The following is a 72,089-nucleotide window of genomic DNA, read 5'->3' as shown; positions in this document are numbered from 1 at the left end:
TATGCGTTAAAATTAGGGGGGGGGGGGGGGTGCACCGAACAAAGAGATGTAGACCAAAAAAGTCAACCTCCATTTTTCTATGTAGGATAGCAAAAATTCGTTAGTTCGTGATTTCATCGTCATCAGAAAGCGTAACTGATGATAAAGCGTTATCAACAATCCGTTTGTAATAAAGAGGTAAAAGTGAGCAACCGTTATTACAAAAGTGTCTTGTCAAAATTGCTTGATTTTTTTAGAGTAAAATTTACTTCTACATGGTTTACTATAGTTGACTAGTATACAATCTTGTTCATTGTTCTAGAAAGCTTTATTTATGAAGTTGACGAATTCAAAAAGAAAATTTTGTTGTGCATTTTTTTTTCTGTGATTTGATAACCGTAGAGAAGATAATTGCAGCTCAATAAGGCTCTTTTGCCATTTTGCCATATTTTCACAGTTGGCCTTATTAGGGACCCTTGTTTCTTGTTAGGTCAATTTGCCATTTTTTGTTCAGCAGCTGCCAAACATAACATAAACTTAAATTTTCAAATGGAATGATTTTTTTCACATTTTGAAGAGTCATTTGTTGAATGTACAATGATTGGAGCCTATCGAATCATAAATGAGCCAGATATTAGGCTGTGGACTTGAGGTTGGCCTTATTTGGAACACTTATTTTATTTAAGAAGCATTTTTTTTTCTTTTAGTTGCATACAAAATCTGATACTTACTGCCTCTGAATTGATAACTCATTTGGTAACTAATGGACATTCTGTTCTGACTAAAGGTTTTGCAAAAACAAAAATGCACAGCATCTGCAACAAAATCACACAGGACTTGTACATGACGATACGTACTGCTTTTTTTTTTTTTTTTTTTGAATTATGAATAAACGTTGATGAAAAATTGCTTGTTACTAGTTTTAAAGTGCATATAAATGTCTTACGCCAAGACCTTTCTTGAAAACGTGCTTTGGAAATTTGGCCGAGGTAACTTTTTCAAATTGTGTAATTAAATCAGTAGTTTCAAGACCATCCAGCATCCATCTTCTTAACACAGTTGGATCTCTGATAGACCAGTGGCACGATCGTCTCCTTTCACCAGCGCATTGTTTTGCTTGTAAGCATGGTCCAATCCAATTACAGAAAATACGATTACTATATTTTTTATAACAAACATTCCTTTTTTGAAGGATTTGTAAACGTCTAAAAGGTTAGTGGGTTAAAGAAGAATATCTTTTATGAAAACTGGTAACCATAGTTATATAACTGGTAACCATAGTATATCGAGCATAGTTACTAAAGTTTATGTATATCGTTTAGTATAGCGATAAAATGGGGAAAAAAACACAGAATCAACACCTTCATAGCTTCAGTAAAGATGTTTCAGTAAAGTGTTAAAAGCTGTGATCTGATAAACAGTAACATTAAAAGGCCCAGCTTTGATACGGTGCTTCAATATTTGAACATTGAGATGGTGCTTTCTTTCTCGGATTTTCAAGTAGTAAAAACTCTGTCAAAAGTGTCTTCATTGCATCGATATAAATCTTTTCTATAAGAAGTTTTTAGAGACATTATAAAATAAACCTTAGATATGCATATTATTTTTTTATAAAATGAGAAAAAAGCTTACTTATGATCAATCGGGTAACGGAGAATTAACAGCAGCAACAATGGTAGTAATAAGAAGAAATTTAAAATTTAAATTTTAAATTTCTTTTTGTTAGAATTATGCTGTCGTGACATTAATTTCTCTCTTTTTCCTTTAAGTTCTTATTATCTTATACACATTGGAAATAGTTTCGATCATGCGTGTGCTGAGTCAAAAAAAAAAAAAAAAAAAACCCGATGTCTGGATAATTGGACAGTTCGGACAATTAAAGCTCGGATAAATAGAACCCTGTTTTGATGTAACCCTAATTTAATGTATCTTTAAATTCAGATACCAGTAATTCTGTTATGTTGGTCATAATTCGCTTCAGCGAATTTACAATTTAAAAATACCGATTTTTCTTTAAAATACCACTTTTTGTGACGTTATTTCTGAAATTAGAAGTTTACTAATTTGGAAATATATTATTAATACTATTTCAACACAACTTTGAACTAAGAAGATAACCAGGGTGGCGACAGGAACTGTGAAAAAAAAGTTCCCTGACTTTTCCCTGATTTCCCTGATTAAGTTCACCAAATTTCCCTGATTTACGTTACCAATGATAATGGTTTTCTTTCTTTGCTCTACTTGAAATCCATTGTATGTTTGTATAAAATGCAGTATTTTAAACGTTTTAAGTTGTGTAAAGTTGTTGAACTAAAGGTATATTTTAAAAAATGCTACTTTTTTAATAAAATGGTTAAAAAAAACATATCAAGTCATTTTTTGGGGGGGAAAAAACGCTACAAAATAGAATATTAAATTTTTCTACAATGGAAAGATTATAGAGAATTAAAAAAAAAAACTTTACTTCCAGAAACCACTGAGCATAAGAATTTTAAGAAACTATTAAAATCACTCTTAAAAACATATGTGTATTTATGATAAAACTAAAAAGTAATTGAAATTATTTTGAACTAAATTTTCAAACAGTATAATAATTGTTGCAAGAATAACAAGCAATAGTGAAATAATAGAAGTAATGTAGTTATTCTTATATAACTAATTGACATATTTATGCAAAACAGATGAAACCATTTGACATCCATTCATATGGAGCTTTTCACTAATCAAGAACATAGATTTTAATGAATGAATACAGCATTTTAACAATAAAAAAATAAAGATATTTACTTAAGTTACTTAGTTAACTCTATTTCAAATGATTTCAGTATGTAATGAAAAAAAATCTTACATCGCTTTTGTAACAAACAACTTTGAAATGCAAAGGGGAAAAAAGAAATAAAAAAGCAATTAGTTAATTTCAAAATATATAAAAGAAGAATACAACTTGGTTATAAAATAAAAGAATCACTTATGTCCGAAGAAAAGAAAACCTTTATAATCTGCGGTGATAACAAATAATATAACGGCAAAAAACAAAGTTTTTTTTTACTGAAAGTTCAATTTTATCAATCAAATTAAAAACAGGAAGAAGTAATAATTTTTAAGCTTTTATAGTATTAATTCAAAAACCAAAGATTTCTTCTTGAAATTCTGATTACAGTATGCTAATTACTTCGAGACAATGGAATAAAGGCAAAGGAGCTAAGGCATTAATGAAGGCTTCCTCTTTGCCTGTATGGTTGTTTATTTTACGTAGCATTGAAAGCGTAAAAGGAAATTTTAAGCTAGGTAAAATAAACAACCTAACAGACACAGAAACAATCTTAGGAAGTTCATCCTGTGGGGAATAAGTAAGATTCAATAATTTGACGTTGAGGGAAAAAAATGCACAAATATGCGGCAGTGTATCATCAAACCTCATTAATTTTACTTTTTTTGAGCAGATAATTGGCGGAAAATGCGTAGGGAATTAAAATACTTAATTTTGTAAAGCAAAAAAAAAAAAAATTTTTTTTCCTTCATAAAATAAATTTTCCCTGATTTTTTGTTATTTTTTCAAAATTCCCTGATATTTCCCTGACTTTTCCCTGATTAATAAAGTTCCCTGACTTTTCCCTGATCTTCCTGATCAGTCGCCACCCTGATAACTGAAATTTAAGCTGTACTTTAATTAAGATAGCTTGATAGTAGATTCGCAATAATCATTGAAACAGCTCATTGTTTGCACAGTTAAGATAATTACTTCTTTGGTATTATATTGATCTCTATTTTTTTTCAAATACAATGAATTTTTTTCTCCCCCCCCCCCCCCGTGAGCAAGGTAATCTTTTATTTTTTTATTTATGAGTAAAATTATTGGAATTTAGCTGGGCCATTGTTTATGGTTACCTCTAAGTAGGTAACACTTTCATTTAAGACTGAAGGAAAAAAAAACAAATGGTTTTGATAAAATGAAAAATATTCTTGTTCAAAAGTTACACACTCTGGAGGATGACTCATATGCAACACATTATTGCGTTCAAAGTCTTTGAAAGTCATTTTCTGAGTAATTGATCTCTTTTAATGTTCAAAATATTAAGAAAATTAGAATTTAAGAAGAGGAGGGGGGGGGGAGTGCGGTAATTTGACATAGTACCTTTTATACAGAAGAGAAAAAAAATGTACAACTGTCGACGTTTTTGACATCTATAAAAATTCATTCACATCTGACAGAGACCTGATTATGAGTTTCAACACATCCCCACGTTTTTTCGCCTTACTTAATTACAATAAATTTTGAATATATATATATATATATATATATATATATATATATATATATATATATATATATATATATATATATATATATATATATATATATATATATATATATATAGGGAGAGAGAGAGTTTTTATTCATTAAATATTCAATAATAAGCAAGATTTTAAGGATTTTAAACTGCCAGAAAAAAAAAAGCTTCCCGACGAGGATGGGATTCGAACCCACGCGGGCAGAGCCCAATGGATTAGCAGTCCATCGCCTTAACCACTCGGCCACCTCGTCCTGCGGAACTTATCTTCCATTGTCTAAAATTAAAATAAAAAGAATCATGTTTGTTTCACTAGCAGCTGCAAGGCCTGGAGCTAGTCAAGACCTTTATGAATGCAACTGTCATGAAGTTCGAGCTATAAAACCTTCCCGTGCTAGAAGAGTCTTCTGTTTCTTTTTGAAATTGGTGATACTGTTTCCAAATAGTCCTTTAAATTATCAACAAAGTATGTTTTACGTTTTATGAATACATAGTTACCAACCTTAACACATTGATATTTCTTTCGTTTGTTGTTGAATCGATCACGAATAAAAGTTAAACCACTTTCAAATATCAATTTAGAACTAACGCTCAGGGAATGTTGAAGAATACATTCGTTTATTTTGGCCCCACAGAAAGTAGGACCAAAGCGTGAGGTCAATTAAGCCAAATTAGAAACTCTGAAAGTATGGAACCTGGGAACATTATTGGAATGGTGTTTGTTACATGCGGCTATGTAGCATAAAAAGTTATGGAAAAGTAACCGAATTTACATTAAACAAGAATGGGGTCGTTTCCAATATTTTAAAAGCATTTTTTTCTGAAAGAACATGCTTAAAAACATAGGATTTAACCATTTTTCAAATAATTTGTTTAAGTTTAACATTTAAAAAAAATTACTTAAATCGGTGATCTTTCATTGTTTATATTTCCTGCCGATGACATCACAAATGATGAAATGCCATTCTGTGTTGCTATTTTCACAGAGCAAAATATTTAATTCGCATCTCTACTCACGTGTATTCGCACCGATATGGTTGATAGCAAGCGTAGAGCGCAATTTTAATTCGCTTCTTGATTATCATAACGTGGAAACGCGGTACAAAGATGCGCCAAAACGCATCATTTGTGACGTCATCAAGACCACGCCTTTTTTGAAAAATCGAACATTTTAAAAATTTAATTAAAAAATAACTGTTGGGAAAATTAAAGAATTTTCTGGGTCCATGTTTTTTTTTCTCTTATTCTATCCATTTCAGGAAGTAGTTTCAGTAAGTAAGCAGTTCAGTAGTAGTTCAGTTTCCTTCACTAAAAGTACTACTTTTGACTGAAGGAAACACCCCCATTATTAGCTGAACTGAAAAAAAATAATTTGAAAACCTATATAAATAAAACAAAGAATATATCTGTATGTGTGCATGTTCCCTAAACAAATCCATAGTTTACTTCGGATCTCGGCCAAATTCGGCAGAGGTACTTGGGCACCCGAGAAGGAACGCAGTCCCCCCCCCCCCCTCCCTCAGTTCAAACATCAAAAGAAGTACCAAACCGCTCGAATTTTGATTTTAGGACCCGAAAATGACATTAAATGTATCTTTCTACCTGAGATAATTATCCGATTGTCTTGATTTCAATTTAATTCGAATGCCCGCGAATCCTGATGTCGATTTACTTCCTTCTAGTTTAAAAACCACCAAGGTGATCAAGCCTGATTGTTGAACACGCATCATTTAACATTACTTTTGTTTTCGAGGTAGAGCGTGCAAAGCCGGGTGACGCAGCTACTATAGAATAAAAGCTGCAATGAAGCAAGACCGTAGAGTGCCAAGGATTTAGTTCAGTCGCGTGGCTAGGCTCTCTTCCCCAATAAAAAATGGCAAACTAACTCTGATTCGGAGCTGAGACTCTAGTTTCCGAGACTAGGACTGACTGTCTCTTCAAGGAAGTGATGTGAACAGTTGACGAGAGTAAAGAAAAGCTTCCTGATGGCTACAATATTAATTCAACGTTGATCTCTGTCCAAAAATTTCCTCTTAAAAAGTCGTGTTTGAATTCGCAATAAATGTATAGCTTGACCGCGGAGAGAAGAAAGATGAACTGGAAGCGAAGATGGATCACTTCATTTTGTAACATGTAGGATCAGCCGGATCGAACTAACAGTAAAACAATTTACTGCATGTTCTTTCTCTTCTAGCGTGCTCTCTCTGATCCTACCTTTTATAAAATGAAGTGGTAGGTTTAAGCTGCCAGTTCATCCGCCATCTCTCCGTAATCAAGCTATAGAACGACTCTTGGCGATTTGTTTACTTTTTACTTGACGAATTCAGAAAAATACCGCCTAGAATGCCGCCATTATATCTTCTCGTGATTTAATTTAACATTGAAACGCCACTTTTAATGCTTTTAATGACTTCATGTACTTATTTCAAGGATTATTTTGCACTTTAATACACCTGGTAGTCACGGAGTAGTAGACGGACTACTTAACATTTTAAGGGACGTTTTAATTATTTCAATGGCTTATTTAACCAACAAAAGTCAATATGTATATCGCACATGTGAAAGAAGAGCACAATACGAAAAAATTAAATTTTACAGGAAAAGCGTTTGAAGTTTAACTCTTCAGGAAATTTTCTGTAAGAAAAGTAAATTTGCTGTGATCTCTAGTGGTTAGTGTTAGAACAAAAAATCTGTCATTATTTTCCAAAGAAGATAACGTTATTTGAAGCCCTTCGTATTGTGGCACTCTCCTTCCAAACGAGCGATATACATGTACTAGAAAGTCGCCCTTCAAGGTATGACGGGTGAAAATTGCTTCTACATTTGAAAGAAGCCATTACCTGTTTGGTAATATTTTGATCGTTGAAATTGTAACCCTAACTCCAATGGAGTAGAGTCCCTATACTCCAGTAGATGGCATTCATTCCTAACCATTTTTTTTTTCGTTTCTTCATTCCCCTGAAATGAGTCTTACCAGTAAAACAGTTAAGTTACCGGATCGAGTTCAGCCTTGTCACGATAAAGCCTTTCCCTGCATGGTAAACATTACCAAACCATATGATCAAACTATCATGCCGTGGCGCGAATTTCATTGTTGAAACACGCGGGTTACTCGATCATCGGCTATTGTTTATATGAGGATAGATCAAATATTTTATTTGAACAACAAAGGATTAAAATTTAAGGAAGAAAATTTTCTTTCCTATTTCCATTTAACGTTTTAACGAAATTTAGAGCAAACTTAGCCGCTTTATCTTGAAAACAGCTGTAAAACGGGAAAACAATATCCTGAATAGAGTAAAACAAAATTAAAAAAGCGGGAAAACATCGATAAATACAGTGGCAAACATTGAATGATACAATTATTGCATTTCCTTAGAAAGAATAGCCTCAGGGAGGTAAAGATAGTTGCGAAAATAGATAGAAAGGAAGGGCTTCCCGAAATGTTTCTAACGCTCTTGCAAATGCGGTACAAATTGCGTTTTCCGGAAATAATTTTTTGCTTTTTCTGTAGTATTCAGGGGAAATAGAAACCAATTAATTGTGGCGATGGTTCAGATGTTCTCTAATTATATCCAACATTTGTTTGGCAGAGTTTCACTTCTATCGAATTTACTGTTATTAGAGCATAAACGTATCGGTGCATGCGCGTAAAATAATTTCTGAAGAAATATAAATGGCTCATCCTTTTTCAGTAAATATGTAAAAATATCTGACTAATACATTTTTATTGTGTCACATGTGCAATTATAAACAAGGACGTGCTGATTAATCGGAAGTAGTCGTTATTCGGTCACTTTGCCTATTTATTAATATTCGGCCAATTTTAGTCGATTAATCGGCGGGATACTGTGTTTTTTAATTGAAATTACTTCAAGTGTGCCAAGGCCACAAAATTGCTGAATGAATTTATAAACAAGAAGTAGATGTAACTTTTTTTATTGTTTAGAAAGAAAAGTAGATGATAGTGAAATTGTAATACTTGTGTATGTGCATGTTTCGGTTCCCTTCGCCTCCTCTCAAACTTTTTAGGGAGTATTTCTATTCGAACAGAAGCATTTTTGCATTATGTTTATTGTATTCACTGTTTATACACATAAAACCAAAATGCAGTTTGCATTTTTTTTTTTTAAATTTACTTATTTATTTGAAAAATTACTACTTTTTCATTCAACAAAAATGTTAATACGTGTTTAACATATACATAATATATATATATATCTATATTTTGTTAATAAAGTTTCGTTCGCTCTTTAATTACGTTAAAATTATTTTGCATGAGACGTGCATAAAAATCGGCTAAGTCGAACAAATATTTCTTAGCTCGTCCCTAAAAATTTTCTTGATTGAAAACCTTACCTGTTTTTTCCAGAAATTATTCAACAGTTTATGAGGTTTCAGCAGATCCAATTCATGAATCTAGAAATATATATTTCTGTATAGAGAATAGAGTCTATGCCCCTCTTTACTAGAGGTCATTTCAATTTGCATAAAGATAAAGCTTAATCTCTCATCGCGGAGAACCACTTAAATGCAATTTTACCATCAGAAGCGGCAAAAAAAAAAAAAAGTCGATATGCAAACAGCAGTAAGCTTTTTATTCCATGATATGTAAATGGTAAAATTTAATAGACAAAAAGAAACTAAGAATAAAAGTTATTTTTTCTTCAAATGTTAAATTTCATGAAGCAAGTTATTTTTTAAATGTAATTTGACCATTTTTTAAAATATAAATATGCATTTCTTTATTTTATTTATTTGGTTTTTTAACAATTTTATGTACTCACGGTTGTTATAAATAGTGTCTTATACGAGCAAATGCGTGAATTTTTGGCATTTCGTATCAATCGAAAAAAATTTGTTCTAATCATTAAAGTTTTCATTGCATAAGTTAAAAAAAAACTTTCAAGATAAAACCACCAATAATTTACACTCTACATGCCTTAGTAGTAGACACTTTGAAAAAATATAACAAGAAAAATTATAAAAGTCGACAAAAATTACGAAATTATTATATGGTGTTTAAGTTTGGTACGCTCACCTTTCAGCTTAGTCATAGCTAATCTTAATTTATTTTTTCTTTATAAATTTCAATTACTAATGCAGTGTCAATTACTAGTGGTTTTGCCTCAGTTCATTATTAGTTTAAAAATCTTACAAAAAATATGCGCATAAAAACAAAATTTCAAATGAATTAACGTCAATACCTAGGTTTCGTGGAGCACGTCAAGTTATTTTGACGTATGTAATTCCAGACGGTTAATTTTGTCGCTTAAAATATGCCTTTGAAAAAAAAAAGATTTCTTTTTCAACAGTAGACAATCGTTTTCAAAATTATATCGGATTCATTATTTAAATTTGTTATGTTCCATAATTGAAGAAAATCTAATTATTTATTATTTTGAAAAAAAAATGTATGAGCTTAATAGAATATTTTAGTATACAGAAATACACAAGTAAAGAAAAAATTAAATATAGAAGGAGATGGAGTAGGTAAACGTAAAACAAAATATACAGAAAAACGTCAACAATAATCAAAAATGGAAACTACAAAACGCAAAAAATAACTTTTAAAAAGCAAAACATATTTTTGTGACATACATTTATTTAACTATGATTTGAAAGCAGTCGAAAAGCGAAAAAATGTTAAATTTGATATTTGAAATAAAGGGATTAAAAATATTTGTGCTAAATTAATTACAAAAAATAATATTTTATAAATAGGACAAAATAGGACATGATCATTTTTCAAAATATAAAATTTTTCATTACCATGTCGAACAGCAAATTGAAAAATTGATTTAAATACGACAAAAAAAAGTGTAATTTCTCAGAATTATCTTTTAAATCAATGGTTTTAAACCTTTTGTTTCCCAGGCCTATTTTTGACCAATTCCAGGCCCGATATATATACTGAGACACACACATACATTTATACAAGCTTATATAAGCTTTAGTAGTTTCAGAAATCAGATCAAGATAGCTGATATAACTTTTTGCATATATTTCGAGTTCAGATTAGAAATTCAAACATCTTTTTTTTTTTTTTTGCTTTACTATGCATTTGTGTTAAATTTAAATTGTGAGACTCAAATTTCACAAATTTATAAAGTGCAACAAATAATAATAAATCCTTGTTCCAAGCATAATAGATGGTAAAAATCAGGATTACAATTGTATAATTTTTAAACTTAGTTTTTTAGATTCTTCTACAACTTAAATAGTATCATGAATAAAAGTTTTTAAAACATAATGTGAATGCTCAGAGATGTACAAGTGCTTAATGTACAAATGCTGACGCATAATTTACACAAAATATGGAGCTCAACGATCTGCAAGTGCTAAGTTAATTTTCAAATGCTTAAGCATAATGTAAGAAATAGTAATGGAAATAAGTAACCTGCATTAAAAATATTCCAAACCAGATCAAAACAGTTACAGATGAAAATTCTGAAACCGACATCAATGTTTAATAATACTTTCTGCGTAGCTTCGCAGAATTTGGCAGACGTGATGAAATACGTTACAATTTCGTAGTACTAAGTTCTTTCAGATAAGTTTATGAGTGAGGGGATTGAAAAAAATGTAACAAAATTTGCAGTAAAAATAACAGCTTTTTTTTAAATAGTGTATACTGTATTAGTACAACTAACCAATCTTCATCTAACCATCCTCCTTGCAGCAAAGAAAGCAATGATTTCACAAGTGTGCCCAAATGTGACCAAACATGTTTTCAAATGTGTTGACGATCCACATGTTGTCCGTCCCCGTGTGTTGGCACACGAGGTTGAGTATCCAGAACACATACGGAACACTTTTGAAACATTTTCCTTCTGACGGAGCATATTCAAAACAACCTCATAGTGCACGTTCACATATTAGGATCACTTTTTCTGAAACAAAGCGTTCCAAATTGTGCAGGTTTATTTGCAGTGTATTAGTAAAAAAAGATAAGAGATTAAACTATTTAATTTTACTTAACATTTTTTAAATTCATTTTCATCGCTTATTTTTTTAATAACAGTACATTGAAGAGATGTATTTTTTGAGTTCTTATTCATTTTTATCCTTTATTGTTTTACTATTATTATTTTTTAGACTTTTCCACGACAGTGCACTAAAAATATGCCCCCCCCCCAATTTTTTACTGTGCATAATATTTCATAAGATGAAATAATGACACGAAATCGATGTTAATACGCGCGTTTAGTAAATTATGGGATAAGTAGGCTCAAAGACTCATTTGTATGTGGAGTACTAATTGCTATTTTCCAAACTTTCAAACATTAGGTTTTCGAAATTTCTGCTTAAAAAAATACAAAGCAAATATTTATCAAGACAGCTGAATGATGTTAAAAGAATCAGAAGAAGTCCATATTTCTTTCTGTGAAATTGAAAAGCAAAATATTGAATGTTGATTTAGAGGTTGACTTAAAACTTTTTACTGAGCGTTTGTTTGACTTTCCTACGCAGAGCTCGTTTAAAATATCTGGGGAAAAAACGTTATTTCTTAACAAATATTTAAAGAGCATAATATTACTATTTTTCATGAAAAATAAAAATCAGTTTGCTGCTTATCAAAATGAAAGTTATGTAAAAGTATTTCTCTCGTCATTTTCCCCCACATTTATTTTAGTTACAATTCTGCATTTAACTTCGTATGCAATCTGGACATATTACGCGATCAAATAGTTTTTAACAAATTTTGCAGATACTTGATCGGTATCCCAACGTTTTTGCCCAAATTTGCCTGATATATTCAATATTCTTTTTAACGAAAAATTTGCTTTAAACTACGAAAATATTTTTGAAACTTTCACTTTATGTAACGTGTCCCCGTTTAAGTTGCAAGATGTCTATTTTCGCAGCCGTTGGTGTTTTATGCATACTTCAAATTGCAAAGATAGTCAAAATTAGGTGTACTGTATAAATATTGAAAGCTTAAAGTGAAAAAGTAGGTTAGTGAAAAAATACGAAAGCTATCTTTTTATACGGGCCCTAGGTTCCCTAACTTATGTTTAGGGAAATAATCTCCATTGAAAAATAAGTCGAACACAAAACGCTTGACAATAGAAAGAACAATAATGTAACGGATTCGGTGCGACTTCCACTTTCTTGAAATGAAAACACAGTTCTTGATAAAAGCACAGGAAATTTATTTACACTATGTACAGGAAAGATCGTCAACAACTGCTAAATTATTCATCAGCAATTAAGCAATTATCACCCAACACCGTAAACTCAACGTTTACACACGTATTTAATTCCAAATACGAAAACAACACAGCGAAATGCTTCGCTATAAACAGAGCTAATACACTCTCAGTTCGAAATCCTCAATCGAAACTCCCCTGTTTATCACGTGGGACGCCTTTATAAACATCGAAAGAAATCTCTCAAATATTCCACACGCTTCTCGAAATGCGTTGACTGTTATCAAATTTTATCAATGAAAAGAAAAGGAAATAGGGGTCGTATACTTTAGCGGAATGAAAAGGGGTTGTATATTCATTACGGGAAACTATTTACAGGTTACGTTACTACAATTATTACTTTTTACAGGATTTGTAACAATAATCACCGAGATAGGAAAAGTAGCGGTCTGTGACTTACACCCGCAGTCAATAAAAACTTTTTGGGGGAAAGATAGCGTCCGATAAAGGTTTTAAATTGCATGTAGGCATTAAGTGTGTTATTCAAAGTGTACGCTCTTTCGTAATGTACTTTTACTTATCATAGCATTCCATTTATAGTATTTTTCAATAGCAATAAAAATTGCTTTTTTTTTTTTTTTTTGAGCAATCACGATTGTTTATTGTTCTCATTTGACTGTTTTGGCGTGCTATCATTTTATTTTCCCACCAGCACCCTCTGCCAGCACCACCGTCGACCGGCTCCTCACGATGCTGCTCCTATAGCGAAAACCGTCTCCAGGTTGCGTCCATATCCTACACACACACGTATACAAACTCACATACCTACACACACACACATACACACACCCCTCTATACACACACATGAACGCCTACACACATGCGCACACACACACAGCACTGCATACACAACATGCTCACACATGCATACATACACACACACACACACACAAACCTGTATACACACAGCACTTTGTACACAACATGCACACACATGCGTACATGCATACACACACGCACGCACTCACGCACCCACACACATGCGCCTACACAAACACACTCGCGCATACATACACACACACGCTCGTGATTGCGAAAAACATAATTTGAATTCAAAATGCCAAAAATTCAATTTTTTTTTTTTTTTTTAACTTCGACGACCTGTCATTTTTCTGGAAGGGTGAAAAGTTTCAAACTCATCTTCTGCACGGTCCCTTAAAACTTAGAACTCTAATAACTCTTTGAGTTTCGGTCGCAAATGTTTCAAACTTTTTTGGTCGGATTTTTTTTTTAATGGAGATTATCTCCATAAACTTAAACACAAGTTAGAGGATATAGAGTCCGTAAAGAAAGTTACATTTTGTATTTTTTCCCCAATTATCTTTTTTGGGTGTTCCGCGACTGCTGATTTCTCAGTGTGGCCCAGACGGCAATTTCATTGATGTTCTTTTATTCTTGTATTCACGCTTCTTTTTAACCGACTTCAAAAAGGAGGCGGTTATCAGTTCATACCGTATGTATGTTTTTTTTTTGTCCACTCACAGCGACTCACCTAGTGAACCGATTTTGATGATTCTTTTTTTAATGGATAGGAGATGGCTCAACTTAGGTCCCGTTTCTTTGTTTGACCATATTTTTCTTTAAAAAAAAAGTTATGGGCAAAAAACAATAAAATTCATGCAATTTTCCTATTAAATGATTAAATATGAAACCCATTGTTATAAAAGTTTGGTGTCATATAACAGTAACATTAATAGTAATTGTAATGATAATTTTGAATAAAGGCTTCTCGAAGCAAGCATCAAGTTTCTTCAGTGTCATTGCTCCATAGTGGTGGTAAAGCTAACTTGGAAGCAAGGTGATGCAGTGATCAGGATCTGCTTAACCTTCATAATACTACGCGGTTATGTTTGCCTCAACTATACAGGACTGAATCACAAGCAACTAGTATGCTGTGAAATGCAAATTAGTTAGGGATATTTAAATGGTTATAATTAAATTAACACACAAATGAATTCCAGAGAGGAACAAAGATACATTTTTAGTGCCAATTGCTTAAAGTTTAAGATTTGCTTATATTTTTTTTTTTCTTTTTTTTTTTTTTTTTTTTTTTTTTTAGTATGGAGTATTTTTAAGAAAAAAAAGGGGTAATGTTTCATGATGGTAATTTCTTACTTTTATTGAAATATATACATTTACACAAAAAAGAATGAAATAAAAAAATTTTGGAAAAAAATAGAACCGACTTCAAAATTGCTCTAAAAAGCGAAAAATAATTTTATTCTTTAAACACCATCGATAATACTTTTAAACATAATTTTTGAAGTTGGCGCAAAAACGATAGAAAAGATCATTCACAGCCATAACTCAACTACAACTGTAAATTAACCAGGCCTAGCTTCTTCACTACCACAAACATTATGCATTGATAACAGCATATTTGAGTAACGATATAAATATTTCGTTTCTAACTTTGGATGATTTTCTGAAAAAAATATGAACGAAGCATGGTTACACTGGATTTTACTTTTTGTTTTTGCGCCAACTTCAAAAATTATGTTTAAAAGTATTATCGATGGTATTTAAAGAATAAAATTATTTTTCCCTTTTTAGAGCAATTTTGAAGTCGGTTCCATTTTTTTCCAAAATTTTTTTATTGTTGTTCCAATATAGACCGATCCGCAGGAGCATGGGATCTTGTAAACTCCTTGATCTTGTAAACCCCTTGATCCATGATACTCGTAAAGATCTGGCTATAAAAAGCCTTTTATTGCTTCAAGTGCATCTCAGCCTCGCCAATTCCATCAGGCCAACCGACTGGGACACTATTGATCGTGTCACCTTCTTCTCCGCTGAGAATATATTAGAAAGTGGTAGTGCTCGTCAAAAGAGAAAATTTAACACCCTGAATGATATAAAATCCATTTAACCTACTCTTCACATTTCTCGAGTGGTTGTAACAAGTCTAACAGGGCCTTAACACCTGCAGAAACATCTATTCTGGCCAAAGGCGGTAATTTAATTCCATTCCGACGGAGGACATTATTTCGAACATCGAATACAGTCTGAGACAGCTACCGCAAGCAGAGGCTGAGGAAATTCATCGAGAAGCGTCCCGCATCTTGCAAAAAGCCAAACCACCCAAAAGTAATGTGAGGAGTGAGGAGAGAACTGCTTTCAGAAATCTCAATGAAAATAAATCAATCGTCATCCTCCCTGCGGACAAAGGCAATGCAACAACTATTCTCAGCACTGAAGACTATCAACGAAAGATAATAGATCTTCTAGATCTTACGATCTACGTTAAACTCCAGTGTAACCTTTCCTCCAGCATCCTGAAGAAGACCAACTTACTAATTAATAAGTCAAAACTACCTGAAAAAACTAAGCAGATCATCTCAATTTCTAAAGCACTTATACCTACATTATATGGTTTACCAAAAATCCACAAGAAAGAGGTGCCATTAAGACCTATCGTCAGTGCCATAAACTCGCCAACTTATCTCCTATCCAAACATTTTGCCAGCCTGCTAAAACCTAACGTCGGCAAAAACACTCTTTTGTTCATGTTTCTTCCCACTTTATAGAGAAGCTCAAATCTTTCAACATCAAGTCAACATATATTCTGGTGAGCTTCGACGTCGTCTCTCTTTTCACGAGATTCCCAATCAAAGAAGCCATAAAGTATGTGCGGGAAATATTTTCATCAGATATCGCTGATTTGTTCCATCACGTCTTAACGACAACGTACTTCAAGTGGAACAATAACATTTACGAGCAGAAGGACGGTATGACCATGGGGAGTCCATTGAGTCCTGTTATTGCCAACTTTTGTATGGAGAAATTTGTAGAAGCGGCTCTCAGCACTGCAGAAAAACAACCGACTTGCTGACTCAGATACATCGACGATACCTTCGTGATATGCAACCATGGAAAAGACGAACTACATTGATGATAGAAACTGAAAATGACGGGACGTTGCCTTTCCTGGACGTCATGGTCAACCGTAGAGCTGACGGAACCCTAGGCCATTGTATTTATCGCAAGCCTACATATACTATGTCGCTATTTGCGCAAGAACTCCAATCACCATCCGCGACAGAAGAGGGGTGTACTGAAAAATTTATTTGTCAGGACCAACATAATCTGCGAACCAACTGCTATTGAGAAGGAACTTTTCCAGCTCACAAATGTCTTCCAAGCCAATGGCTTTTCGAAGCAAGAAATTAAAAGAGCTTTCCACCCCAAAGTGGAAGTCTGAAGAAGAATCAGTCAAATCTACAGTCTACCTCCCCTACGTTGAGGACGTCACCGACAGAATGAAAAGACTGCTGCGCAAACACAACATCAAGATTGTTTCCAAGCCTATTCATTGAATCAGCGACCTACTACGATCAGTAAAAGATGCGAGGGACCCTTTGTCCCCCCCCCCCCCCAACGAGTTTACAAGATCCAACGTTCCTGCGGATCGGCATATATTGGAACAACAAAAAGAAGCGTGACTACAAGAAGAAAAGAACACCAAAGAAATTGCCGTCTAGGACACACTGAGAACCCCAACCAGAATGAAGAAAACTCAAGTTTTAGCTAGCCATCCAGAAACAAGGACGAACGTTCATCAGCCAATCCTGGCCCAGAACAAAGGGAGAGTTAGCTCTTCCCACATAAATAGTGACGACACTTCGATATCTGCATCAGTTGCTAGAAAGTCGCTTCCCTGGAAGCTTCGACCACGCTAACACTGAAGATAGCCGCCGCCGATGCAGCCGAAACGTTTGAAGTAACAACACTCAGACCACGGCACAACAGCCCGGAATCTTACAACAATATTGACACCGGCCGTGAAAGCTTTCATTCTTACATTTCAATATCTAAACTCTGCACCTTATTTTGACTATTTTTGCATTTGGAAGTACTCATCTAAAACCAACAACAGCGAAAATAGAGGTTTTGTAGGTAAAACGAAGGCACGCAGCATACGTATCAAACGGATTTCAAAAGAACACACATCTAACCTTTTTAATTTGTGCTTCTGTACTAAACCTACATAAAAAGGGTAGGGGGGGGGGGGACATAGAAACTTCGAAAACACGTCAAAATATTTAAGCAAACGTGAACGTTGAGCAAGCATGCTCATTCGTAGAAATATTTGACGCTGATATATTTTTAGTTAAAGACAAAGCAATCTAGGGATTGCGCTGACAGATTATATGAAAATATACATTTATATACTCTTTCAACAAATAGAGCGGTTTTTTTTTCCAATGAATTTTTTTTTAATTTGAAGTGAAAACAGATTTTTCTTTCTCGCTTTTTTTCCCTTCCGCTTTGATTTTTAATTGTAGTGAAGCGTAAAATAAAACTTTTTACGCATTATGACCAGTGTTTCACTATTATTTTACAAATAATCTGCTGCTAAAGACGTAACTAAACATCCTGAGTCTTCGTTTGCTGCACTGTATGACATCATATTCCTCTGTCTTAAAGAACTAGTATGTTGTGGCCATCACGAAACTTTCTTCTATATTTTTCTTTTTCTTTTCTTTTTTTTTTTTCTGATCCCTCCCCATGCTTGACGAGGAAGCAATATTCCCAACAAAAACAAAATGACACATGCAAAAACTTGACGACTATCCCAATGTCTGAATTATTGCAAAAGCAAAGCAAAGAGCGAAAATTGAAAGTTATTTTAAAAGCCTTGCTTGAATGAATTACAAATATTTTATTTGTTAACAAACATAAGATGGCAACAGTTCAAAATTTTAAATCATAGATAATATTTCCTATCATTTCCATACAATTAAAATCACGAGAAATACGCAGACGACAATCTATTACGATTTATCTTTCTTATTGTTGCATTAACAAAACTATTTTTATTCGCAAAAAAAAAAAAAAAAAATCAACACCTCTTGGAGCGATCGGCGTCAAAATAGAACCAAAGCCTGTTTACGTATGGATTCACATATATTCCAAATTTCAACCAGAACGTAGCATTACTTCTTCAGATAGGGCACTCAAAATGGAAAAAAAGAACGGGTGATTGCGCTACCCCCCTTTTAGCTGTTGACACAAAAATAAAATCAGTTCTTATACCCACTAAGGGCTACTTGCCGATAAATTTTTCTTTCATTCCGTTCATTATTTCTTGAGATACAGCAGTCACAATTGACGACAAAAAACGTTCTACAGCTCAACCCCCGTTTGAGTTATTGACACCAAAATTGAATCAGCACCTGTTCCTGTTAATACCAACATATGGACCAAATTTTGTTTGATTCCGCCAGTAACTTCCTGAGGAATAGCAAGCACGCGTAACTCGAAAAACGTCCCATTGCTCCACCCCCCTTGGAGGAATTCGCGCCAAAAACTAATGGGCACAAGTTCACATAGGGGCACATATGTGTACTAAATTTCGTTCGATTTCATGCGGTAGTTTTTGTTGTAGAGCGGCCACAAAAAACTGGTCACACACAGACGTGACACACATACATACATACATACATACAGACCATACAGACAGACAGACATTTTCCAAAAATGGTCGAAATGGACTCAGCACACCTCAAAACGTTCGAATCCGTCAAAATTCGAAATTCGAAAATTTGCACGAATCCAATACTTTCTTCTATATATTAGATATAGAAGAAAGTAAAAAAGGAAGCAAAAACGTATATGTCCTTTCAGTCAAAGATCCTTTACATAAAATGTTGAAAGAAATTGAAGATATCGATCATAATACATCAACTTCACAGTCTCGTCAGAAACTGTAAAACAGTTTGATCGCGTTGAGATGCAGTGGCACATTCTTTCATATGGTCATCCCAACTGTCATCACTTTAGCTAAAAATATTATAGAAAATCGGATGTGGATTCCATACGACGTCTTCGAATGCCTATTAGAAAAACGATGTTTGTTAATCAATCAAAAGACATAGTCACATGCGCGTTAGAAGCAATTCTTATTACATGAGGCAGTGAAAAGCAAAGAGGTGCAAGTTTTGAGCAAAAGGTGTTTAAATATACGTTTCTAGGTAGGCTTACATTGAAAAGTTTTTTGAAATCATGCTGTATAATAGAACTTACCAAGGCTACTAGTACCATCTCTTGCCTCAAGACAGAGGAGAGGTTCACCAACCATTTGTATTGGTTAACTCCAAATTTTCTATTTTGCCACTAACATCCCTTTGCTTCTCACTGCCTCAAATGCTCTATCATTTTGTCAATGAATTTTTACTTATTTTCATGGGCGCCCATAATGGTGGCAGGTGGGGGGGGGGGGGGACTTGAGCTCCCTATAGATATTAGTGCTGCCAATTTTTTATTAAGTTTTGAGTACTAATGTAAAACCATTTCAATATAAATTTGCAATGAATGATTTTTATGAAAAAAAAATCTTATCTTCAAATTTTAAAAGTGTTAATCTGCACGGAATTTGCTATCATAATTCCAATAATGTGTTTTAAATAACAGACTTCCATCTTTTTTCTAAAGAAAACGAAAATATAAATCACCTTAATGTGGCTAAGTCCGTTTAAGTTTTAAAAATGAAAACCTTACAAATCTAATCCTTTCTGTAATATTCATCGTAAACAGAAAAAGACTCAATGTTTTCCGTTAAATAAAAGCCGTTTGTCCTCACTAAAATAGCATATAAATGATCGCTCATGATTTTATGAGTTATTAAACATTTTCTTCTCTGGTATAAAGTATGGTTAAGGCAGCGACGCTTCCAAACTTCTGTTAATATCACTGCAATTTGATACTGCTCCGTACTTAAAATTTTGAGCCACCAAAACTCATAAATTCTACGGAAATATTGATTTTCAAGAAGTAAAATATTTTCAACTGTCAAATAGTAAAGGTGAAGCAAAAACTAGTAATAAATTTCTCTTTCTACTTCTGCACTTCATGAACTCTTTACTTTGGCTAGTTCTTTACATGAGGAATCAAAATATCCTGATATGAATAAAAACATCCAGGACAGTTTTAGTATGAAAAATTAGAAAACTTACTATGCATCGGGAAATATATTCAATGTCATTCTCAGCAAAGCATCCTTCGCTTACTAAGAGTACATAAACGCTTAAAGAGAAACACAACCATTTTTAGGACTTTTTTCTCAAGAAAAAAAAAATGTAGAAAAATATTTTTTTTTTTTTTTTTGTAGGAACGAAGGAAAATATCGGTTTCTTAAAACGTAAAATTTATTGAATTAAAACTTCACTGGGAAACAAAAGAACTTCATTCCTCAACCCATAAAGTAGCACGAACTTCCGCGGTTTTTGGAACATTGCAAAAGCAACTTGAAAATCTTTAAACAATTTAAAAGTTTCAGTATACTAGATCAATAGGAAGATGTTTACAAAAGTCCCTAGAATGGATGTTTTCTCTTTGGGAAAATTTTTAAAAAATAACATGAAACTTATTGCTAAAGTATCGAAGGAAATTTAAATTGTGAATGAAAACAGTTTCAGTTAGCTCGTTTGACTTTTCTGACATACACTTACTCATATTTTTCTGAAATTAGCCTTCAAAAATTATTATAGTGTTTTTAATATTTTTTATGGTTTGTTTACTCATCATGTGTTGTGAACAAGTTTAACAAAATAATATAAGTTTCTTTTGCCACATCTTAACTACTCTTGGGCAGACTGTCTTGTCTTGTGGTGAGAGTAGTCTAACTGCGGATGAGCAGGTTCTGGGTTCAAATCCCGGCTCAGGCATGGATGTACTTTTTCTCTCCTGTCCTAGTCCTTTCTTTGTGAGAATGTGTTGTTGTGCTGTGAATGGTTGACTAATCTTTAAATGGGTCCTTATGTGTAGTGTTCTGTGGAAGTTGGACTTCTCACCAAATTACGGTACAGTTGGAAAAGTGAAGCAGCGCACCCCAAATTTGCACCCTATCTGTTACAAAACAACTACTCTTTGTAGATAGTTTGTGAGTTTCTTAATTTATGTGCATGTATATCACATCCCGCTAAAATATCATTCAAAGAAACCATGAAATTAAATCAAATGTTCAGCATTCTGATTTTTTCCCGCCTAAACCTACAGAGAGCATGCAGCTTAGTCTCTAAATCGATTATGTTTATGAACAAGAATCGATAACCCAGAAAAAGATAAAGCTCTTAGAAGACTCTTAAGAGCTCTTAAATAATGGATTTCTTAGAAATCAATGACAGTCACACCCTTCAAAGGGTGGATTGATCATTAGGAAAGGATTTAGCGAAAATTAAGGAAGCCATATCGCAATCTTGAAGGACAGGTGTACTTCATATCGAATTTAATTAAGAATTATTTGACTGTATAAAGAAGTTAGGTTTAAAAAGAAATCGGTTTAATTGTTGCAAAACGTCAAAGTTCTTATGATAGTACAATGATGAGCTAGCTTTGGATAACAATAAGTAACGAGTAAAATAATCCTTAGAGACTATCCACGTATAATGCGACACTTTTTTTTTCAGCATAATTGACCTCCTTCTTAGTCACATTTCATGTCAGTCCCCCCCCCCTTTGTTGCACGCTAGATGTGTCACTATTTTACATGAATATATCCTTATATATTATTTCTATAGCCTGTTTTTGGTTTCTACGCCAGATTTTCCTCAATTCTTGATCGATTTCTTTGATTTACACCTTATTTTAAAGCTTATGGTGCTGGCTACTGACAAAAAATAGACCCACGGTCTAAAAATTGTTTTTTTCAGTCGAAAAACCTATTTTAAAAGACCAGAATGAGGTTTTCGGTTAAACTTATAACTTTAACTTGCACTATGACCGACAGAGCTGAATAGCTTGATCGGCAGAGCGTTCTCCTCGTAACCAGGAGAATGAGTGTTCGGGCCCATGTCCGGACAATCTGCATCAAAAAATTTGAGAAATATCGCGCATTGCATGAACACTTAATTAAGTGAATAACAAATATGAGGGAATAGAGTAAGTGAGAAAGAAACGCTCCGTGCTGTTATAAAAACTAGATGTGACTGTGCTGAATTACTTCTGAATGGTACGTTTTTTTTCTTTCTTAAAGCTTTGGCTCCAATAAGAAAATTAAAGCATAATGTAAGCGAAAATATAAGTAACAGGTTTAAGATTTCAGACTACAATAAAATTGTTTTTTGTTCAGAAAAAAATTATAAATCGTATATTGAAATATATATTCTTCTAATGAGTTTTTGACTCTTTGTACAAATAAAAAAATTACTACCTCAATTTGAAGGGTAAAATATATATTTTTTCTTCTTTTTGCAAAAAAAAAAAAAAAGCTTATCACATTTTTACTACATTCGAAAAGCTACGCTTAAAATAGAGCATAAGTCAATTTATTTTGTATTTTAACCGTGGTGTTAAATGATGAACATGTGTTGCCATCTAAATTATAACGGTTCAAGCAGCCTGCGGTAACGAATTGTAAAAATTTTCAAAAATAAAAACATTTCTCTTCAATATCTTATCTTATATATTATTCCCTTCTCATTTTAAAACTTATCAGGCTGGATAATGACGAAAAATATTTACGGTCGAATAATCAAGTTTTCGAAAACGCACCTTGCTGTGTGAAAACCTTGATGCAGCCTGTAGTTCTTATGCATTTATTTATTTATTTATTTATTTTTATTTATTTATTTATTTATTTATTTTTTTTTTTTTTTTTTGCAAAGTTCTAATGCAGTTTTCCAATTTTTTACGTCGCTTTCGGCAAAAAAAAAAAAAAGCCTGTGTGTGTGTGTGTGTTCATATTTTAATAAAGCTTAAAAGCACTGGAATTAGTTGTTTGGTTAAATTGATAAGTGTTTTTCGGTAGAGCGTTCGGCTATAAACTATCTGAACTTCGGGCAAGCTTGGGCTGTCCGACATAATATCAAATTTATATTAGTATTACGCATTACATGTACTCATAACATACACTCGTAATAAAATAAATTCAGTGGGAATGCTACTTGGTGTTTCGACTCCTTTATGCAGGCTACAGTTATCATTCATATAGGTTGACTGTTAATCGAAGGGTGTTCTTACTTTTTTTTAAGCTCTGACTAAATCCAGATCACTCAGCATAATATAAGCATAAAAAAGTATTAGATTTACCTAAAGGAAAAACTTTTTGTGCAGAAAAACATTTTCATTGTATGCTGAAATGTAGATGTTTCTAATAGCAGTGTTCAACCTTTTGTACAAATGAAAAAATACTACCCCAAATTAAAACTACGAGTATCACGCAGTAAGCCTTTAATTTTTTATTCGCGCAAATAACATATAAAGCATTAAAATTATTATCAACTTCATTAGCAAAAAATCATTTTCTACTCCTCTGCTTTCTGCTGAAAAAAAAAAAAAAAAACATTTTGCGTACGTTCGAAAAATTACACTTAAAAAACGGAATCAGTTCAACTGGTTTTGGTTTTGAATTTTAAGTATTCGATTAAAAGAGAAACATGTGCGGGCATTTAAGCCGTAACGGTTAAAGCACTCTTCTATGTGAAATAGTTCAATATTCAAAGATAAAAACACTTATTTTCAGTCTAAATTATTACTTCTCTAGAATGCTTATTTCAATCGCTACGTGAGACCTTCGTCATTCTTTAATCAAATTCCATGCTTTGCGAATAATTTTAAATCGTATCATGCTGGTTAATGACAAAATATAGAAGCATAATCTCTTTTTTTTTTTTTTTTTTGCAAAAAGCTTTTTTGCTGTTTTTTACTACGCATTCCTTCAATGAATAGCTTTCGAAAAGGAAGGCGCAATTGCTAGGTTTGTTGGGGTGTCGGGCTGTTAATCCGAATGGCGCCAATTCGAATCCGTGCCAATAAATATCTCTTTAATGTTTCTTTTTTTTTTCCTGTTAGATGCTCACATGGGCAGGACTGTTTTTGCCACAACCTGTTTTTTCACATGCACAAATATTGCTTTTTCACGAGTCACTACTCAGCCACTTTTAATGATATTTATGTTTGCATTGAAAATATGTACGGCCAAAAGGTGGGCGATGATCAAATTATCACAACGTTGTATTTAACGAGGTTTTGTTACTGATGTCTTTAAATTACATGCCTCCTCTTCTGCGCTTACTTTTTTTCGGTTCTTCTTCATAATGTTCTTCCTTTGAAATTTTTAAAGAGCGAAATGCCTTATGAAACGATTCGAAGCACAGTGCGGAGTTCCGCACGAGTCGACTAGTTACATATATTACACTTTTATACATTACACTTTTTGCTATCCTCTCTCTCGGCCGTGGAAATCTGATCGGTAAGGCGTCGAACTCGTAATCGAAGGGTCGCGGGTTCGCTGCCAGCCGGTTAAAGATCCTCTATGTTCGTTAACAGTAACTGGGGCATGTTAAGTAGGCGTTAGAATTTCGTTAGTGTCTGCATTTGCTACCATCTCCTCGTGATTCTTTTGAGGGCTTATTGCGGGTTACAACTGCCTTCTCGAAAAACTGAACAATTGGTTGGATTGCTTGAGAGGTAACTTCAGATTATTGCATAAAAAATTCATGTATACTTTTACGCACAGAATGATAATCATACTCGTAAAATTTATGTATACTTTTACGATTAGGATGATAATCATACTCGTTAAGGGTCGACAAAATCTAACAGAGGAAGGAATAGCCTTTTGTTATTTAGTTTCCTTTACCATTAATAATTACAACTAGTCTTGAAAGAACAAGTGAGCTGTGCTTGATAGTTGCATCGTTTTCGGTAATGTTTCAAAATTGTTGTTTTCTGTGTCTGCTGGAATTCATCATAGCCCTTTTTCTATATCAGTAACATATCTTGCTTTTTTTCCTCTGAAGACATTTCTACAATCTGTACTATGTATATTTATACAGTCGCAATCCATTCTGGTAAAGCAGTGATTGAAGTTGAATTTCAGAGAAGGTATTTGTTACTCGTACTGAGCCCTGATTCGGATTTCATTCATTCTAAACATTTTCTGCAATAGGACACCAAGGGTAAATGATTTTGTTATCATTTTAAGTACTTCCCACTGCCTTCTAGGAAAGTCTATGTCCGCAAAGATTGCGAGGGCCACTTGAGGTGTCTGTTTCACAGCAACAGTTAGATTATTAGATGAAATATTTTTTTCCTCGAAGTTAAGTTGTTCCGGTTGGTAAGGAATTTAGTTATTTTATTATTTTTTGAATTTTTTTTACTGTTACTGTAGTGCTTATACCAACTACACTTGTCATTTCGTCAATAGGTATCTTGATTTGTAGTTCTTTAGTTTTGCCTTTTAGCTCTTGAAAGGACTTTAATGGTCTCTCTGGTAATTGTGCTGAGTTTTCGACCAGTAATAGAATATCTTATAACCTCTGTTCTTTATTTTTAAAGAAACAATCATCATCATAGCAATTAGATGCTCCTTTACACTTTAACTTGGTTTCAAACTACTTCAAAACACGACTAAATATGTGTGATCTGCATATTTCCTTAATTCCTCAAGTTAAGCTTCTAACAATGTAAACTATTTTTTCCACTGTCATGGCTTTGAACTAGTTCATAATATCAAAAATTATACCTTAGTAAAGGATTTCAGTTTCAGAAAAAATTATAAAGCCATATGAAAAAACTTGAAATAGTTAAGCCTTTTTTACACACCAACTTAAAACTCCTAAAAAGCAAACTGTTGGAAATTTGCGGAAGATGTTTTCACAGAATATCATAGCAGATAGTCTAAATTTTATGCCCATAAAAAAGTACATCCCGACTCGACCTGAAAAGTAAACAAATGCCTAAGTACAGTAGAACTTCGTTGTACACGGGGGTTACATTCCACGGAAATGCCGCGTAAATCAAAACTGCATAAATTAAGTATTAATAGTAGTGTTAAAATAGCGGTTAGGTTCTATAGAGGAAAAAAATACTGCATTCTTGTGACATATAAAAATAAGTTTTATGTGTAGTACTTATTCCGTAACGAATGCACAACGTGTATGAAGAAAACATGAATTAACTTAGAGTTTATAAAAAAAGAGCTGGGCATGATATTTTCACAGTCATTAATTATTTTTCTTTGTGGTGCATTAACGTTTCCGGAATCACTCGTGTTACTTCCATTACAAAATCTTCCTTGACTAACAAATCAGAAAGATCATTTGCCATTGTCCCCAAGGAATGGCTCAAAACTTTCAGGATGAAAACTTTTGGTTGTGTGTCATTGATTCGGTACCCACTTTGGTTTCGTTCTCCTTTGTCACTTCTGAAAGCTCTTCTCCCAGTAGGCTCTGAATTGTGTGAGAAGAAGCTGGAAAGAGCTCTGAAATCACTCGCGTCACTTCCATGACAAAATCTTCCTTGACTAACAAATCAAAGAGATCATTTGCCATTGTCAAGGAATGGCTCAAAACTTTCAGAGTGAAAACTTTTGGTTGAGTGTCATTGATGTCGGTATCCGCTTTGGTCTCGTTCTCCTTTGTCACTTCTGAAAGCTCTTCTCTCAGTGGGCTCTTAATTGTGTGAGAAGAAGCTGGAAAGAGCTCTAAAAGCAATCGCTAAAAGTGTCTCCAGTGGCACAAGCTCGCTTATTAACACTCCAACAAGCAGTTTGTTACGGGTTGCATGCAATCACAGGAATTTGTATTTTGAAATATTTAGAATGCCGCATCAGCGCAAAATCAAATTTCATCCGCGTAAAATAAAATACAAGTATCAAATCTTAAACCACGAAAATCAAGTCCGCGTAAAACGAGGTATTGTAGCTAAAAATTTTATTAAAAAATCAACCTTTAATTTTGATTCACTTTCATGCAGTGAGAAAATTACAGATGTTTAAGTAATTCAATGAAACGGGATTTTAGATTGAACTACAAATCTCCCTTTTCCATATTTAAAAGTTTGTTTTACTAAATTTCACCACATTCAAATATACAATAACAAGAAAACGAAGACTTAACATGAGAAACGTCGAAAACAAAAGCGAGCAATTCCAACAATGTCTAAGTTTCCACTAGCGCACACCAACGGGGAAGCAACTGGTAGGCTGTTTACTGTTGTCCTTTGATAAAACAGTTAAAGTTATATGACTTGTGGTAAAGTAGACTTACAACACAACTTTTATAAAACTTTTTTATTTTGGTTTTTATCTGGTTTTACTGGCCAAATGCTCCTAAATGCGGTGGTCAGCCTGTGGGAATAGCACACAATATCTTGTCACTTTAAGTTACTTTTAAAGAAAAACAAGCAATTAAACAAGTACCATTAAAATGTAAAATAGTCCGTCTGATAAATAAATTAAACCATAAAAGCCAAGAAAATTAAAATAATACACCAAATAAATAAATCAATTCATGAACTAACATTAATCCATTCATTAAAATGTTAAAAGATCCGACAAGTAAAACATCATTTAAAGCTACTCTGAAATACAAAATAATACAGAAAATAAATATCGTGACTTAATAAAAAAAAAAGTTAGAAGTCAATTTAAATTAAAAATGAAAACATCAAGAGCAAATACATGCATAATTGGTTATTACATATAATGGAGAAAAAGGAAAGAAAAAAAAAACCTCACCAACGACGAGGATGGGATTCGAACCCACGCGGGCAGAGCCCAATGGATTAGCAGTCCATCGCCTTAACCACTCGGCCACCTCGTCTCTTCCATACCTGCAAACTTAATAAAATACAAAATAAAAGCATAATGTTTATATTTCGAACACCTGAGTAATCATTAAAAGTTCCGGAGTCGAAAGAATTCCCCAACCACTGATGTCCAACTGCTATCCTCTAACAATCAAACTTGCATCTGGTAAATTGTGTCCCTTTTAAAAGATACTACATACGTTCTGCGTTACTGTTCTACAACAAAGATCGTTCTGTTTGGGAAGATAAAAATAAACATTTGAAAAAGGGTTGTTCACAGTACCTTAGCAGCTCACAGTTCTTAGATTATATTTATGACAGTCTGGTAATACAACAGAAGAAATTGCACGGAAATGTATAAATAAATTTTTCTAAAAATTGTTGATCTTAATAAAATATGGAACTTTTTCCAGCGAATTATTATGCTTTATATCAGGTTCAAAAGTGAAATAAAACTACAGAGTAGGGCACCATCCCAAACTATCTCTCTTATATAAAGAGAGCGCTAGGTGAGTTGTGATGGAGGTGGAAAAGGTATCTACAGATAGCAATATATGTGACTTTTGCAGTAGTAGCAATGGCATAGCAAGGTAAGTATTGTCATGTGTTATGGAGGAGCGTAGTCGAAATGAGGGTTTTTCATTACTATTCAGGAAAAATTTTGCGATAGGCTCAAATTTGACCATTATGATCCCGTTCGACTATTAAATCAATTCACGTTGTACCAATCTCTGCCCTGAAAGTTTTATTATAGTTCTAATCAGAAAATCAGTGGCTAGATGCATGTTTAAGTGCAAAACACCTTGGAGATTCCACGATGGACGCTCTCACATGCGTCATATTTTTCAGCGCTGTAAATATCTGAGATCGGCCAGGCCTTTTTTTTTTTTTTTTTTTTTTAGTGCAGTACCTGCGGTTTCAAAGTTGTCTCCTATTTCTATCTGGAAGGGATCATGTTGACCGGATTGAAACCGAATGTGTAATTCTTGCTAAGTAGTAAAAAAAAAGAGAGACGAGACATAAGAATATGCCACAACACATGGCGATGCTTACCGCGCCACACTGTTGCAACTCTACTGCAAATATACTGCTATCAATCGATACCACTTCCACCGTACCCCCACCACAATTCACAAAGCGCCAAATATTGGAGGTTTATATGCCGGACCCCGTATTTAGACTTCTTTTTATGAGCCTAATGTAAAAGGTAACAGATTAAAAATGCAACATTCTGGAATTTAAAGAATTTTGCGGTTCATCCAAAAAAAAGGGGGGGGGGGCACAGACGCGAAAGAAAAAAAATAAATCCAATTTTTACCTTATATTGATTAATTTAAGACTTTTAGTTGATTTAGTTAGTAGATTAGGTCAATTTTTAAAATTATCTGAGAGATTTTAAAGTACCAGTAAAAAGGATTATTTTATTCAATTATTTTCGGATTAGATGGCTTGTCTTCTTGCGCAATTCACTGTTTATGGCATTTTCCTATTTACGCACGAAACCCCAACTTCGGCGGCTGCTTAAATAAAGTTGGCCGTGGGTAAAAAAGAAAAAACAATTTAATGATTATCTATATTCCTGTACCTTTATTTATCTGTTAAAATTCCATCTAATCTATCTCTATAATTCCCCTATCTTTGCATAAATTTATCTGTTTATCTCTAACTGTCTATATTTATCAATTCAAATCTATTTATGTACATACTGTTTTCCAGAAAATATTTTTGATATCTACCTCTTATCCATTTACATATGAGGCAGTGTGAAGCAAAGGGATGTAAGTGGCAAAATAAAATTTTTGTAGATAACCAGTACAAATAGTAGGGGAACTTCTCCTCTGTTTTCGGGCAAGAGATAGAATTAGTAGCCCTGGTAAGTACTGCTGTACAGCATGATTTATAAAAAAAATTCAATGAAAGTCTACCTAGGTTGTTATCTTTAAACGCATTTTACTCAAAATTTGAAAATGTCCACTTACATCCCTTTGTTTCTCACTGCCTCATATGTCTCCATCTCTATATCTGCCTATATCTCTATCAATATGTTTAATCTGTATGTACGTGTATATTGCTCAAAAAAATTAGTGGAGCACATGGTTTTAACAAAATTGAAAAAAACATTATTCCGGAAAATAATTTCCAATAAATCCTCCATGTTTTCAGGAAATATGAGAATAAAACGTAAACTTCGGAAGCAAATCCACGTTTCTGTCATCGAAAATCAGAGAAAGGCTGCAAGTGTAGAAATCGTGATTTAACAGAAGCTCATTTTTTCACTGTCTAAGCTGTAAAATTCAACCGTTCATTGTTTTTTTTTATTGGAAAATGCCACGACAATTTGATTTACCAGATTCCATGGCTTGACGTTTTATTGGGGACTGGAATCCCCGGACAAACACAAAAAACTGTAGCAGACGATGTTGGAGAGGCATAATTTCATGTTCGTTTCACTGTTCTAGAGGAGTAAAGTTTCCAGTCAAATGTTTTCTGCTTCTTTTTTGCTGTATTACATCTTAATACACTTGTATACCTACTCCATTTTATGCCTTGCAAGGCTACCATACAACGGATTTTTCACTTTTGTGTGATTGCTCCATTGCTCCCCTAGTTCTTATGAGCAGCGTATTTGTCAATCTATATCTTTCTTCCATATAAAGAATCTACGCTTCGCTTCCGAGTTTCATGTTTCCGTCTTCACCGGAAGCATGTAACTAAGACATAAACATCATCAGTTTCAGCATTGTTCCACAGCTAGATATATAATACATAATTCCCATCAGCATGTATTAACGACATTGAAATATATTCTTGGAGAAAATTCCATTGTTACAGACTCTTAAAATTAGAAGGAAGTTAAGTTGAGTTTTGCTACCTGGAACAATGCATTAACGCAACAATTAGTTCAGGTTCTATTTGATAAACGGTGCCAAAAATCACATTAAAGACTTAACAGCATTTTCTAATTATATTATCAAAAATCTGATTCCGAGGTAGTCAAAACTACATCTGTATACCAAACTTCATGATTCCAGGTTGTCATATAATGTATTGAGACTCCTTGACGTTTAATATGCATTTTATTTTAGATGAATTTGGGAACCAGTTTTACGTTACAACATTTAAATCATCTTAAGTCGTTCTGACAATATTTTAAAAACCTAAAGTCACGTTCACTTTTAATTATATTAAAAGTAACATTTTATGAAATAATTAAATATTCAAGGCTAAACTATATTACACGCCCTTTCTTTTCAATGAAACAATAAAATAAAACGAAAAAAAGAAAAATTAAAAATTCAAATTTGGCTTAAAGTTTCAAAGCAAAATAAAAAGTTAAACATAGTCATTTTCCTTGAGTTGCTGAATGTTGCTTTTAGTGGGAAATAAAGGCTTTAGTAAAATTGTCTTCTGGGGTACCAATGATCTTAAGCGTCTTCCCATCAACATTTCTGCTGGAGAAGGCAATTTAAATTTTGGCGTGTTATTGTACTCCAAGATTGCTAAATTAGGATCTCCTCCTGAAACTCTGACTTTCAAAAGAATGTTCTTCATTGTTCCTATTGATCTTTCAATCATTCCATTAGATCTTGGATATCTAGGAGATGATGTTATAGGTTGAATATCATATGATTTCAAAAATGACAAATATGCTTGACTGACAAAAGGTGGGCCATTGTCTGAATGTATTTTCTGCGGAATTCCATGTGTACGAAATATTTGTTTAAGTGCACTGATCACTGCTGTAGCAGTTTTCGTGTTGAGCTTCCTCAATGCTATAAATTTTGAATGGTAATCTATTACTTGTAAAAAGTTATCTCCATCCAAATACATAAAGTCTACGCCAACTTCTTCCCAAGGCAGTTTTGGAATATCATAAGGCATTAATGTTTCTTTCTGATTTGCAGTTTGGCGCTCTTGGCAGACTTGGCATCGCTCCACGTAATCTTTAATATGTTCATTCATTTTCGGCCAGTACAAAGACACTTTAGCTTTATTTTGACATGTAGTGATACCTTGGTGTGCAGAATGCAATTTAGATAACACATAAGATTGCATGCTCTTTGGCACAACAAGTCTATGTCCAAGAAAAATCAAGTCATTACTGTCATGTAACTCTTCTTTAAAATTCCAATAAGGTCTCAGTTTTTCTGGAACTTGACTAAATTGTTTTGGCCATCCATTTTGTATTAACAACTTTAATCTGGATAGATCTTCATCCTCCTTTACAGCATTTTGCATTTCAGCTGTTCGTTCATCTGTTGTTGATAGAATCGTATGTACTGTTGCAGCTCCTCCCTCCAAGAAACTTGTGTCTGCATAGACCTTAGTAGGACTTCTAGACAGAGCATCTGCTACATAAAGTTTCTTCCCTGGGACATATACAAGTTTAATTTTGTACTTTAAAAGTTCAAAAAGCATTCTTTGCAATCTTGGCGAAAGATTTTCAATTGGTTTTTTCAACAATCCAAGAAGAGGCTTGTGATCTGTCTCCACAACTGTATCAGTACCATATATAAAGTAGTGAAATTTTTTACAGCCATTCACAACAGCTAAAAGTTCTTTCTCTATTTGGCTGTATCTTTGCTGAGTGTCATTAAGCGCACACGACGCATAGCAAACTGGGTGATCTCCTTGTAGTAAAACTGCTCCTAAGCCGTATTGGCTAGCATCAACAGAGACAGTAGATTTTAAATCAGGATTATAGTACGCTAAAACCGGTGCAATGGATACACATTTCTTCAAATTTTCAAACACTTTTTGTTCATTACTAGTCCAAACAAATTCACTCTTCTTACTCAGAAGTTTTCTCAATATTTCTGTTCTGTCTGAGAGATTTTCGATGAATTTTCCTAGGTATGTAATCATTCCTAAAAATCTCTGCAATTCTGTTTTATTAGTAGGTGCTTTGAAATCAACAATAGCTTTGATTTTATCGTCATTAACTGAAACTCCTTCATTAGTTAAGTTATATCCTAAATATTTAACAGACTTTTGTTTAATTTGACTTTTCTCTTGGGAGAGTTTCAAACCAGCTTCTTTGGCTCTGTTTAAAGCTGCTTTGAGTCGTCTATCATGTTCCTCTTCAGTTTTACCAAAAACTAAGATATCATCAATATAGACAAGTATACCCTCTTATCATATTTTGATATACTTCAGGGGCGCTCGATAAGCCATAAGGTAATCTACGAAACCTAAACCTCCCAAATGGAGTGGCAATCGTACATAAATTTGAACTTTCTTCATCTAAGGGTATCTGTAAAAATGCTGAAGATGCATCCAGAACTGTAAAGAATTCACCTTCAATCTGAGAAAATAAGCTCTGTTGTGTAGGAATAGGATAGCGTTCTCGTTTAACGTATTTATTTAACATCCGAGGATCCATGCAAATTCTAATTTGATTATTTGGTTTCTGAACTATCACTATAGGATGTACCCAATCAGTCGGCTCAACAACCTTTTCTATGACACCTTGGTCTACCATTTTATCGAGTTCACGCTTCACTTTCAATTTTAGTGAATATGGAATTATTCTCGGAGCTGAAATTTTGGGTTCAGCTCTGGCATCGAGCTTGATCTTATACACGTATGGTAATTTACCCAATTTTCCAGTAAACACATCTTGGAAATCTTTAACAATATCCTTACCAAGCACAGAATCAACATGAACTGATGACTTTCTATGAACAAATCCCATTTTTTCACAAGCTTCAATTCCTAATAACGCACTTGACTCTTGGTCAACAATAAAAAATTCAATCAATTCTGATTTATTTTTAAATTTACACATTAGTTTAGAGGTTCCTATAACTTTTAGTTTATGCCCCGTGTATGATGTTAACTTTTTCCCTGTTTTTTCTAAACTCTCATTTTTCTTCACATTTTTAAAGATCCTGAAAGGCAAGACATTAACCTCGGCTCCAGTGTCAATTTTGAGAGATACTTCTTTATTATTTATGAAAACATTTTCTCTCTATTCTGACTTTAAAGTGTTAACTTGACACTTTACTGAGTCTAGTTTAACTGAATTGTCTTCGTCTTCATTTGATGTCGAAAAATTATCATTACTGTTAAGTTCATTTATTTTCCTCTTTTTCTTCATTTTACATGCAACGGAAAAATGGTTCAAAAGAGAACAATTATAGCACTTTTTTCCATATGCTGGGCATTTTCTGTAATCATGAACCGTTTTACATTTGGAACAACTTTTTTCCATCTTGCGATGGCTGTCATTATTTCCTTTATGTCTATTAAAAACTTTTCCGTGTTTATTTTTATCTTTAACAGCATCTACGTCTTTCGGATTACAGTCCAAATGTTCATTCATAATCTGAATTTGTTTAGTACTTGCTTCTTTTGCCCAACAATACTCTATAGCTTTTCCCAATGTTAGCTCGGTTTCCATGAGCAATTTTTCCTTCATCGCGGAATCTCGTACACCGATTACTAATAAATCTCGAATTAAACTGTCTTCTTGGTTCTCAAAGCAACAGTCTTTCGATAAATTTTTCAGATTTGTGACAAATGAGTCAACAGATTCACCTTCCTTCTGCCTGCTATTAAAGAATTTATAACGTGCAATCACAGTATTTGTCCTTGGCTGAAAATAATTGTCGAAAGCATTTAAAACTTCGTTGAAATTATTTCCAATTGCTTCACTAAGTTTGAAGCTATTAAATATGTCTATACATTCTTCGCCCATTATTCCTAATAATAAAGCTACTTTCATTTTATCTGGCTTCCTTATTTTATCGGATGCCTCCAAATAAAGCATAAAACGTTGCTTAAATTTACTCCAATTTTCGGACAAATTGCCGGATAATTTCATACTTGAAGGTGCTTTCAACTCCATTTTTAAGGTATACTAATCTTTAATCAAGCATTAAAAACTCAGTTTCACAATAGCCAGAATATATCTATAAACTGACCTTTTATTATATTGCATAACTACTAACCTTTATCATGCCAAAATCGCTGAATTTAGGTTCGTTCTCAGCTGCCACCATGTCATATAATGTATTGAGACTCCTTGACGTTTAATATGCATTTTATTTTAGATGAATTTGGGAACCAGTTTTACGTTACAACATTTAAATCATCTTAAGTCGTTCTGACAATATTTTAAAAACCTAAAGTCACGTTCACTTTTAATTATATTAAAAGTAACATTTTATGAAATAATTAAATATTCAAGGCTAAACTATATTACACAGGTATTACCGTTTTCCCTCACAAATTGTTAAGAAATTCAGAAACGAAAATCCAGTATTTATTAGATCAATAGATAATTACTATTCTATGTATAGAAATATTTTCTGAAAATTATAATTTGGATAGTAGAGGGTTACTATTTTTTTTAAAATAATTATCAGTATTTTTCTTTTCCTACAACAGCTAAAATGATTTTAAAATATTGTTTTGACCATGGAATGGATTTTAAATACAATTGAGACTTGTGACAACTGACGGCAAAAAAACAAAATTGGTTTGTGAAAACACAAGATTGTCTAACACACACAAACTTACAGGTAGGTCCCCTATCTTTCCTCTTCAATCTCGTTCTGCTGCAAAGAGGAAAACATTTTTAACTAAAATATAAATGAAAAATACCAAACGTAGGAGCTGCAGAAAAACTCCTGATAAATATCCCTCATTTATGTTGCTACCACACTCTTCGAATAGCCGTATATTGAGCATTTGATTCCAATATCCGCATATCTTATCCAAACATCATGAATAGCATAGAGGTAGAAGAAAATCCAATACGGAAATTCCGTAAATCAGAAAATGCAGAAGCAAATATGGCTTGGGTAAAGAAAGAAAGATAAGCGAGAATATTTTTTCCTTACAACCTCGGGGTAAAGAAAAGCTAAAGAAAGCATTTATGGCGTCACTACAGAAAGCGAAAGGGTGTACCACCACGGGTAACGCCCATTAGGGGGCGGGGGAACACCCAAAGCGGTTTTAAGAGTTTATTTAAAAAAAATAGCTACTTTAATTTTAAAATTTCTCCTCAACCTATCTTTAATTTTTTATTTAATACAGTGAAATCTCCGAATAGCGGACAGTCAAGGGACTAGAAGTTTTGTCCGTTATTGGGAGGTGTCCGCTATTAGGAGGAACTACTTAATTTACCTTTTTCAAAATGGGCTGTTGTTTCCTTTGTAGAACACAATCGAAACAATTGCGAAAGGTTTACTACATTTTACGTCAAGAGTAATTAATCTGTTTTTTCTAAATAAAGGTATACTGACAGCACACACTTGTCTTAAAAAGCATTTAATCAATTAAAGTAATCAGTTAAAACAGTTTGACATCTCTTTTTTGCATTACAAGCCTGTTTCTGAATATAAATATTTAAATCATTTACCTTAGCAAGTCTTTCAGTTTACCCTTTGCTCAGGAAAAAGTTTTTCAATTCTTTACTGTATTCCAGTGCTTCCGGAAATTCTCTACTTTTTATGGTTATTTATTTATTTTATCTGGAGTATCACTATTGCATTATTGACAGTTGGCAATATGACCTTGAATATGGGCAAATCTTTTTCATATCTAAAAATTAAACAACCCAACGAAACCACGGCGCCATAAAGCCGACTACTACCGGCGCCGGTCTGCTCAATTGCATCTCCCGAGAGCCCCAGTTAGAAAAGCACCCAGTTTCCCCTTTTTTATCTTAACTTTTGAATAGTTATTGTGTACAAAATTCATTAAAATCTTAAGAAAAACGTACGTTAATTGTTAGGCTGACATCAGTTTTCACTTATCTGCTTCAATACTATCAAAACTAGCTGTAACAAAATTATGACTTTTTTTTTTCATTTTCATTTTTTGCTGCTCGCAAAAAGTACCATGTCTTTTAGTTCTTTTTTTATTTTTTTCTGCCCCCAACTTTTAAGCCCCAATCGCTGCTTCTGCCCATTACCACCCTTTTAATTCCAAGAAACAGTGATAAGGAAATGACGGGGGGGGGGGCAATATCAGTTGTGGAGGATGAAAAGCTTTGTAAGGCAAGCAGTTGCTAAGATATTCTGTGAAAAGAAAAAAAAAAACCGGAAGGGCTACGATCGCAAGGGAAATTTTTTGTGAAATAACTGTCCGTTATTCCGAGTGTCCGTTATTCAGAGTGAATTACACGGAATGACCTATATTGAGGGACTGGGACTTGCAAAAATGTCCGTTAATTAGAGGTGTCCGTTATTCGGGAGTGTCCGTTAAGGGAGGTTTCACTGTATAGAAAATTTCATTAAAAACAGAGCATAATTTCACGGGAAAAGGGCGGTTACCTATTAGAGATGTGTCGTTCATGAACGAACGGGTCAAAAAGAACAAATCTGTTTAAAATGAACGGAACCATTCGTTCACTTAAAAAATGAACGATCGTTCTTTTGAACGTTGAGCAATTTTAAACACTGTACTGGTGCACTTGTGATAAAATCACATGCTTTAAAAAAATTGTATTTATCTTCAAAGTTTTATTTCATTCAATCTCAATTTTCAATTTTCTCAGTGCAGTACAATATATTCATTTCGAACCTTTTTATGTTCTGCTTTTTATTCATCCTTTTTCTTTAACACACACACACCGTTGCACTTCATTCGCAGTTTCCAATGTCACCATTAGTCATATATTGTGTAATTTGTTTGGGCTCCTAACAAAACGCCCACTTTCTGTCCCACGCAACTGCTAAAATCCTTCTCACGCTTTCCGTCGCCAAAATTATTTTAAAAAATGCCTTTTATCAATTTTATGGTCATTCTTTTGTTTTATATAATACCTCTATCAACTACACTTCCATGTACATTGATTTGGCTTTGTTTTTAACTAGATGACTTCCAAGTCGCTTATTTTAGACTCAATATCCAGAGATTTTAAAAAGGATTATTGCTGTCTATTTTTTTCCCATTTAAAGAAGTGTTGCTTTTTTTCTGTTCTTTTTGGTACTGTGGAATAATTTTGAAGCTCCCCAATAGGTGAGTCTTTTTTAAGTTATCCGGTACTCCGGCTGAGTTACCGATGTATTTGTTGTTACTTTTTGCGTTATACATCTGGGGTTCTCAAACTTTTCTGACTCGCGGCACCCTTTGAAGAATAAAGATTTTCTAATGCACCCTATAATCCATCTTTATTTTTTGGGATAAGTGCGTAAGTGTGATGAATAAGACTACCGGTTCAAAACATAATATCTCGTTGAGTAAAAGTGACAACAACGTGCATAAAGTACAAATAAAGTAATAAAATAGAGTTAAAAACTCAGCAAACAGTTGTTTCGGGGCTGTCATATGCAAGCCCCTTCATCAGTGCAAAAAAGAAGAACGAAAAGTCCACACAATGTAGACCGAACGACAAAAAAAAGTCTTTTTGTCGTTTTTTTTTCTTTTATAAAAATATGGCAAAGAATATATTGTACATGAATTCAGATTTAACTAAATTTTCCAAGACGTATAAGTGTTTGCATGTGTGCTTCATGCAAATATTATTAACCCTAATAGCACAGTAAATGTGACTAAAATGACTAAGAGAGTGTGACCCTCATGTAAATGTTGCGTATTGGTCTCTTAAGAGTCTCCGTCGTGTGTCGATCAGAAACCGTCATTGTAAGTTCGCCAACAGGGTACACCAACTTACGAATGTCCGTTAGCGGATATGTCTTAGAAATGTCTCAAAGTTATTAGTCACTAGATAATTGCTACAGCAACATTGTAGTGAAGTCACATTATGAATGTCACAAATGTGTTTCAGCTTGAGTCCTGTGAAACGCCAATTTTGTCAATACGTGACTTGCGAATATTGTGACTGCTGTTAGACGTCGCAGTTCTGCCAATAAAGTGATTTGTTAACATTGTGGGTCCTGTGAGACGTCGTAATTCTGCCACTAAGAGACTTATGAATATTGTGACTCCTGTACGTCACAATTTTATCAGTAAGTGACTTGTGATTATTGTGCCTTGATAATTTTGCAAAGACATGTGCTGTCAGTAAGAATTCCCTTAGTTAAAATAATTAAATTATGCTTTAAAGCAGTTACAAAAATAAATATTTTGCTATTCTTTTGTTAAAATGATTGAAAAGCCACTTTGTCATGTTTTCTTTCGTTCAATTTTTAATGTTCATTATTGAAGTCACCTGATTGTTGACGCTCAATGAAAATACATTATACAAAAATAAGTCAATCGTGGGACTACTAACAGAAGAGAAAACTGAAACCTACAAAATAAATTTGATATGTTCATTATTGAAGTCACCTGATTGTTGACGCTCAATGAAAATACATTATACAAAAATAAGTCAATCGTGGGACTACTAACAGAAGAGAAAACTTAAACCTACAAAATAAATTTGATATGTTCGTCCGCGCGCGCGAGTGTGTGTGGTATGCATTTAATTTCCATTTAAAATCAATTGCAGTTTCAAAAATAAAAATTTTATAATTTGTAGATTCAAAATATCAACTACAGTCTACTTTTTACATTTATCAGCAATCTGAGCATCAATTATAAACATTTTGGTTGGTCTATTTCAGTTTGTTTATAAAGTTAATATTGATGCAAGTATAGGAAATATTTGAAAACGAATTCTTGTTTTGTGTTATTCAGCTTTCCATGTATAAAAATAATAATCAATACACATACTGAACTTTACACGCAATAAATTTACGAAATTACCTCTCTTTAGCCGACATGCTCTGAGATTGACCAGCTTGCCGGAAAAATCGAGTTTTGAAACATGCCAGATACTTTGAAGTTCATTTCAAAAAAAAAATCCGATTTGAATTTTAAAAAATGTTATTTAAACCGAAAATTTCTAATTTTTTTTTTCAAATTTATACATTCATTCATATTCATCATGATTTTTTACGCCATGGTTATCATCATTATTATTATTATTATTATTATTTTCCAAAACTGATACTATAGGCTTATGGTAACTAAAATAAAAAATACAAAAACTTTGATTCGAATCTATTTAAATATCTTTTAAAAACTACATTCAACTGCAGTTTTATATCTCATTTTGTTAAGATTGCAATCATTGGACATCGTTAAATTAAATTCTCTATTTAAGAATTCGATTAATGGGAGATTTTTATCACCTGCAAAGTTATGTTGAAATCCCCACTCAAAATCATTGGCAAATCATCAAAGGTCTTCCCAATTTTATCTTGAAGTAACGCAAAAACGTCTTTAGAATAAATAAATAAATTTTCATGCAGAAATTCTCGTATTACGCTTGAAAACTTATCTGGTGAAATATAAACCGCAATCATTACAATTAGCTGTCCGTTTTCAGAGAGGCAAAGGCAAACACAATGTCTCACCGATATCAGAAACATTGTTTCTTCTGATCTCAAAAAATACCTAGCGCGGCGTTAGAAGTTTTCACTTCAGAAATATTATACAAGGGTGAGGATCGAACTCACGATGAGCAGTTTGTTCGGTTTCTGAGTCTGCCGAATGGCCGATCACGCCACTGAGACTCGTAAACTTAACGAAAACATCGCACTTAAAAGATCAGAGAAGCCGCGCATGCGCTGCATTCCAAATGTTGGTGAGGTGGCGGCCGTTCGGTGTAGCGAAATGGATGGTTTTTTCCCATGTCTCAAAAATGTCTCAAAAGTTAACAAAGCCATTAAGTTAATTTCATTTATTGATTAGAAAATGTTAATTTATCTTAAAATCCTAATGGTATTCCATTTATGGGGGGAGGTTTCATTACTTCAGAGTTTCAGAGCGTGTGTGCGAATAGAAAAAAAAATATCTCAACGATCTATTTTTAATTTACTTTTTGAAAAAATTATCTAGGAATATTCGCTCAAAAGGTTCCTATTTGATTTAATTTTAAGTGTTGTTTTCATAATAATTTCGAAACAAGAGCATATATAATAATGGCCCAAAAACAAAGATCTCGAAACAGGTTCTGTAGGTCTGAGAACTGCAACATACGGCCCGCGAAGGTGATCCTTGTGGCCCGTTGTTCTGTTCAATGTCACGAATCGAGGAGCGCGATTAGTCACAATGTCACAAATTTGGGGCCAAATATTCAGAAATTTGTTTTTGAAAGGCATGCATAAACTAAAATATGCATCACGTAATAATAACATCAATTATTGGTTTAGTATTAATGGTATACTTACCTTTGATTTCAAAACAGGTAAAAATTAATGGTGTGACTTAATTACAATTATATTTTTTTTTTAAATCACTTTGGATACATTCGTTTATTGTAGAAACCAACTAAGTGAAATTTGTTCAACAATTTATGACTCAAAAACTTTTTTAAATAAATAGATTATCTAAATAGCAAGTTTTTGATTTGATTAAAAAAAATATTTGAAAGAGTAGCAAAACAGTTTTTTTTTAGTTTTCCGAAAGTTGAAAAAACGCACTTATGTGGTTTCTGAAATAAACGACTCATTTAAGGATGATTCCAGTCGTCATATTGAGGTCTCACATGCGCTTCACATCAACAAATAATAGCACTAATCAAAATCTTTTTTTTTTTTTTTTTGAACATTTTAAAGACGAAATATTGCTACATGAATTGAGTGCGTCAAACGAGGTTCAGAGTAATGAGAGGGATAAGTAACTTGTTTATCATTTGATTTTTACTTAGTCTGTAATGCGTTTACTTACATATTCAAGAAAAAATCCTTATCTGCAGTTTAGTTGGAAGAAATTGTAAGCTAAAAAGAAATTATTCTGAAAAAAAAAGTCTTTTTATAGCCATTTGAATGGATAAAAATTTCCATTTCTAAACGATTCTACTGATCGATTTGAAGGGCTATAAATTTCCCCTTAACTTTTTTACGTTTCATTACTGAATTCATCATCGTCTTCAGTAGTGAAAAGATTGATTTTACTGTCGTTTAAAAACAATTGCTACATATGTGAAATCGATATTATTGAAATGACGCTATGTTTCCATAAATAAATGGCGTTTTCGAGGATTCCAATGAAAATCTAAAAACTGCAAGACACGCCATTTGAGTGCTTATGAAATTCATGTTCACAAATTCACTTAACCCTCGAATGTAATACTTAGAAAACGTTTTTAATTGCTCTTTTGATTTTATTTCCTGTTTAAATCATGGGGATGTATATTTTACAAAATTAAAATTTATTTCAAAATCTAATTATATATTTCTACTTTGTTTTTATTTATAAAAAAAAAAAGTTAAAGGTACGTTTCCTTTATAGATACGCCATTTGATTTTGCGACTTATTTGCTTTCTATCTTGACAAAAATTGAGAAACTACGTTGACATCGTCGCCATATTTGCTGTTCTTTTTTTACTTTACATGTCAATGAAACTTTGCATATTTATTAATGACTCAAAAAGTGGTTTCACATGCAATTGGAGTATTTAAAGTTGATTTGGCACCTTGTATAAAAAATCTTTCATTCTCTTTTTTTTTTCTTTCTTTTTAGAAGCTGAATTTCTGTTTGGCGGATTATTTTGCTTTTGATGATTTAATTTGTCTAGCGGATTGTTTCTCATTTTAACGGAGCTTTTAATCTTGTTCCCTGGCTTGTTCTGTTTCAAAATCCATTAAAGAGACAAAATAAAGCATATTATCGAAAAGCATGTAGTTTATATGTAATTTTGACCAAACATGGTGACAATAAATAACATTAAAAACATAAACTAAGATTAAAAATGCACCCTGCCGTGCCTATAACGGAAAACTACTGAAATTAATCCCTGAAAAATCGTAGACACTAAATCACCAGTTGATATAAATTTGCTATTCATAAATAAAAATATTATTGTTATTTTCAAATATTTTAAGCCTTAAATTCCGGATTTTTCAAACACAATTTCAAATATGTTCACTGACTTTTAACTCTTGTTTAAAGACGAGGAAATTACTCTAAAATTGGTAGTTTAAGTATTTTTTACGGTTAAAATAACTATTTGGCAGTATTCTGCCGCGAGGAGGTAAAGGGCAGTACGATCGAGTCTCGACTTAACGCGGGATGCGTGCCAAGATCCCTCCCGTAAGTCGAAAGTTCGCGTTGTAGAAAAGTGAATGTATACGGTTTTTTTTTTGGAAACATATAAATTCTTCACACAGCTTCTTCTAGACAATTGGCAGCACAGTGGTCAACAGCTACAGGTGTTTCATTGTGTGCTTCATCAATTCGAAAATGTCTGCTGCAGCGTGGGCTGCGCGCAAGGATTCCTTTTATACAGGATTCCTCTCACACAAAACCATCGCCGCCTGCGGCTACAATGGGCCAATGTGCATAGGAGCTGGCGTGCTGATTGGCAGCAGGTCATCTTTTCTGACAAATCTCGCTTCAATTTATGGCACCATGATGGCTGAATTCGTGTCAGGCGCTATGCCGGTGAACGGCACATTCCGGAGAGCATTATCGAACGCCACAGTGGACGAACTCCCGGAGTTATGGTCTGGATGCCATAGCATATATCATGGACGATCGCAATTGCTACGAATTGTGGGCAATTTGAACAGTACCCGATGCATAAACGAGGTTTTACAGTCCCAAGTTATTCCTTTCCTGCAAGGATTGCCAGGGGCTGTATTCCAGCAGGATAATGCCCGCCCACATGTCGTCAGGACTGTCAAATTCTACCATGATTCGCAGCAGGTACAACTTCTTCCTTGGCCTGCATATTCCCCTGATATGTCACCGATTGAACATGTGTGGGATTTCGCTGGGAGACGTCTCTCTCGTGATCCTCGTCCTGTTGCTTCGACAGACGAACTTTGGTTGCGCATACAAGCAATATGGAATACTCTTCCGCAGGCAGATATTCAAACTTCGTTTCACTCTATGTGGAGTCTTGTAGCAGTTCTTATTGCGGCGCGTGGTGGTCACACAAAATACCAATTTCTATACCTTTTTTTATTTGTTTGGTTGGCAAATGTAATCATTTATTTGTGCCATTGCAACTCAACTGTGTATTAAATTTCATTCAACTATGATACTTTCTTCACGGTGTTGCAATTTTCACAAATAGGAGTGTAGTACTGTACAGTAGATACAGTAACAGTATTTATGACTTAAAAATGAAGATGATGATGATCTATGCACCATGATCAAATGGTTATTCTCATCTAATACATTTTTAACACAGTGGCCTCTTTCATAACGTTTCCATTTATGGCAACACACCTCTTCTTGGTTTCTTTAACCCACAATACAGGAACAACTTCCATTTTCATAATATATTTACTTTGCTTAGACATTACTCTGCGAGATTCAATGTTGAAACAGCTCGAGATGGTGCCATTACATTTTATCAACTTTAATATTTAGATTGAAAAAAAATAAATAAATAATGCCGGAGGAGTAGTTACTTGATACTTTAACAAAGCGATGTGTAGACTAGTATGGTGTGGGAGCTTTCGCTATCTAGTATGCTATAGGGATGTAAGTCCATTCACATAATCAATTTTTAGTAGCCAATAACGAAGCCGATACTTCTGTCCAAAAATCTTCTTGCTGTGGCCGAGGAAATTGCGTCAGCTCTAAAATTTGTTGCTCGAAAAAAACGCGCGTTGTAGCCATTTCGCTTAAGACGAATCGCGTTGTAGCGGGAGTCGACTGTATCTACCAAAATGAGTTTTTTTGAGGTATTTGAAGAAACGCGTCTTGGATTCCACACTAACAACTGGGAAATGTCGAAACTCGACGTTTTTTACGTGTTTTATTTTCAGCGGAAACCAAATGAGCAAGCTTGTACAATACAGATAAAGTACGATGGATGACCAACAACGAAACCACGTAGAAAACAATGGAAATTGCAAAATTGGCAGTTACTTTACTTTTCCATGGCAGTATTGGTCTTAACAACAATTGATTGGCAACAATAAATATTTTATAGTCAAGTATTCCAAAAAATGTATAAATATTGCAAAATTACCTTGTTGTTCAAGTCGCAATTTTTTATTCGCCATAGAATATCAAGAAATATACTACGTTCACCTGAAAAAAACTTTTGGCCCTTTATAGCAGAGTTACAACAAAAACATTGAATATTCAACATATTGCAAAGCGTTTAGCGTAATTTAAAACCAAAGTAAGATAAATAAATCATCAAAAGCAAACTCATCCCAAACAGTTTGAGGAGAAGAAACTATAGAGAGAGAGAAATTATGCAGCAAAGTTACAGGAGAAATATTGATAATTCAGCATCATAATGAACGCATGATGTTAATTAAATCTACAGTAATACAACTAAATCATCAAAAGCAACCCCAACCAACAGGTGTTGAGAGGGAGAAACTTTACAACTGAGTTAAAACAAAAACATTAAATGTTCAACAGCGTACCGAGTGCTTAGAGTAATTTAAAACCAACTAACTCCTCAAAAGTATACTTATCCAAAAAGGTGTTAAAAGAGGGAAACTATATAACAAATTTACATCAAAAACAGTCATACAGAACGTATGAAGTAATTTAAAACTAAAGTAAGAACTAAATCATCAAAAACAAACTAATCCAAGAAGTGTTGAGAATGAAAAACTACGAGTATACAGCATAATTATTACGAAAAGCATTGAATAATCACACCAAATGCATAATGAAATTGAAAACTTTAGGAAGAACTAGTTGATCCAAAACAAACTCATCCAAAAGATGCAAAGAGGCAGAAACTATGCAACAGAGTTTCTATAAAAACATCGATAATTTAAATCTAAAGTAATGCAACTGAACCATAAAAAGCAAATTCGTCCAACAGGAGTTGGGAGGACGACACATTACAACCGAGTTAAAACAGAAAACATTGGATATTCAGCACGGTAACATGTAATTTAAAACACAAAACAACTAAATTATCAAAAATAAACTCATCTAAATAATTGATAGAGAAAAACTGTACAACAAAGTTATAATAAAAAATATTGAATAATGATACAGTATTTATGATGTAATATAAAATTGAAGTAAGACAACACATCTGAGGAAGAAATAGTAACTACGGGTAATCATAACGAAAGTATGATGTAATTTAATATTAACTTGTACAAAAGGTGTTGAGTTCCTTGATGCTAATTTCCTATTAGAAACTTAAAACTGATGCAATGCTAAATGGTGATTCATTGTTGGCGAACGTGCTCCAGAAGAACGGACACTTAGATTCCCCGAGGAACGTTCGAACGTGTTGAGAATTAGAGGACAAATTAGTAGGTTGATTGAATTCATCTCAGGAAAAATTCTTTATTCTAGTCATCAGCATTGTTTCATTCTCTAACATCATAACTTCTAAACAAAGAGGGCTTGAGCAGTTTAGGGGTCTTCCACAAATGAAGTTACGCTTTGAGGTGAGGGGCTTCGTGAAATAGTGAGTTTGTAACAAGGGGGAATAAGGAGGTAACGAGATGTGTGACATCACGCATTTTTTTTATAACAAAATACATATGCTGATGAAGAACAGTGTGATATGTGACAAAAGGGGAGGGGGTAAGGTGAAGTGCGACTAATTCAGTGAAAGTGTTACTCTACTTTAGTCATCAGTATTGTTTCTTTCTCTAACATGGTAACGTCTAAACAAAGAGAGGTTGAACAGTTTAGGAGTCGTCCTAGGAACGTATAGACACGCGAAATATCCATTTTGACGATTCCCGAGTTAGTTACAACGAGTTTTCTCGTGACGTCCGTATGTACGTATGTATGTACGTATGTATCTCGCAAACTCAAAAACGGTATGTCCTAGAAAGGTGAAATTTGGTACGTAGACTCCTAGTGGGGTTTAGTTGCGCACCTTCCCTTTTGGTTGCATTCGGACGTTCCTAAGGGGGTCTTTTACACCTTTTTGGGTGTAAATTCATTGTTAATTTCAATGCTGACTCAAGTGGTGTTATGATTTGTCAAACACTTGGCGATATATCACCAAGCTTTTGGCCGCCGAGTTTTGTCGGCAACTTGGCGAAAAATTTGACTTTTTTTTGGTGATACTTAAAGAGTTAAATACTAAATCACATTAAAATTGCCAATAATGGGGAAATAAATCTCTGTAAAATGTTTTTTTGCTTCGGTTCGCAAGAAACTAGGAGTGGAAATATTTAGTGTTTCCTTGCTTGCTCCAAGACGCTATTGCCATTAAATTGGAGTAAAAGGAAGTCATGTGATGCACACATCAGCTCGTTTTCATCTGCTTTAGTTTGAGTTAGGGCTTTATATCCTCGAAAGTAAATTTTGCAGAAGTGATAGCAACGCCGTCAATAAGTATATAATATTAAAATGATACTCTATTCCAGATGTTTCTCAAACTGGGTGCTGCGCCACCCTGGGGAGCCGTAAGAAGAGACGAAGGGTGCCGCGAAGTGTCCATGGTATGAATATATATTTAAGATGGGTGTGCAAAATGAGGTCATTTTCACCAGTAAGGTCATCTCCTCATCGATGTAGCATAGTAAAAATTTGCTAAACTGTGACTTCATCATCATCAGAAATATAACCTGATGCTAAAGTGCTATCAACAAGCAGTTTCTAGATACCAGGCAACAGAAACAAACATAAACCTGGTAACAAAAGTTTTTACAGAAGAGTGACTTCAAAACTACCTGACCTTATGTTGCTGTAAGTTTCGTTTCTACATGGATCACTGTAGGTTACTAGTATGAAAATGTTATTTATTGTTCTTGAAACTGAATTTATGTTTCTAACAAAGCTAAACCGTTTTTCTTTGGTAAAGCTGCTGAAAAACATAACTAAAAGTTTAGTTTTCAATTGTTTAATGTTTTTCTTAGTTTTTATGAGTCATTTAGTGACCATGCAAAAGCTGGAGATAATTCAATCATAAATGAGTGAGATACTAGGTAATGAATCTCAGGGAGGTCTTAGTAGGTGCACTTACCTTATATAATAGAGAAGGATGGGGTGCCGTGAGAAAACTCTAATTCTTCAAAGGGTGCCGCGAGTCTAAAAAGTTTGAAAACCCCTGCTCTACTCCATTTTTTTTTCTTTATGGCCATCATAACTTATTCTCAGGATTTTTCCACATTGGGAACTTTTTCAATTAGTTTCAAAATGCTAAAGAAAATTTTTCAAAATAAAAAGTTCGCTGAGCTGAAAGTCAATAGAAATTTTAAGAATTCCAAAAATATTGCTCGTTTTAAGCGTTATTTGCTCGTTAAAGGCGAGTTATGTCTCCATACAACCAAGCGAACCAAGTATTTCTGAATTCTTCGTTGAATTCAGGTTCTCGTTTAATCAGGGCTCGTTATAAGCAAATTCAACTGTACTACGCATATTTTTTCCATGTCATTTTCCCTTTCTCACCCATGGAAAATAAGTTTTTTCATAGAACTGATCACTATTGTGATCTTCACTGTTTTCGTGCATATTTCACCACTCCAAATTGCATTTCGCTCCTGAAAAAAATATCAAGGAGTATTTTCACCCCTTCGGGAAAAAAAAAACTCTAGCAATATGTTTGTTTGGAGTAACGCATGGAAGATTTCAATAGCACTTAATCTGAAAACAATTTAACAAAGCTTACGAAAAAGTCCACTATGCATTACAATATTAATACCAAACAGACAAGACTTGTTTTTAAACTGCACCACAAAAATATTTTAATAGGCTGCAAAATTTATGCAGAAAACTTGGCTTTTATGCGGGAATTCAAAATGACAAACTTAGTTTTAAATATCTGCTTTCGTAAAACTTGTGACTGATTGAATTAAGAGATCTATTGGGACATAAAAAGAAACTTTTCTCAACCGACATATGAATTTTATAGTATTCTGTTGCCTTTGGATATTCTCTCCTCAATTGGAAACTTTTTATTCTATCTATTAGAGAGGGAGGATAGAAAAAAAGAAGCTTTTAATGCTGACATATTGAGTAAATTAAGTCGGGAATATTTTCTTACTGAATGAGGTACACAGCGTTTGGAAAAACTCTTTGGCGACAAAGCAAAATGATGGTAGCTGTAACAGTTTCTGAAATTTGAATTGCAAATGAAATAAATGCGCGTCAGTTTGTTAGTTGAATTTGTCTCAAAGCTACTGTAAGTTTCTTTTCTTTTCTTTTTTTTAAGAGTGATAACTTGGAACTTTGAAACAAAGTTACTTACAATAAAGATGAGACTCATACTGTGTTTCTATAAAAAGTACGCAATTTGATTGCTATTTGTAGAGCATTTGCAGATGCTCTTAAGCAAAGAAATCTTTTCCGCTGGTGATAGTATTTTATTTTTACAAATTTCTTTTGAATAAATGTGAATAACAGTGATAAAATCGACCACAGAATTAACATTAGTGAAGTTAAGAGATTAATTGATTGTTTTATAGATTAAAATTGCTTTACTTTCCATACAACAGAAATATCTGCAAAAGATTTTAATTTTGATATAAATTGTTAATGTAACGTCAATTTCCTATACTCCGTCTAAAGTTTTAATATTACTGTATTTTGATTAATTTCTTAGAAGAAAGAGATTGTAATCTAAACATTATTTTGTTAATAGTTAACGCAGTACTAGAGCATAAGTATTTATGAGAGTAAAGTATTTTATCAAACTGTATTTTCATTACATGATTATTTTTTACACAACGAAAAAAATTTATATTTAGGAGGTTTTATTAATCTATTTTTATTTTTATTTTATTTCACTTCATTTATTACATTTTATTTCATTTTATTTCATTTTGTTTTATTTTATTTTATTTATTTATTTATTTTGCAATTCAGTTTTACAATTTATCTAACATGTGCTAGTTACTTTTCACATTGAAAAAAAACACACCTGTTTTTCAGTTTAAAATGCTCCTATTACGAAAAGACATCAATAGTTGGAATTTACTGAAACTTATTGCCTGATAGTTTGAGAGAAATGTATTTCATATGTTCTTAAATGAACTAATAGATTTTCCTCCCATAAATGATATATAATTAATTTTCGAAAAATTGTTTCACTCTTAGAAAGGTTAATTTGAAATCAATCGAAACATAATAAAACTGAGATATTTTTTTACCGTATATAATTTTACCGTGTAAGGGGATAAATGCTCATGTAGTTCTGGGGAAATTTCCTGCTCCTCTTTAGAACAAGATTTAATGACGGAACAAGTTTAGGAAATGCTTGGTGTTTAGTGTAACCCTTAATATCATTCATCTAAATTTGAGCTGTAATATTCATATCGCCAACTAAACGGCCAATATGCCCTTTAGGAGTAAAATCATAAAGACTTGATACGAAAGTAATAATAATCATTATTTCCTGTATTATAAATACGTTTTGAGTTTGACTTTCAACTTAAGTGGAATCAATTTGTGCAAGCCGTTTTCAACGGCAGAATTACTTAAAACGTTTAAGGACACTTGGGATTTTATGAAATTCTCTTGTTTCATACACATTTGATGTGTCTATTCATGAGCCTCCCATGGAGGGTAACGCAACAATGGGACACGGGATGAAAAAATTAATGGTAAAACCTTCAATATATAGCAAAATAATTTGTTTTTTAAGGTTTTTTTCCCCTGACCTTAAGGGTTATTTTTTTGGAGGGGAGGGGTTGATGTGGAAAAATAGAGGCGTAAGTTAAAATAATTGAAACTTTTGAAACATTTCTTCACTGTCAATCCAAATGTTTATTTCATTTGTTCGGTTCAAAACTTTTTTCTCGAATTTAAAAAAAAGTTCATGACCAAATATGGAGGATCTACATCTTGTTCCGTAGTGTGAAATGTTTTATCGGCAAACAACGTTTATATATCTCACTTTTTATATCTCGTAATAAAACTTACAAATTCGTGTCTTTTATTTACATTTAGATCATAAAAATCCTCTTTTATGACAGAGCCACAGCTGAACCGATAAACTCGAGGTAATATTTTCATATTTTAGCTATGTTACTTTCACGCACTGCTTGCATAATTTTGAATGCAGTATATTCGTGAAGCGTAAGTTTTCAAAAAAAGGTACTACACAGAGGATAATATTTATATGACTGGTGGAAAGGATAAACGGAATGCCAATATATATGCTCGAAAACATATCTTAATAGCAGACGCTCAACCAGAATTTTTCACAGGGGATTTGATACATAACGGATTGTAACCTACTCTAAGGGGTGGTCCTTAAATGACGTCACAATTTTTTCCGCATAATTAACTCCTCCCCTATTTCCACAAAGTGTCACATTTCACCTCTCCCCCTCTCCTCTCTTTGCCACATGTCATGCTATGAAGCAAAAACATGTCATTATATAAAAATGTTTTCATTTGAACCAAAGTGTCTGATGCAGGTACTCCATGAGAGGAGTTCGTTGGGGCCTCCCAAAAAATACCTTATTCGGAAAATTTTGTTGAAGATTCAGCAAATTTTCCGACAAAATTGCAATTTTGTAACTTTTGAATGCTCTAAGTCTCCCTTTTCAACAGATGTATTTGTGTGCGCATACCCGAATTTAATCATTCGGCAGAAAATGGAGTTCAATTCGGCAAACTGTGAATTTCTGCCGTCCCGAAAATTCCCATTCGGGGCGTCCTTGACGTGACGTCTCACTTCTTGTTACCTCCTTCCTCCCCTTGTCACAAACTGCCACAATAGCACGAACCCCCTCCCTCCTCAAAGAGTGACATCGTTTAGAAGTCCCCGTAGCTAAAATTGGTGATGGTGAAGTTTATCTATTAACATCTACGTTCAACTAATGATGATTTGAATAAGTCATAAACAGAAGGTCAAAAGTAGGCAATGACTTTAATTTAAAAAAAAAGGGGGAGGGAGGGCCACACAATTGCAAAAAAAAGTTAAATGTGACCGGCATCCAACCATGAGTGAGCTATAAACCATGAGGTCTGTATTATAATACCACTGTGCTAAACACAAAAATGGTATCCACAGCAGAGAAAAAACAGTAATAGCTGTATCAAGTTTTACGCCTATATTAATTTGATTCAGATGCCATTTTTTTTACAAATATATCCCATTCTTAAATGACTATAAAACATTGTATTCAAGAAAAATAGGTTACAAAGACCACCTGGAAAAAATAATTTTGTTAAAAAGTGTAGATACAACTTCTGTGTTCAGCACGGAATATAGGCACTGTATTATCATAAGTCACATACCGTTACCGGAAGGGTGTACAGAAAATATGCCTCAATCATAAATTTTAATACAGTTGATATAGTCCGACCGAGAAAAAATGACAGTTGTCAATCATTTGAGAAAACGAGTCCATTCCTTAAAATAGGTAGAGAAAGAAGAAAGAATGATTGGTCTTGTGTTAAACGAAGCTCTACTCAACGACAATCTCAACTTAACGACGATCTCTACTTAACAAACGTTTTGAGCAAAATGTGTTTGAAGGTACAGTGATAAAATGAGACCTACTACTGTATTCCTATTTTATGGTACAGAAGCGGTAGTGTAACAAACACAAAAACAAATGGTATGGAATTCTGACCAGTAAATTATTACTTAAGCACAACTTTATGTTCATATTATCATTAAAAACTAACATTTGCCACATGACATCAAAAAATATTGATGCTTGAAATTACTTTTAAAAAAAATGGGGAGGGAGAACGTTTTAACGTGTCTAAAAGTGTGGCTGTGATAGGTTGAAGCTTGACCCTGACAACGATTATTTCTTTTGGTTGTAAATAAGGAAGGGTGATTGGCGCTGAGTTGAGTTGGGTGACTTTGATAATAGTTTTTCAAAAGTATTCTAAGTAAAATCTATGCCAATAGCACATTTTCTCTTTATTGAAGGAATAAACATGTTCACGGTCAAGCATCAACTTGTCACAGCCACACTGTAATTAGTCGACAATCAAAGACAAAATGGTCCAGTTGTTTCCCTTTTTGGAATTGTATAGAACAGCAGTGCCCAACATTTTTTAATACTAGGGCCACATGTTTTATGAAGATAAATCTCGCAGGCCCGAACACATGTAAAATTTAAACTTTATTTTTTAGATAGCATGGGAAAACGCGCAAAAGGACAAAAAACATTACAAATCAAGTATTGCTGTTATCATTACTACGTGCCTTTTTTCTTATCATTATGAAGTTTCCGTTCATTTTTTAGCAATCAATTTCTGACTATTTGGCAACAAATTTGCTACTGTCAATCTTAATGCTGAATGCAGATGATCGGAAAGATTACAAGACAAAGTTTTTGATTCGTAATGCTGAAAATAACAACGGGCCACATGGGTCAGCTTAGTGGGCCGCATATTTCCCGCAGGCCGCAGGTTGGGCAACACTGGTATAGAAGGACGTTTCTGTTACTGATTCATCCAACATAAACTTTTGAAATTTGATTCATTTCTTATATTTTCAATTCCGAATTATTTATTTACTGAGGTGTGTTTGTTCTCTGGTCAGACTCCCCTATTAGTAATATTCTATTACAGATCAGACGGACGCTTATAAATGCATTCCATGGTTTTCAATAAGCACAAGTCGAGAAATACATGAACAGGCAAAGTGCCAACAGCAGAAATCAATTTTCACCCTTTCTGAATCTTACAGGAACTAGAAAGGGGAGGATCTGAGGAATGTTCGTCCCTTTACACCTAATGATCGTTAATGGTTTGCGGGAGCGAGCAGTCTAAGGTATACGAATGCATAATCAATTCCGCCTGAATTGAGCTTTGAGAGGATCTAAGAGTTAGTGTTGAGTGTATTCTAAAAATCAAAGCTGCTGCAATGGAAATTAATATCTTTACTATACTAAACATGAAATACGAATTTAAAGTGTCAAAGTATTCGAAAAGGAAAAAATCAGAAATCAAGTACAAATGCACACAAATTGCAGATTACTGAATGCACTTGTTTCGAGTTTGCGAGGAACTCCTTTTTCAATGCAAAATAAATGAACGTGTGGATGAAAAGACATCCGACAAAAATCGCCTTCTCTCGAATGTCTTTTCATGTTCCAGAAAAAGATTTAAACAAGGTTCTTATAAATGTCAAGAAATGCGATGGAGGAGCAGGGCCGTATACAAAGGGGGGGGGGGGTCTTAGGGTTCAATCCCCCCCCCTCCCCCGAAAAGTTCGGTTTGACATTTAAATGTTCGTTTATATTTAAAAATTTCCAAAAAATATTGTTCCAAAACTCGAATGTCTTTCATATGTACATTAACTGCATAAAACGCTTTCATAATATATAACTCGACGAACATTTGCACAAACAGCGCGAAGCTCCGCATGAAAGTTTTTAAACCCTCCACGAAATTATTTTCTGGTTACGGCCATGTGGTGGGGGTAATTTTTCGCAATTTTCCCATTTTCGAGATATACGCCATTGAAATAGTGCTTATAATGATACATTTCAATGGCGTAAGTCTTGGTGTGTGGGACAGGATGCGAAAAATGTTCCTGCCCTTTTAAATATCAAAACAAAATTGGGACTATTTCAATCACAGATATCGAATTTAATATAAGAATTAAACTAATTCGCGATTTAAGAGAATGTTTATCGACTACCGGAAAGTCTTTTTTTAACTATAGTTGGAGTAAATCTAACCTGTCAACATTGCGTAGGCTACGCAGGTCTTAGTTGCAGAATTTACACGCTACCAGGTTAGGTCTGCCCCAACTACAGTCGGGGCAGCCTCATGTAAACATAGTTGAACTCGGTTAATACGAAATGTCGAAAATCAACGAATGTGTTCTTATTAGCCGTTATTCGTAACAACCGTAACAACCGTAAATGAGTGATACCGTAAAAAAACGAAGAAATGCTTACCTATATTTAAAAATCATTACTACTAATTCACACATTGTAATCTAACTAATAGTACATTCAGAAAATTAACCACTCATTTCTTATAAATGAATGTGTTTGGAAAATATTAAAAAAGAAAAATGATAATCGACAACCACGGAATATGTTGTCCACAGGTAAACAAATGTACGGGCTTTATTTTCTGTATAAAATAATAAATATTTTCTTCTCTTTACACACTGGGACTACTACTTAACAAAATGATGAGTAATTTCTGAAAACGAAAATTACAATATTCAATCCCGAACATTTTAAGTAAAGAGGTAAGAAATTTTTGTTCGTCTTAGCCGAGACTTTCAATTTAATTTACGTATTATACGTGAAATTTTTAATGTAATTAGATAGAAAACCAAACTTAAGGAACAAAATGTTCATATTAGCCGTGATTTCGTATTAAACGTGATCGTATTAAGAGAGTTCAACTGTATATGCCACTGCTGCGGAGCGGTGTTTCATTTATTCATGTGATCCGGGACTACGCGATTGAAATATACCATTGCGTATATGCTATAATTAAATCGCGTATACCTTGAAAACGAGAAAGGTTCGAAAAATTAGACCCCCATCATCGAATTCAGTACCCTCGATGTATGTAAGAACCAGGCTTCAAATTAGATTAAATAAATACCATTTTTTTACTCATGCTTTAAGATTTTTTTCTGGAAAACAAGTCCTTACCGTTCTCTTGTAAGCAATAGTTTATATTGTTGATGCAGTTCAGTAAAATCTTAAATCATACTTCAACTCATTGCGATTTGAAGCTGGAATACTCACCTTCCTGTTCCAAAAAAAAAAAAAAAAATCTGAATCCTATACAAATTACTTATGCAAACACAATTGGTACTTGATTACGCACAATTCAATGGAGAATCAACCAATAAAAGCGATTAATTGATAAGAATTACAAAAATTGATTCAAAATATTTTAAAAATTTGAACATGGTTTGTACTATTATCGTGCGAATGACCCACGACTATGTAGTAAATAGTTCCCAAAAATATAAATACAAGAAACATTTTTAGTATTGTTAAAATTGATGCTCTGTATGAACATTTAAAATTCATAAAAATGAGTAAACTATTGTGTATCAAATTGGCATCATACACAAAAATAGAATTGAATAAAAGCACATTAAAAGAATCTTACTTTCATAAGTATCATTTTTCCCTCCACTGGAACCACACTCCGCCCTATTTTTTAAATATCGTCTGAAGTCTTTAATAAACTTCACTTCCACCTTTTTTCTTCGAGAGATTTGTTTAATCAGTGTTACTACTTTGCGCATCTGCTGTGCACACTGCTCCTTGCTATCAATGAGATGTATCACGGGAAGAATTCGTGACTGCAGGAAATAAAAGGAAAAGGTTAATGAGCGTTATTAAAATGAATTCACTTTTTAATGTAGCCTCTTCTATATATTAGCGTGATAACTACCGAAAGATATACATTACCACTTGATAATAGTTTAACTTGTAGAGTTTGTTCAGCTATACGACCAGGACAGTAGTTGGATACAATTTACTGAAAATTCAAAGTTTGTTATTTTTAATGTTCAACGCATTAACGTGTTTTTAAAATAAAAAATGTCGATTTATTTTAATCGTGCTTTAAGGACAAAATACTTCAAGATTTGTTTTCACAAAATAACAGAACTAAGCGAGCCTACTTTCCCGTATACCAACATTGACTTTCTAATATCTGATCAATATTCTCAAAATTACCTAAAATCGTATAATATTTCGGCAGTAACTTTCTAACATTTTAACTTGATTTCTAGAAATAATATATGCCTCGCTTATCTGAATGCGAAAAAATAAATAAACAAAATATAAAGTAATAGCACTTTATAACAAAAATCAGCTAGTATATTTTTTCCCATTAAAATAAAAAAAACCTTTAATCGTTTTTAAAAAGAAAAAAAATGAAGAAACAATAAGCTCATTTAAATAAATACATCATGTCAAAAAAAAAGAAAGAAATCATTTGTTTTTCATTTCCTTAAAAAATATATTTAAAAAATGAATAAATGTACTTCCAAAAGTTATGAAAAAAACTACAAAATGTCAACTTAAAGAAATAATTTTCACTATCCAAAAAAAAAAAAAAAAAAATCGTCTGCTCATATCTTTATGTAGAAACATAAGGGACTCCGAATTTCTCCGCCAAACACTGAATACGGAAACTAAAACTTTAGCGTGGAAATTAAAACAAATCATATTAACAATAATTATTTCAAAGTAAAAACTATAGCTATGGAGTCGGAGTCAATCTCATTTTAGAGTAAAAGAGTCAGGTTTGGGGGTCGAAGGTTTTTAATTCAAATACTCGGAGTCGGACTCGGTCATTTTCCCCTACAGTCCACAACTCTGCTAATTTTTGAGGAGTCGGAGTCGGATTTATTTTGAGATAAAGTAGTCGGAGTCGAAGGCTTTAGATTTCCAAGAGTCGGAGTCAATCATTTCCCATCCGTGTCTAAATTTTTGCCAAAGTTACGGAGCCAGAGTCGGAGTCATGGAGTCGTTGGAGTCCGACTAGTTTTTGACAACAGAAGTCGGATTCGAAGTCGACTGCCCTAACGTTTTAGGAGATGGGGTCAGGAGTTGGTCATAAAGAGCTATTTCCAACAAAATTTGTTGACTTTTAGTTTGCGCTACTGTTAAGAGATTTGAACTGTTCGAAATTGAACGGAAAATTGTTCAAATCAAAAAGATATTTTCATTCATGCTCTTCAAAAAATTTTCCCTCAAAGTTTGTTTGAATCAAATTCGCCTCTAAGTGCAGGATTTATATTTCCTTTGAATTTCCCCGTAGGCGCTAATGTGAAGTTTTTTTTTAACTGTTCGAAATCGAGCGAAAAATTGTTCCAATTAAAAAATGAAAATGGGAATAAGGTGTCCTCATAAAGATCTTTAGAACAGAAAAAAGTTGTTAGAATCGGACTATTCACTCAAAAGTTATTAGGGGAGAATAGACCGACGGACATTTTTTCCCCGTCTCAATACCCTACTTTCCAATTTTTCAATATGTATTTAATTCTTTTATTTACTTTTGATTTTTTTTTTCGTGATATTTTTAAGATGCATTAAGCCTTCTTTCGTGGTTTTTCCGTTTTCTCTGACTTTTACATGGAAAGTAGGCTAAAAACGGCAATCACTGAGGATAGATGAAATATATATCTAAAAAGCAATATAAATATTTTAAATTTTAACAATATTGTGGTGTTTATTTAATTTAAAAAAAAAAATACTTCGCCTTTACATCATTCTGTCTGATTGTGTGCTACTTCAAGCTTGTACGTTCTTTTGCAGTGGTTTCCAAAGTGGGTGTGCGGCACCCTGTGGTGATAAAGAGAGAGACTGGAAGTGCCAAAAAGTGTCTAAGCCATATTTTTTTCCCCCTTTTTAACACGCTTTTATTAGCTTCACTTGTATGTTTGTGAGTAATTTTTCTTTGGACCAAGAGCTAGTGGGTTATTACTGTTAGTAAATACCACCAATTTATGAGCGTTCGTAGCCGAGCGGTCTAAAGCGCAGGTCTTCGCTGACGTCCACCTCCGGGAATCATTTAGCGTGCGTTCTAATCCCGCCTACACCGAAATTAAATTTATCATCTCGCAACTCAATTTTCACCCACTGTTTGTGATCGGATTCTTTTAAAATTTGGAATGCAGCCTCAGACCCGATGACAATGCAATATTTTATAATCAAATTAATTAATTAACTATAAGTTATTAGTTTATTCTAATCAACACGCTTTTATTAGCTTAACTTGTATGTTTGTGGGTCCAACTTTCCTTTGTACAAATAGCCAGTGGCTTATTAGAATTACTTACAACGTACAAATCAGAGCTGCGGAGTGTAACAATGTTTGCACATGAATTTACCAGAAAGCATTCAAAGTGTCTCATGCAAATAATGCAACAGAATACTAAGATACATTCCATTATAATAAAATAATAGTTTAAAAAACTAAAAAAACACGCTTTAGTAGCAAAAAGTTAAAAATAATCTTTGGATGATAAGTATATAAAGTAATTGACCAAATACTTAATTTTACTGTATTAACAAGAAGTTCCGTCTAGAACTAGACGAGCCTACTTTCCCGTATACCCATACTACTTTCTAGTACCTGATCAATATTCTCAAAAATAGCTAAAATCGCAAATTTTTTCAAACATATTTTTTTTAATATTTTAAGCTGATTTCTAGGAATAAAATATTCCTTACTTTTCTTCAAAAAAACGAACAAATAAAATAGCAGCACCTTTTAAACAAAGCAGCTAATACACTTCTTTCCATTAAAAATTTTTTTTAACAGCTTTCAAAACGAAAAAATAATAATAAGTTCATTAAAATAAATACATCATATAAAAAAAATCGTTTCTTTTTCCCCTGTTGCCGAAAATAATTTTTTAAACGAATTAATGCACTTACCAAAATAAAAAAAAAAACAATAAAATGTCAACTTAAAGAAATAATTTTCATTGTCAAAAAAAAAAAAAAAAAATCGGCTGCGCATATTTTTTGAGTTTATTCACCGAAAACTAAATACCTAAATTAAAACTTTAGCGTGAAAATAAAAACAAATCATATCAACAATAATTATTTCACAGTTAAAACCACAGCAGCGGAGTCGGAGTCGGAGTCAATCTCATTTTGGGATAAAAGAGTCGGAGTCGAATATCCAAGAATCGGAGTCAGTCATTTGTCCTCCGTGTATAATGTTTGCCAAAGCTACGAAGTCAGAGTCGAAGTCGGGGAGTCGGAGTCCGATTAATTGTCGGGAACAGGAGTCAGAGTCGGTGTCAGGTCCCCCTAAATTCTCGGAGTCGGAGTCGGGAGTAGGTCGTCAAGAGCTATTTCCAACAAAGTTTGTTTGAAGTAAATCCGCCTTCAAGTACGGAATCTACATTGACTTTCAGTTTCCCCGTAGGCGCTAATGTTAAGGGATTTGAACTGTTCAAAATTGAACGGAAAATTGTTCAAATCAAAAAGATATCTTATATACAAGTTTTTTATCAAAAGCTTTTTCCTATAAAGTTTGTTTGAAGCAAAATCGCCTCACAGTTCGGAATTGCTTTGAATTTCCCCGTAGGCGCTAATGTTAAGTTTTTTTGAACTGTTCAAAATTGAACAAAAAATAGTTCAAATCAAAAAGTTAAATATGGGAATGAGGTGTCCTCGCCGAGATCTTTCGAACAAAAAAAAGTTTGTTCGAATCGGACTATTCATTCAAAAGTTATTAGGGGGGGACAGACAGACAGACCGACAGACAGACAGACCGACAGACAGACCGACAGACATTTTTCCCCATCTCAATACCCTACTTTCCAATTTTTAATTTTTCAATATTTATTTAATTACTAGCTGCGTGCCCGGCGTTGCACGGGCTACCTAAAAAATGTAAGAGCAGTCCAGTTGATGCTTTTGTAGTACACTGACACTAGTTTCTAACGCGTTAAGGAATAAATAAATGCGCGTAAAGCAAGGTTTGCAAAACACCAGTAAAACATATTTTTGCCAAAACACCTCATCAACGTTAATAATCGTTATCAATGATACAAGTTATGAGTACATTTTCAGTCAGCACAAAAGGGGAAAATATATGCATTATCAACTATAATCTTTACTCACGTTAAACTGAATTACATCTGATAGACTATATCGGAAATATTTATGCACAATAACAATCCGCTTTTTACATAAAATAGTCTACTACCCGGCGTTGCCCGGGTGTTTATTAATGCAACATACCACTCAGATAAATATTTGGATGGATTCTATCCACATGGTCGTACAAGAATTACATCAATCCGTTTTCCAGGTACAAACCCTCAAAGAACTCAAATAACTTGTAAATCACTCATTTACTTTACGACGTGCACGATCCTCCTCGAAAATGAAAGTTATGTCAAGTGACGCGAGTTCAATACTCAGACTTGAACCAAAAAAAAAAAGGCCAGCGAAATTTTGCGGCAGATTGCGGAAAACTCCCAAAAAGTAAACATTTTAAATCCCCTGTGATTACAGGAAAAGCCTCAAAACAAAAACAAGAGTTTTACCTGTTCTTATTCGAGAAAAAAAATGGCAACAGATCTTTCATCTCAATGATTTTCTTCACCGCTATACATTTTAATAAAAGCGTTGTTGCGGAAAGTTGAGATGAAGCACTGAATAATAATTTGAATGGAGGAAAGCCTTCGAAAAATAGGGATTTGATTTTGAAATCTAAGAGTCATAATTAATAGTTTTTAATTGATATCTCCGCTAATTATTATCAGAGGATTATGTTAAATAGCCAAACATGAAGACGGGAAGATTACGAAGCCATCGATACCTGGTTCGATGGTCAGTTCACTGTCGTTCGGGAGAAGAAGCTTGGACATAGATAGATAGATAGATAGATACTCAGATTTTATATGTATAAGATTTTATTTATTTTTGACTTTTTTTTTATTTTTCACGATATTTTTAAGATGCATTAAGCCTTCTTTCATGCTTTTTTCTTCTTTTTCTGACTTTTACTGGGAAAGTAGGCTAAAAAAAAGCGTGGGGGGCTTCTTATCAGTTGTCTTAAATTTCTTCTACTTGTTATCCATGCAAAAATGTAAATAGGCAGACCCCCATGCTGTTTTTTTATTACAGTAAAATTAAGTGTTTGGTCAATTACCTTATATACTTGTCATCCAAAGATTATTTTTAACTTTTTAGCTCATTTTGCTACTAAAGCGTGTTTTTTTAGTTTTTTAAACTATTATCTTTTCTTAATGAAATTAAAAGTATTAGATAAATTCAAGAAACTCTCACCCAATTTTAGACATTTTACTTCAACGAAAAATAGCAAAGGACAGTGCACCGTTCCTACATGTAAAAAACTTTAAAGCGGTGTCATAAGCATAAATTTCTAATTTTCCCCACAAAAACTTGTATATATGTAAACATGACGTTGTTTTATCCATCGCTACATACATATATATTAGGGTGTCCCAAAAAAATGAAAGTCGTTTTTTTTAAAAGCATACCCTATTATTTTTTTCCTTTTACATCAAAACCGTTGTAAAAAAAGTTTCATGCAATTTGAAGCACGGTAGCCCGTGCCGACTTGCGCCTAAAGGCCTAAACGTGCAAATAGCACGTGTATTCATAAGCAAGCGAAAGCTGGCGACGCGATACTTTGTGAAGCTCAAAACAGCTGTAAATAATGCACAGAAAACAAATGAAAACAGAAAAAAATATATGTGGGGGGGGGGGCTTATCCGTGACAATTTGCAAACCGTCAAATGTGTCAGTACGAATACATTTCGGTCAGCGAGCGCAGTATAGTCGCTCCGTAGGGAACGAAACATGGCACTGGAATTGCGAAGTTTGAAAAAAGAGATATTTTTAATAGGAGTCGTAAAACATCAAATTACAGGTTTGAAACTTCCCTGTAATGGACAAGTTCTGTCTGTTTTGTTTTATAACATTTCAGAAGTAAATTTAACCATCAGTGAAAGTGCAAATCTCGACAATCGGGAATGCATCATCTTTTGGGAAAAGGCACGCATTCCCACCAAATCGTTGCCAAATTGTGTGAATAAACTTAAAAACCTGTATCAAATTTGGAGAGACTTACAAAAAAAAAAAAAAAAAAAACTGCAGGAAGTATTCAGGCTGCGCCAATAAGAATTTGAGAGTAATTTAAACAATTTATTCAATATTGCACATGCTGATGCACTTCGGTTAATCAAAATAGAGGAAGATGGGATTTTCTTGCAACTCCAAAGAGAACCCGACCGACGTGGTCACTTTAGGTAAGGTGGATAAAAAACTGGCCGACTAAGAGGAAAGGGCTCGATTTTGAGCTGTCCAAGAAGAAAACAGGCGCATGAAATACGATTCCGCTTCAACATCCTCGGAATTGTATGAACCTGTACAAGAAAATCCCTCTTCGAGCTCTAGTGAAAATATTAATTCAGAAGATTTCCCTGAAACATATAAAGCAGTACCTGGAACAAGTTTATCAGAACCTGGAACAAGTATATTAGAACCTGGAACAAGTATTCCGGAACCTCGAACAAGTATTCCGGAACCTCGAACAAGTATTCCAGAACCTGGAACAAGAATTATCAGAACCTGGAACAAGTAAATATGTAATGAGGAGCCATTTTATTACTCCAAAGTCAGTTGCTGCATTGGACAGGTGTCCATGTATACGAGATTATGTGTTTATTCTTGAAGCTAACGCACTTGGGTGTAACATTGATGGATTTCCCATAGGTATCTTCAATTCAAAGATTCGAACCGAAAAGCGGAAGGAACACGAGGAAAGAATAAAAATTGGTTTTAAGTACAAGGTACCACATGTAGTGAATAAACTGTTGCCTGCTTTGAGTGCTCAAAAATCAAAAGAATATCGCTTCTCTATAGTTATTTCATAAGGATGTGACAAACAACTCATTGCTGAGTCTAAACTGGATAATTCTACAGGAAAAGAACAAAAATAGGCTGTTTTAGATTGGAATCTCGAACACAAAGTTCAAAACTCTTTATTGTGATACTGAAGCTTCCAAAACAGGTCCTTTAAGTGGTTCTTGCGCTATTCTTGAGAAAATATATGATAGAGAAATGCTTTCCTTTGCTTGCCGCCATCATATATATGAACTGATCTATCCCATTAAAATAGAGTGCTATGGAGGAGCTGCGGAGTTGTTCCGAACTGTACCCTAACTTGGAAAATTTACTTGACTTTTACCGTGCTGAACTCACTAATATAACGGTCAAGGATGACTATCAAGAGTTGATAGAACTGCCTATAATATTTTTAGTAGGAGATACAGAAAATGAATTTAAAATAAGACCACCGGGAGTCATGCAACAAGCTCGATGGACGGCTCGAGCGAGTTACTCCCTAAAACTATTACTATTTAGTTCACAACTAAAATTAGATACGAAGGAAAATGAAACATTGTTTGATGTCTGCTTGTTTGTACTAACAATATACGTGAAACCATGGCTTAAATGCATTTTGGCAGTCAAAGCACCCAACAAAGATTTGTGCTCTTTGAAAAAGTGTACGAAAATGTGGACCCAGTTATCTCAAAAGCTGCTCTACAAAAATTCATCCAGCTTTTATGGTATGGTCAATAATATTTCATTCTTTGATGTGAAAAAGACTGTCTCAATTTTTTAAGCAGTAAACGATACAGCTGAAAAAGCGGGAAAAATGATGCAGGACTTTCATGGTTTGCTTACAGCTGATGAGGAACAAAAACAATTTGTGTTACGTTGCGTTCAAGAGTACCAGAAGCTCGATCCTGACTGCAAAAAGCAAACATTGAAATAAAAATATGTACAGTAATGTTTCTTGTAGTCTAATATTGTTATAAATATCTGCTTTAAATAAATTGATGTCACGTGTAGTAAGGAATTATACAGTTAGCAATATTTCCACTGTAGTCGCTGTACAGGATTTCAAGTCCAACTTTGACCTCAAGTCGGCACGGGCTCCCGTTATTTTATTGCAATAAAATTTTTTTCTCATGTTTCTGAAGTGAAAAGGAAAAAATTTGGAGGGTATGCGTATTCGATTTCAAATTTTTTTTTCGCCATTATATCTTGGGACACCCTAATATATATATACAGTGTTACTTATATACCAAATAAATAACATAATTAATGTACAGGTATCCCTAGTGTAACCGGGACCGCCGCGAATCTTAGAGAGAAGGGGGGGGGGAATCTTGTGGGCCTGGTCCTCGCAAATCGGGCAATTCGTTAAGCGTACTGTATATATCGTGGAGCGGCGTTTTAATAAATTTTTGTTGTTCTATTAATGATTTCTTTAGTTAAATGATTAGCAATTGTTGCTCTTGTAAACTTGATATGTTCCTAGAATTAAATTAAAACTTTAATAAGTTGTTTTTGAACAGAAAATCTGCATTTTTTTTAGTTCACTTTAACATTTCAAATTGAGTTTTTTAATTATGTTAATATTTGCCAGAGTCATGTGTGTCTACTTGAAAAAAAAACCGTTCCCGAGAGGTTCCACGGGAAGGTATGATTGGTCTTCGCTCTCTCAACCCCCCTCTCCTCATCTAATGAATTCGATGAGACTTTACTAGGCTTATAAATGATTTTTCAACTCTCATTAATGTAACTACATTTTTTTTAAAACTTGATGAGTTAACATCAAATAATATTATTCTGCAGCAGTAGACTATACAATCGTGTACTTATATTTCGTTTGTCCGTTTACATTTGGATAATTGTTAATCTTTGTGTAATTGTTCCATTTAAAATTGTTGTGTAATTTTAAATGGTAGAAACGCATTTTAAAACAAGTTCAATTAGAGGACGATTGTAGCTTTCACATTCTTCATTCATTTTGTTAAAATCTTGAAGCTTTTTGTTTGACTGCACTTTTTAAAACACCTTTTACGTTTCTTAAAAACTATAATTCTTCTTGGTATCTCAAAAAGAAAAAAAACTCTAAAACTTTATGAAAAATTGCAAAAGTTCTCTAAATTTCTGGATTGTTATAAGTTAAGTTATAAGTAACCTGTTAATGTCAAGCAGATAAATTTTTGTCTCTTGTTGTGCCACATCAAACAAAACTGATTTGTTTGGGGCTAAAAATTAAAAAATAAATAAAATTAACAAATGTAAAAGGGTACATTATTTTCCTTCTCTTTGAAGTAGTTACAAAAATCAACATCGATCTTTAATAAATAAATCAATATTCGAGTTGATATTATAAATTGTAATATACTGACAGATGCTTTGAACGAAAGTGAGTTGCTCGCAATTTTGAAAATAGTAATTTTTCAAAATTATATTTCATGCATACGTATTTTAAAAGATTTTCATTTACTTCATATGAAGATGTCTGACGTATTTTGATATAAACGCTGCAAGATTAACCAAGTCAGTTCTTAAATACGAATACATCATTTACGATTTCATTAAAGCATAAAATCAGTGATTTAGCGTATCCTCATAGGTTAAAAATAAGAGAAGAGGGTCTAAGAAAATATAAAACATTTAAAAGAATTCATTCCATTTACCTTGGATTTTAATCAATTTATCATGCTCTAATCATTTTGTGTTAAAGTAAAAATATTCTTTTTTAAACTAAGACAAAAAAACAAAAAACAAAGGTAATAAAAAACTAAATCCATATTTAAATATTAAAAAATACAAAGTATAATGAACGCTTAAGGCATTAAAGAAAACCAAGTGGAATATGATAATTTTTGCAAAATTTGGCCGATATGTATTAACGAACTTAAGAAATCCACAAGGTGCTATACTGGACGAAAGAAATTTCCCATCGCTTAACGCTAGTTAAGATGGCGTTTAATTGGTTTGGCCCAGGTCCACAAGATTTTTTGCCCTTCACTCTAAGATTCGCGGCGGTCCCGGTATAACACAATTAATTCGTTCCGTGTAGTATGGAAACCGTGTTATACGAGACTTTTTTATAAATAGTTTTTTTACTCATTTTTTAACCTAATTAATCATGTACATATCATAAATCATGTCAATGTGTACCGTGTTATATCGAAACCAAGTCATCAGGTGCAAATTTTATAATATCTGAAATTTCGGCTGAATAGAACATACAAACGAAAACTGGCAACCAGAACAAACAAAGACCCACTGATTTAAAAATAAGAGTTGTTATGAGCGATAAAATTTAATTATTTTACATACCTCAAATTAAAACTGTTATGCACCAAAAGAAAAAACTTTATCCGCTTTTCTTTCTTTACTAATCACAAAACGCATTCTATAAGAAAAAAATCTGAGCTTTTCTGTAGCAATAAAGTTCGTCTGAGCAACGACAACCAAACAAAGTTTAAAATTCGCAACTCCAGAGCTGGAATACTCTACATTGCGGTGATAAACAATACTAAAGAAAAGGGTAAAACATTTCATTCAACGTGTTTTCTTTGTGGTAAATTCTAGACTTCAGACAGTTTATGGTGTAATGTTTTTTTCAGAATAATAGAAAAGAAAGCTTCCCACAAAACGATGAAAAATTACTGTCATTCACTAAGCGTCAAAGCAAGTTATAAGTTTTGGCATTTGTTTGTTTTACCTTTTTTAGGGAAGAGCGGGGCATGGTGAGACATTTTTACTTTTTGACCTGTAACTAATTTAAATAAAAATATTTTCTTCACTTACTTAGGCCTATATAAAAGCTACAAAGTAAGCGAAAATTTAAAATCAAATATCTTTTAATGTTCACGTGTTAGAAATTAATATTAAAAAAAAAACAGTCGACAAACTGCTTCAACGTGTCCTATGGTGGGGCATGTTTGAACACTATATAAGGCAATCGGAAACACGATAAGCACGAAACTGCAGTCCTCGGCTGGAAATGCCTGAGCTGGCGGTGTATTTCACGTATTTCTGCTTTAGCCCTGGCTAATGGGCGGTAATTTACTGAATATACCTTGCCTCGCGTTCAATCTTCGAGTTGAACCGAACCATTGCTTCGGTCACTCGTCTGGTCTGCTAATTCTATATTAGCTACCAGTTTGTTTCGCACTCTTGGCTTCCTTAAGAGGTTTTCCATCTCCAGCTCAGTCACTTTCCTATGCCGGGCTGATGAGTGCTAATAAGCACGAAACTGCAGTCCTCGGCTGGAAATGACTGAGCTGATGGGGTATTTCACGTAATCGGAAACACAGTTGAGCAAGCAATATTTCTTGATAATACCAGGATGTGTATCTGTTAATTGATGTAAAGAAAGATGCATCCAACATCACTTTTACTTAAAAGACAATTTTATTTCATGAATTTTTTTCTTTTGTTTATAAACCTAACTTTTGATTGTTATCAGTGATGTTTTTCCTTCTTCTTTTTAATCACTTGATTTAAATCAAGCTGATTCAAATCAGTGAACCCCGGCAACTGATATTATTTCAATCATAAGTTCAAAAAAATAATATGTATCCTAAACAAGAAGATTAAGGGACATGTTGAAATACTGTTCCAACATGCCCCTTCTAAAACCTGTCAACATGACCCAAACTACACTCTAGTTTATCTGTTAATTTAGGCCTAAAATAACTGTGCAACATGAAGATGTCGTCTATCTAAAAAAAAGAAGAAAAAGAAATGTGCCGGATTTTCAAAGAATGCAACCAAAAAAAAATCAGATCAGCTCAATCTCATACTTCAAAGGTAATAATATGAAATAAAAAAATACTTGCCATGATTCAACTTATAAACATCTGCGCGAAAATATATGTGACCTAGAGTTCTGAAAAAAATATGGATACCAACTGTACTTCAGACGCACCAGATAAATATTGCCAGAATTTTCTGATTTTTTTTTAAAAATAACTATTAGCACACGTGTTTCAACATGCTCCAATGTTTCAACATGCCCCATGTGTTCTAACATGCTCTTCTATCGCCCACCTCTAATTTATCGATCACGTTTGACTAAGTTATTTCTGCCGTATCTCAATATAAACTCCAAGCTATGACTAGTTTGGCAAACTTTATCCGATAGCACTGGGAAATCTTCGCAAATCCTACACAGCATCCTGGTAGCAGAAGCAGCGCGACGCTGCTATTGCGATATCGCAAATATTTTAGAAAATCTGTTTTTTTTGGGGGGGGGGGGGGGCTATCTGTTTGATTTTCTTACATTTAAACCGGAAAAATACGGAACAAAGTGACATAAAAAGAAAGTAAAAAAAAAAATAACCTCTGAAATCTATGCAGGAATTTTCAGTGACTAGAGGTCAAAAGGAGCTTCTGTGGCCGAGTGGTCTAAGCTACTGCTTCACACACTTGAGGCGCTGGGTTCGGCTCCCACCCTCGCAAAAAATCCGGTGGGAACTCCAACCTCCTCTTTCCCTAATAACACCAAAAAAACCTAAAACATGAGATATTTTACGAGAGCCCCGACCTTCTTTTCTTAGTCACAAAAAAATTTAAACTGCGTTTTAAACTTGCATTTCGAAAAATTTTCAACGTAAATCTCCCCCACCTCCGTTCTTCCACTGACGCTACCGAAGACAATATACCATTACGGTTTAAAGAATTATTAAGTTTTGATATAAATTTGCTTCAAAGCTGTAAATTGCAAATAAAGAATTTTTTTTAGTATTAACCTTTTTTTTTTCTTTTTGTTATTTTTAAATTCAAACTTGGTATAAAAACTTGAAGATAGGTAAAAGCGTTTCTTTTTTTTTTTTTTTTGGTGGAAAAATCAACGATCTGGTACTTTTGAGAGGTGATCATTTGGTCACACATCTCAACTAAATTTGTTAAAAAATTTCAAATGCCCCCCCCCTCCAAAAAAAATGAACGGCTAAATCCGCCACCGCCAGTGTAAAATTATCACATTCACATAAGAAGGTGCAGATAAAAAAATTGACGTGATAGAAAAACTAACTACAGTTTTGAAATCAGAAGGTCTATTTTACTCTAAAACAGCTCAAAAATCTAACCTAGCAGACATTGTGTTAAAGCTTGACCGCAGAGTGATTGCGCGAGAACTTGAAGCGGAAACGGACCACTTTATTTTTCAATAGGTAAGATCTTCGAGAACGCGAGACTTGACTGCGTGAGCGTTCTCGCTGATTTTACCTATTACAAAATGAAGTAGTCCGTTTTCGCTTAAAGTTCACCCGCCATCTCACCGTGTTCAAGCTTTACAAATTGTTCCTTGTGTCAACAATGAAGTTAACTAGTTTTCGGAAAAAGTTAACGGCCCTATTCAAATTGTTTTTGTGTCGAACAGCAGGGTGTCGTTATGAATACACTTATGTACATTGTGCAAAATAATAGCCTAGGATATTTTTTTGGACACAGTTTTATTTATTTACTTGCTGCATTGCCCGGCTTTGCACGGTCTACCACGAAAATAGAAATTATGTCAAGAGACACTGAGGCTTAAAAAAGAAGAAAAAATACTGTGAAATTTCTCATCAAAATAACGATTCTTAAATTTCGTTAACGGCCCTAAAATTTAAATTCGAACGGTTCGATACTCTTTTGGCGTTTGAACCCTCCTGCACTCCCTCCCCGTACGTTCCTTCTCGGGTGTCCAAGTATGTACCTGCTAAATTTGGTCGATATCTGACGCAAACTGTGGAATTGCATCGGGAACATACACACTTATATATATTTTGTTTTATTTATATAGATTTATTATTTATTTATTTCTAAAACAGCAAAATTTGGCAATGTTATATTGCAGCAGCATAAAAAGACAAAGAGAAAAACAAAATTTCACACGCATGAGACTGCACTATGAATTTAAAAACCTTAATAATTAACTAAATTTATTTCAGAGGAAACTATATCCTGATACGTGTTTGATTTTAATTAACTTTAACACAATATTTCTCTTTCAGAATTTCTAATCAAAATGTTTCTGACGAGATAGTTAATTGAAAAGGTTTAATCAAGCTGAATCATAGGAGAGATGAGTTCCTAGAACTATCTTCAAATTTCCGACTAAGTGGATTAATTTAAATACAAAGGAGATTGGTCTCATTTCTATGAAAATTATTTTTGTTGTTATTTGCAACATATTCATAGATATACATTAGTTTATTGAGTAACAAATTTCAGATGGATCATTTCCTGCTCGTAATAGTTATAGAGTAGCTGTTATAATACTCTAGTAGTAATTATCTGCAGGTAGTTATCAAAATAATGGAAACCTGTGAATAAAAGTGACATTTTTCATTGTGCTTCGTCTTTACTAATAATAAAGCTGAAAGTCTCTCTGTCTGTCAGGATCTCTGTGACGCGCGTAGCGCCTAGACCGTTCGGCCGATTTTCATGAAATTTGGCACAAAGTTAGTTTGTAGCATGGGAGTGTGCACTTCGAAGCGATTTTTCGAAAATTCGATGGGGCTCTTTTTCTATTCCAATTTTAAGAACGAAATTATCATAAGATGGACGAGTAAATTACGAAATTATCATAACGTGGAACCGTAACATGGGCACAAACCAATTCGCGAGATACAAATTATCATAACGTGAAACCGTAACATGGGTACAAGCTAATTGGTGAGAAAATTCACAATACATTATTTGTAAATATACAGGCGAACCAAAAGACCTTTTAATTTTTCTATTACGAGAAAAGCCGTGCGGGTACCACTAGTAAGTAATAAAGAATAAAACTAGATATCTGGTTTTCTTTATAAATAGCAATGTACATATTCTGGTAGTATATGGTGGAATAATTGAAGTTCTGGAAGGCTTGGATTTTTTTCAAGCACGTAAAATGTCGGACCTCTCGAATTTTAAAATAGGCCAAATCGTTGGACCGGGTCTAGCTGGAGCAATTTGCAAGTGTAACAGAAGCATCTCAACTTTTTTGGCGTTTCTAGAGGTACAGTATCTAAAGTCAGGACAGCAGACGCAGAGCGCGGTAAAGCTTGACGACGGATAGATGGCGGATGACTTTGAAGCAAACCATCATTTGTATCATTCTTAATATGAAAGAAAGTATGTAGTAAGAGGTACGGTCTCGCTTATCCTATCTATTCCAAAATAATACCAAAAAAATCTATTGCAAATGATACAAATGATGTTTTTGTTTCAAGGTCATCCGCCTTCTTTTCGTGGTCAAGCTATAAGACAAGCTCGGCAAAGCAAAATGGTGGGCGGAAAGAGTAGCTCAGTAAAAGAAACCGACGGGTATTGAAGCGGATTGTAATGTCGAAAAAGCGAACCGTAGAAGCAAAAGTGACCACAGAACTCAATCACCGACTGGATTCACCAGTGTGAGTGATTACAATCAGAAGACACCTTCATTAACAGAACATTTACGGCAGAGTAGAGATTCCCAACACAGTTGTCACAGAGTGTTTCCATTATTTTGATAACTACCTGTAGCTACACGTGTAGAGGAAAAAACGCTTTATTATTAACGTAGAAAATAGAAGCGCAGAAGAAAATAATTTTTAATCATTTAGCTAAAAAATACATCTCTTTTTACCGAAAATTATTTGGTAAAATTGATAAAGAAGGAAACATAAACATGATGTAAACATAAACAAGTGATGTACTCAACGTTGATATAATGGGGTTGTTTCGTTGTTTCTTTAGTCAAAAGTAGTACTTTTTATCACTGAAATTGATAGAATAAGCAAAAAAAAAAAAAAAGGAAAGAAATAACACGAACCCAGAAAATACTTTCGTTTTAACAACAGATATTTTTTATTTTTTTTTTTTTAATGTCCTATTTTTCAAACAAGGCATGGTCTTGATGACGTCACAAATGATGCTCTTTTGAAGCAAATTTCTACTGCGTTTCCACGTTATGATAATCAAGAAAAGAATTAAAATTTCACTCTACGCTTTCTATCAACCCTATTTTTGCCAATA

General features: G+C 33.6%; 1 long non-coding RNA gene and 2 other non-coding genes across 3 annotated transcripts; all 3 read right to left on the bottom strand.

Annotated features, from left to right (window-relative positions):
* Window positions 1–4,443: 4,443 nt before the first annotated feature.
* Trnas-gcu (transfer RNA serine (anticodon GCU)) lies at window positions 4,444–4,525 on the bottom strand. Its single transcript has one exon. It is a non-coding gene; the product is annotated as a tRNA-Ser (tRNA).
* Window positions 4,526–19,101: 14,576 nt separating this feature from the next.
* Window positions 19,102–55,991, bottom strand: LOC129222618 (uncharacterized). The gene is made up of 3 exons (XR_008580592.1): window positions 55,885–55,991; window positions 27,946–28,047; window positions 19,102–19,321 (listed from the first exon to the last, which is right to left on the bottom strand). It is a non-coding gene; the product is annotated as an uncharacterized LOC129222618 (long non-coding RNA).
* On the bottom strand, window positions 27,949–28,030 carry Trnas-gcu (transfer RNA serine (anticodon GCU)). The gene has a single exon. It is a non-coding gene; the product is annotated as a tRNA-Ser (tRNA).
* Window positions 55,992–72,089: the final 16,098 nt, after the last annotated feature.

This window comes from Uloborus diversus, chromosome 5 (genome assembly GCF_026930045.1).
Source record: "Uloborus diversus isolate 005 chromosome 5, Udiv.v.3.1, whole genome shotgun sequence".
NCBI lineage: Eukaryota > Metazoa > Arthropoda > Arachnida > Araneae > Uloboridae > Uloborus > Uloborus diversus.
The sequence above is the reverse complement of the archived record's forward strand: the minus strand, read 5'-3'. Positions and strand labels throughout refer to the sequence as shown.